The sequence below is a fragment of the Thunnus albacares genome, chromosome 11 (assembly GCF_914725855.1).
Source record: "Thunnus albacares chromosome 11, fThuAlb1.1, whole genome shotgun sequence".
Taxonomy (NCBI): Eukaryota; Metazoa; Chordata; class Actinopteri; order Scombriformes; family Scombridae; genus Thunnus; species Thunnus albacares.
Window position 1 is genome coordinate 23,044,338 of NC_058116.1, and position 72,089 is coordinate 23,116,426.

A 72,089-nucleotide genomic window follows, 5' to 3' on the forward strand; every position below is an offset into this window, starting at 1 on the left:
CATGTGTGTGTGTGTGTGTGTGAGCGTGAGCGTGTGTGTGTGTGTGTGACAGAGAGAGAGAGAGAGAGAGAGAGAGAGAGAAGGAGAGAAAGCGAGAGAGGACAAAGAAGAAAAAGAGGCAGAGAGAGCACAAGACGGCCAACTCCTTGGCAAAGGACTCCAGATGTTGAAGCTGTGTGTATTAAGTCTGTGCACAATATCCTTTTCATGATGAATAATGTGTAAAAGGGCCATAGCATAAATATGGAACATGTATATGTAAAAAAAGAAAAGTGCTGTTGTCTGCTGGGACCTTCACTTGTCATTCAAATTCAACAAGGAGGAAATTGGGCCCCAAAGTCATCATCCAAGACACATTTCCAGAGTAAAGATGCTTTAAATGAAAACAGGTACAGCTTAAAGTTCCTAATGATATTTGCTTAAACCACGCTGACTTCATACTAAGTAAATAATCTGAGTACAAACTTGACCTATCTGAAATTGATTTGTGGATCCTATTAAAGTAGCCTGTCTATGGAAACCCATTTCTGCCAGGAAAAGAGAAAATTTTGGTTAACTATCTCATAATGTTGACTTACTAAATCAAAATTAGATTAAAAGTTAAATGAAAAATAGCCGAAACGTTAGCATGATAGAAAGAAAAATGCTCTTAGTAAGTGATTTTTTTTTGTCTAACCATGACTTAACTTTTACTTTTGACCCATTTTTCTGCCTTTCTTACAGTAACGAGGGGGGAAAAAAAACACTTTCAACACCTTTTCATGATTTGGTTTATAGGAGTGTTTCACTGGGTCACATTAGTGTCACAACAGAGATCTACTCTGCTGCTGTTTTTGATTCTCCAAGAAGAGAGAGGGGAGTAACGTATGAGTCACATTAAAAAGAGCTGTGATTTATAAAGTAATGTTATTATCATTCGTGATGAGAGCAAGAGAGACACAGAGATTGGGATGACAGCATTCAACACATCCTGCTTGTTGAACCAAACTCAAAGACACAAAACCACTAAGTCTACTAACAAGCCTGCTTTCCTTACATGCCTTGAACTAATTAAGCACAAAGTCGCCGTCCTTGCCAAATCTTCCAGATCAGGGTGCTGTGATAAATCCTTCTGAGAGAAAATTTGATGTGGGATTGTTCCCCTGATCTTCTAAATTTGTGTATGGCAACTTAATTGCGTCTGAATGCTAAACTCGTGTAGTGTTTTACTACTCTGGTGACTCTATTCTGGCAGTATGCTTGCTTCCCTCCACTAGTGGGGGGAAAACCTTTTTATTTGTGGTTTCTGAATCTTTATTCTAGGCTACTCATAAAGCACCGAGATGAGTGATATCATGTGGTCTTCATCAACAAGGGAGCTTTTTGTTATACTTTATAGTCATTTAAATCGAAAGATTAAAGGCTGTGACACACAGGCAAGGTTGGAGAGCAATGGGAACTTCAGCCGGCAATTTTAACAAGCATTCATTTTTTCGTGATACTTTTTCTACTTACAAAGCACAAGACAGTCTTAAGCTTGACAAACCCTCCTCCGCTGTGGATTTTATTGTTTCTAAATAGATGCTTTTTTTTATTTCAAATGTATTAAAGGGAAACTCTATCAATTTTACACATGAAAATCAGTTTACTTGTCATGGTAAGCACTTAAATGCGTGAAAACAGTTGTATAATGTCTTCTGTAGCTTTCTAGGGTCTAAGCAAATAAGGGTTTACCAAGCAGGGAGAGTCTAATGTGAAGATGCTGCTGTGTAGGATTCAACGTTTCTGGGGCTAGACCCATATTAGAATCTAAAAGTCTGTTTCGGCTTTGATTTTTTTAAGATCTCCCAACTTTATGGAAGTGAAACACAAAATCAATGAAAAGCTCAAGTTAACCCAGAGGGAAAATAAGCCTCACTGTAGGATGCAGATAATTTAATTACTAAAATAGATCTACTCTGAGATAGAAGAAGATAGAAGATAAAGAGCGAAGTGAAGCATTCAAGCATAAAGTAACTAAAGATTTACACATGATTTGGTCGTTACTGTACTTGTTTTTGTCATTACAGGATGCAAAGAGTGTGTGTACACAGATGCAAACACACGCACAAGTACAGTATTTGGTTTGAAAGCATGGTCTGATATGAGGACAAAACTGCAAAGATAATTTAATGGCATTTCATCGTCACAAATCACTCATTTTACTTATAAAACATAAATAAGTCTAGCTCCTTCCTGAAGTAAGAGCTTCATAATTACCTTCACCATTGTGACCAAATCTCTTGTCACTAAGAAATCAAATGCAAAAGTAATTTTCTCGATTGCAATACAGACTACTCAGTCCTCCTCATCATCACCATCCTCATCCTCAGCATCGCTCCTCCAGTGAATATAAATGTTCTCCGTCACAGAGGGCGCAGGCTAAGTGTTTCTGGTTTGCTTATCTAAAAGGATCTCTATCCTGCTTTAACGAGGCACTTGACCTCCCTCGGCGCTCTCCTACTCCCTGAGTGACGCAAAAAAAGTGGGCTGGCAAAGCGCTAAGTGCAGTAGTTTAGAGGACTATCGGTGCGCACCGAAACATCACTAGTCAAGCAGACTTCATTTAGAGCGCCTATCTTGGTACAGCCGCCCTCTCTCTCGGATGTTATATCAATGCAAATGCTTTGGCGGAGATACCGGGATGTGTACGGATGTGTGTGAGAAAGACTGACATTTCCTCAAACTTGTAGCAAATCTCCTCCATTCAGTGAGTGGAGAGGTTGATGAAACTTTTCTTGAATGAGTATCCCGCCGCTGGCTGGCACATCTGGACTCGGGGTCGTCGGATCTGTCAAGTCCAGCGCCAACTTTTAGCTGGACCTGACCTGACCTCCCTCTTTTTTTTGTCCTCTCTTTAAACTTTGAGGCGGAATATTGGACTTTGTTTGAATCAAACTCTTGTCTCTTTATTTTCAAAACTTTTTTTTCCCCCCTTTTTTTTCTACTGCAAGGCACAAAATGGATCACTCAATCCTCAGAATGACATGCGTCTTGGTGGTGATCTGTCTCTTGGATAAAAGGTGAGTTGAATAAGTGGTATCTGAGTTCAAGTTAAAAAAAAATGAATCTCTGTGTCAGTTTAATACACTTAAAGAACATCTTTGTTGTTTAGAATTACACAATGAATGAACCAACGTGTGACTAACTGTGTTCAACAAGTAATTAATTTATCATTTATCATAGCCTAGATTAACCCTAACCTAACCCTAACCCACAGTTTTCAGGATGATGTTTGTGCACGAAGCTAACATAAAAAATTATAAAATAAACACAATGAAGAATGAAACATTAGCCTACCTGCTTCCCATGCACCCCATCATTCCCAAACAATATTTACAATCAATAAAAGGTTGCCAGTTGGAAAGATAGTTGTTGAAACAGGTCTACCTTAAAGCAGGAAACACAACAGGTAGCAACAGAAGATAAACTGGAATTACAGTTAGGCATACAGTTTACAAAATGCAATACCACTTAGAAAGTAGGGCACTATAGTACAAATGAGCAACACTTTTTGTCACGACAAGCTGTATTTTCGATTTTGATTTATGCCCAAGGCTACTGGCTGCTTTTTCAGCAAGAGCACAAGGTGGTTTGTGAATTTCCGAGTCTGTTCTTTGATATAGAGGCTTGCAGAATAAAGTGCTGGAGATACACATGTTGACAAAATAAGGAAATAAGTAGTATGCAAAGTTGCTGCAGCTGCATGTGTGTTGCTGCGTGTCAAGGTGTGCTTGAGCATGTATGTGTGTGTGCCCAAAGCCATACATGCTCCTGACTGCATGTGCGGTTGCATGTCTCAGTCATACTAACACTTAAAACACACAACCTGTGTTTTACTTGTAATGATAATAAAAAAGAAAAGCAGGGCACCTTTCAGCTCTCAAGCCATCATCAGCACAGCCTGTGTTTTCCTTGTTACCGCTGCAACTGTTTCTCTGTGAAGAAGAAAAGAGCTTTGACCGCTGTCAGCTGAATTACTGTTGTTCACATGATTGATCAGCAACAGAAGCAGCTGACAGTCAAGTACAGGGACACACCTTAAGTCAAAGTAACACTGAATTTACATGTTAGCGGATTTCCTGAGGTGATTTGTGAGGCAGGTAAGTTGCTTTCTTCAATGCTGTGTATCTAAAACTGTTACTACACCTACTGGATTCATGCCAACAAAGTGGCAGCTGCTCCCTCATTCCCCACTTCAGCTCACCTGTTCTACTGTGTAATTATTATATTGCGCAATTAAGTCAACATCAAAGTGACAATCTAGAACTAGCGTGTGCAGTGCAAGTATGCAACTTGTTTTGGTACGTATATTGAAATCAGTAGTTTTGTTTGTTTTGTTCTTTCGTTGCCTAACCAAACAATGGTCTTTGCATGATCATAAACTGAATCAATCAAAACAAAAAACTTGCAAATCAGGATCAGCTTTATTGGCCAAGTATGTTTATGCATGCAAGGAATTCGACTCTAGCATAATAGATTTGAAAGTATGTTTCCTCTTCAGTACACTGGTATCTGGAGGTGGTTTTACAAGCCACAGTATGTGTATTATTGTGATTTTAAAGGAATCAACTACACTGGGAACCATCAAGTCAGGGCATCTGTTTGGTACTGTAGGAACTGAGCATTGGTGTGACACCCAAGGACCATTGAAAAAACTTTACTGATCCAAAAGAGACTTTAGTGAGCAACTGTTCTACAATTCCATTGAACAGGATAGAGACTAAAGATTTATGAGTAGTAGCTTTTTCTTAACCTGACCTGTGTGCTCTATGCAGGGTAGACTCCAATGAAATCTTGGGCCTGAAGCTCCCCAACATCGACCCGATCCTGAATGCCAACACCGTGTGTTTGACACTGCCGGGGCTAACGCGGCGCCAGTTGGAGGTGTGCATGCGTAACCCAGATGTGACAGCTTCAGCAATCCAGGGAATCCAGATTGCCATCCACGAGTGCCAGCACCAGTTCAGAGGGCATCGCTGGAACTGCTCCAGCCTCGAAACTAGGAACAAAATACCCTACGACAGCATAGTCTTCAAGAGAGGTCAGTTTTATGGTCACGACACAAAAGTGGCCAACTTAATAATTTCATTTGAATTCATATCTTCCTTGTATCTCTTCCATTAAAAATGTGAATACAGTACAGCACGGGGGAAGCGACATGTATGTTTTAAAGGTTCAAAAATTCATTGTCCACTGGATAAAACTTACAAGACACCATAGTGAAAAAACACAATGGAGTACAAGTGTACAGTTCAAAAGTTTGGTCTTCAAACAGGCTGTGGTTTCATCCTCAAACACACTTTGATACAATACCTTGAAAGGCAGAGGCTTACAGGATAGATTAGCCGCAACAAAGATGCATGTCCTAAAAAAGTGTTGGTATAATATAATTCTCCACATTCAAAAGATTATCAGAAGAGATCATTTTCTCCCACTGATACATTTTTTGAATGTTATCTCACATGAATGAAGTCCTCCGAATGGTCAGGTTATCTCTATTGACTAGCGGACTGGTATCTACTTTCTAATCACCTAACAGTATCTCTCTCAGTAGCCGGTACAAAAGAGCAGGTAACTTCAAAAGCAGTTAGTCACCTCAAGATTACCAGACCTCATGCAGATCAGTTTTCTGTTATGCTTTGTAGTGCTTAGAGCTTTGCAAGTCAGCCACAAAGGATGAAAGAGGATCTTTAGAGTCGGGACGCCTTCAGATGGACTCATCCCAAGTTATTGACTGGAAAAGGCATCAATTTCTTAGTAGCTTGAGCTTGAGATGAACAGTGCACGGTGTGGTTAGTTGTTTGTGTGTTGAGTTAAGTCAGCGTTCAGTTTAACCAAATAGGGAGGCAGCTAGTGCTTAAAAGTGAATTATTTAAAGGCTTCAATGCAAATATCACATCCAAAACTTTAGAAATGACTGACAAAGAAGACTCTTATTGTTATGTTGTTACAAATTAATTCCTACTGAAATCAATCAAATACTGAAGTATTTTGGGATGGAGTGCTCTCGAGACACTTCTTGCAATTTGTATTACATTGACATGATTGTAATATGAATTAGATTGCATTTGCTTCTATTGGTCATTGTCTGCAACAAAATCTTGTATCTGTTATGACAAGTTTTGAGTTTTTAGTGTTATAGGTTCAAATACGTCTTGATATGCAGCTTTATGTTCAAAATGAGCCAAAGACATGATGGAATTCCCCATCATGAAAAGCTGATTAAATGTGTCAAAAGTTTCCTGGAGGGGTGTTGCTGTAATTTATGTTCTCCTTAGTCAAGGACCTTTAGCTTTGTAACCTTCATCGAGGACTTAATATCCTGTCAAAGAACAACAAACAAACAAACTAACAAACAAAAATACCTCTTAACTGCCGTATATGCTTACACACCTCTGGTCGTACTTTCACTCCTCACTGACTCATTGAAAGGCTGTTTGTCATTATTAGTAGAGGCAGTTGCTGGTTGTCTGGCATCCCTGGTTTGCCTCGGGTGCAGAAACTCCAAACCACTGACATAAACAACCTCTTTAAATCGGATGATTCATCTGTTACATGTTGATACGTTCCGCTCCACAGAAGCTAAAAATTGATACAAGTTAACACGCTGCAGCCATTATTGCGTGCAGCTACTGCATAAGGGTTAGTACTTTCAATGAGACAGATTTTCAGATGTAGATTACTGTAGGTGGAATTGTGGAGATCGAGATAAGTTTTTAGTGTAACTGCCCGAAGAAAAATAAATGACGCAGTTTCAGACCAAACTGGTATTTTTGCTTTTTAACTCAGTAACTATTGCAACAAGTTTATCTGAGTTTTTAAAAACATGTGAAGCAACATTTACACCATTTTGCGTCATAGTGTAAATCCATTCTAATAAAACATTTTTTTAATCCTTACCTGTTCACATATTCTTGCAGAGCTTTTTCAAATCTTCTATTAGAGGCTTTACAAAGTTTTTTTTTTAAGTTGAATATCAGGTGCTCTTCACCTCACTGTTTGTTTGGATGTCTCATTTTACTACATCAGATGCTGCTTGGATCCTCTGCCACGTATCTCTCTGCTGATGGATTCTGATAACTTTTATGGGCCCATGTTCATCCCCGTTTAGCTTGCATTAAAAACTAGGCTAAAGAGGACATCAGGCAAGACATTACATGGATAGACAGGAATAGGAGAATCTCTCTCTTTCTGTCACTGTCTCTGTCTCTATCTCCCTCGTCCTCCCTTGCTGAGCTGCTCCTAATGCTTTTACTTCCCTTGCCAGTGCGAGCGCTTGTGAATTTGCTCTCAGCACTTTCCCAACTCTCGGTGGCAAAAGCATAAACCTGTTTAGTCGGTTTCTGTAACACAAAGTGACAGTTTCCTTTGAATCTTTAATTCATTTTGCCACTTCCTCTGCCATCAGTTCAGCCGGGCGTGCCGCAGCCGGTGAATTATTTGTTAGATTGATTTGTTCCCAGTCTTCCGGGGGCCTGCGTTGCAGAGCCTGGCTCAGAGCAGGGCAAGAGCTAAAACAGGCTTTCTATGTTTGAGGCTGTGCCTAAGTGCCATCCCTCTCTCGCTTCCCCTACCTTGTGTGGGTCAAGGTGGTAAGGGGGAGGAGGGGGGTACACAGTGTGAGTTAGTGAGTCAAACTGTATATGTATATAGTCATGCAGTTTCAAGGGTTTTGTATGTATGCATCTTTTTGAGGGGTATAAAACCAAATTTACAACTTTACACTGAACATTAAAGCTGCTATAATCAGTATTTTTATATTAACAGGAAAGGAGTCCCTCATAGTGACGAACCCACAGACAATTATCACCAACTCTGCAGTTCACCTCAACTCTATGAAGCCTCTCGGCGTCGTTTAACTCTTTGTTTTGGTTTCACAGTCTGCGACTCTACTGTTCTGGTTCACTCTCATCAGCCTTGTTTCCAGACGCAGCAGGCAGCTATTTTCAGCGGAAAAACCAACTGTACACTATCAGCCCACCACCGAATGGCAGACAGGCAAAATTAGCGACTAGCTGGTGAGCAGAGTGGAACACTTAGCAGCTAAAAAGGTGAAGACCAAATAAGACTTAAAAGAAGAGTGAATATTGGACATTCGACAGGTGGCCAGAAACACAACTTCAAATGAATGCTAGTGTTACTTCATGTCAGCTGGATGTGTAAATAAGCAACTCTTTGCAAACATGTTCGCCATATAAACTTTATATGGTGATGATGTGTCAATGTTGTGTTCACAACGTGCTTCCACTGCCCCCAGCTCACCAAAAAATCTGTTAATGTGGGTTGAAGGGCAGTTAGTGTGCGTCTAGAGAGGTTGTGGGTAATGTTACTGGCTTGTTCATATTGTATGTAGCCTACAAGCTTCCTTGCTGACTGAAAGTCCATCTGCATGCGGTCGGCTCACTGCATTTTTTAAATCCAAGACATTAATATCAGTGTACAGTATAACACCGTCAGTGAACAACTTCATCTCAGATTATGAATACACAGTTTAAGAAATTCTTCAGACAAGAAAAGACGCCATTTCTAGACAGAAGCCGTTTTATTTATTGGAATTCAAATGGGAAAATTGTTTGAGCGAGTTCAGTTAGTTTTGTGCTTGACTAATAGAGCTTGCATTATTAAAATCTACAGAAGAATATGGCAGCGATGATTCAGAATGTGACCATATTCTGATAGTTATCTTTAGGTTCTGCTTAATCTACATGCTCAGGCAGGAGTGTTTGACTCATAACTGGTTTTTTTTAGCCATCAGATGTCAAGACTAAACACAAATTTTGTATTTGAATAAGTACGCAGGTGTAGTTTTACTTGTGCTGTTTCTGCTTTTTTCTACCTTTTTTTAAGTACACAAAAATCAAAGAATTCCAGCATGACAGCCAGTGTGTCAAAATGTAGATCATGTTTTAAAAAAAAGTATCAAATAGTATTATATTTATGTCAAAATATAAATAAGGAAACCAAACAGTGCTAAAAGGGGCAGTTCTAGTTTCCTAGCTTTTTATTTGACTCCAACAAGCAGCCTGAATCATTTCCCCCCTCAAGCACTGTGCTATAAACTCCTGCGTGGTTTCTTTTCATGTTTTCTTCACAAGTTTCCATTATAATCTTCACTGTTTTCTACACCAGTAAATGACTGCCAGTGGGGCTTAAAGAACCTGAGGGTACCATGCTTACAGGCAGTAAGCTGAGATCTAACAACAAACACTGAGGGAAACTGTAGAGGATACAAGTGCAAGCGCTGCTGTCGCACTTCATCCTTCAATATTCACGGATTCCACAATTGGACATGGATTTTTTTTTTAGTCACAGAACTATATCAACATAGATAGGATGGATATGTATGTGTGTTCATATTGCCGGTGTATGTGTGTATAAGAGGAGAGTGGTGTAACATTAGTCGGCTGAATTACAGATCAGTTGTGGTAGCGTTCGCACTGATTACATGTGCCACATGCCAGTTAGTCTTGCTGTCGAGGAGAAAGGGATGTGTTTAGCTGTAAAGGCAAAAGCAGTCACACATTGTATAGAGAGATTACATGCACGTAGTCATTTAACTACCTCCTCTACATGCAGCTAGTCTGTCTGAGCCAAGTTAAAGAGATTACAAGGCGTAAGCGGCGGTACGGCATAATCAACCTCTCTATGCTAAACACATGCACATACAATAACACACACACTTTGATCCTTAACCATCAGCGCAAGATATGATATGACAAAAACAGATAAAAGTATCAAACTCCAGCCATCTGTTGCTACTCAGTCAGCCAGAACAGTAAGTCAGTGACCAAGCCATTCACCCAAGAATAGCAAAGGTAATAGTTACAAGCTGGAAGAAAGATCTTGGAAAGTGCTGAAAACTTTAAAGAAGGTATATGGGTTACTTGTGGAGGAAAGCAATGAGAGAGTTTCATGGCGGGGAGCATAAAGAGCCAGAAATGCATCCAATGTGGTTCAAAGGCCCAGTAGGGCTTATTTAGTAGAGTGCTGCAGCACAAATGCCAGCGCTATCTAGCTACCATTCTACTCATTACATAGATAGCATATGTAAGCAGCTGGTCAGCAAGTTATACAGCCACATATCTTACACATAAGCAGTAGGACGGACAGAAGGAGACACAGCCCTGTTCAGTAAGAGCGTGTGAGTCCTCTGTGTGTGTCCCCTAATGGGAGTGGTGGAGGTCTGTTCATGTTCAGCTGGTCCACAGAGGCAAAGTACGCAAGTGTTTGGAACATTTAATTGCTATTGTCCCAGATGTTTTCCCCTGGTTTTATGAGCCTTGGCATGTGTGTATATATAAATGTGTGAATAAACTCTTATGTGTATCCTTATCAAAATAGAGTAAGCTCTTTTTACTACAGTGCACCAATGCTTGTCTTGTATGAAACAAAGCATGCAAAGTCAGCATTAAAGTGCATATTTACTAAGCGTTATGGCACACTTCGCTAACAGAGATTTTAAAAGATGTCATTGCTTTGCTCATTTGGCTGTTGTTAAACTGAGTTTTAGGGTTAGGAAAATCACTTTACATGTTAAAGTTGAATCCAGCAGTTTTACAGCAGAAATTTAACCAGGGAAATGGGTTTTTTTTTTCTATTTCTGATGCTATTTGGGGTAAAAATTTACCACAACTAACAACACTTGTCGACAACACCTTTTTCATAGCAATCTGAATATGGATTGCTATCTAGCAAATGTCATCCTCCATCTTCCATCTACCTGGTAATCCTCTCATTTCACCTGAAAGCTTCATGACACATGCACAGTGGTATGTTCTGCCTGCAGGTCATTGGTTAACATTCAACACAAACTCCATGTTATAACACTCGTAATGCCTCTACAGATGCTTCTTAAAAGCAACATGGCAAATTCCTGAACACTGACACAGTCCTCATGTCAGCTTTCATAAGGTTTTTATGTGATACTTATGTCATTTTGGACATAGCAGTGAAGTATGGTGTTCAGAGAGTGTCAATCCCATCTTCCTCTTGGCAACGGCCATTTTAACTGAAAGCATGTCTCGGACTAAGCTATGAAACTATGACACTCAAGTGTTTTCTTTGCCAAACTCTTGTTTCCTGATTGTGATGCTTCTTACATCCACACAAGGCTATATAGCAACATCATTATTCTATTTATATGAAACAGCTCCTCTTCCTCCACTCTCATCTCAACAGGTTTTAGAGAGAGTGCCTTTGCATATGCCATTGCAGCAGCAGGCGTGGTGCACGCAGTGGCCAACGCCTGCTCTATGGGCAAACTGAAGGCGTGCGGCTGTGACGAGAAGCGCCGTGGTGACGAGGAGGCCTTTCGCATCAAACTGCACCGCTTGCAACTGGAGGCCATCCACCGGGGGAAGGGCATGGTACACGGTGTCATGGAGCACTTCCCCGCTGACCTGCCGGGACCCCAAGACTCCTGGGAGTGGGGCGGCTGCAGCCCCGATGTGGAATTCGGAGAGAAGTTCTCTCGGGACTTCCTGGATGCCCGTGAGACCTACAAGGACATCCATGCTCGTATGAGGCTGCATAATAATAGAGTTGGCAGACAGGTGAGTGGAAGTGAGAGGATGTGTGTGTGTGTGTGTGTTTTGTTTCCCCAAGTTTGTGTCACTTGTTATATTTGTATTTTCCTCTTGCAACAGCAACCTTGCAGCATTTTCTCTGAGAGGAAGATTTTGATTAGATTTACCCATTCATGTCAGACAAATTCAAATAGATTTTTTACTCTGCCCCAGTGTCTAACAGCTTTGACGCACTTTTAATTGAATTACTTCAGCAATTTGGGACTTTTCCTACAACTTAAAAGGGCCATTTTACACATCAAGTTTAGTTGACTTGTCACAAGCAGTACTACTCAGCCTGTAAAAACAATTATTTTTACGACAGGATGGAGCTTTCCAAAGTTTGAAAAAAGTAATCCCGATAATCTCACCAGGGTTATCTCACTTTGGGCTTGGATATAACAACTTTTTAGCAGAAAGCCTGTGTTACAAACTGAGCGCATGGAGTTTCAGACATGGACATTTACTAGTCAGGGAGTTTCTTAATGAAAGACACTCTCCACCTGCATTATTGGAAATGTAGGATCATATATTCTGCAGCACACTAGGGACAAAAAGAATATCTTTTGCCTCAGTTTTGACCGTTCTTCTTTTAATCAGTCTCTCCTAAGTTTATGGAAGTGCAACATACATCACTGGATCAGGCCTTTAAATTAAAAATAATTTAGTGTGAGAAGGCAGTTTGTTTCCACATATCAACAAGTGTAGCTACTGTTTACATTTGAAGTTGATGAGTTAAAACGCACTGACTATGAGCCTCTATGTATCTGCAAACCTATGAAGGAAGCAAAGCACGGTTAGATACATTATCTACAGTATCTCTGCTATCAAAGTAAATGTTACATTATCTTTAATATAATTTACACAGAAAAAACATATTACACAGTAAAGCAGGTGGAGAGTGGGTGGGTAGAGTGCTACGGGGCCAATAATAACATTACAGTGAACAATACACTCTCATTTTATTGGCTGGGTCAACAGTGGCCTGTCATCATTACACTGCAGTTTATTTCTGCTGGCATAGACAGTTTGTGTATATTTGTATCTAGATAGATGAGAGACTAGGGACTGATTGTCTGTATATGTGTGTGTGTGTGTGTGTGTGTGTGTGTGTGTGTGTGTGTGTGCATGCGTGTGTTTATAAGTGTACTTGCCTAAGCTCCATGTTTACTCTACATCTGCAGTTTATCTGCAAAACAATAACAGGGAATCTGTTTTTTCAAAAATACTTTGAATGAAAATGTGACCTTTATCATAACACATTTATTGCTACAATTCTGATAAAATGTGTTCCGCATATCTTATCACATCTACGGTTTTATTCTGTACAAACATACAATAACTGCTGTAGAGGTTTGAGCTCAACACTTTTGCAGCGCTACAGTGCAGAAGAGGTGGATTTTCCAAAAGGGGAATTGCTTGGAAAACATTACTAATGAAGGAGAGACAGGTTGTGATGTGGCTAAAACTTGTTTCATATCATTATGAGCTTGGTGTCCAATCAAGCGTTGCGTATGCTCAGTGTCATCTACCGAACAGTTCAGAGGGAGCTTTTACCTTTTACCCTCTCCCAGTGTAAACCCAAGAGAACTATGTGTGGTTAAGGTGACCACAGTGGGAATTTCCGATACGATTTTTCTTTTATGTATTAGGGTTGCCTAAATACACAGCATTGGGGATTACCTTGCATGTCTGGAGGGAGTAATTTTTCCCTGCTTTCAAACTCTGACTCACAGTATATTACTTACACTGTTAGAATGTTTGAGTTATATTTGAAAACCATTCACTGAAACTGTATATTTTGAATTAGCACTGTTTTAACCAGCTGCATCACGCTTCCTGTTTATTTAAGGAAATTCATATAATTTCTCCAACTTTCAGAGGACTCTTTTTTTTTTTTTTCACAGATCACAGTCAGTCTCTGTTTGATAGATGAAGGAAGTTAGCAGTTTAGACAAATTTTGTTCTGTTATGACAGTGGTTTTGTGCTCACTGTGTTCTGTCAGTTTGTGTCAGATCAGTCAGGATGTTAAAGGAAGGTGACAGTACTCAGCCATAGTTGTTAGTAATTTTGCAGCTAAGAAGTATATTTTCCCTGTTTCTTGTTTAAAAACACTTTTTTTCTCTCTCTTGCAGTTATCATTACATAGCAATCAGACACCTATTTTATGTCACGCTTGTTACTTTTTAGGTATTTTTGCAGCATACAAAGGTTAAAAACAATCCCTCCGGGGCAAATATAAGGGTTTTAGAAACTCTAAAGGGTATGTCAACAACAAACAATGAAACAGCTGTAATAAATGACTCTCTTGTTGTGTTTTCTAACTTCTTTTGGCAAACTTGTTCCTACAGTGTTTTCTGCCTTGGGCAATGAGAGAGAAAGATGTAAATGACAGTGATAAGCCTTGATGATCTCCAGCACTGTGGTGGAACAGAGACAAGAAGCGACCGTAAATTGCTCATTGTTCCCCGTTTCCTCCTGAGTAATTTGGGCCTGTATCTTTCCATCAGTTTACTTCTGGTTTCCTTGATTATGCAGACAAAACACAAATGTGGAGCGCGTCAGGCGAACTGAACAACAGCTGACCTCCCAGCAGTAGAGGTGATGGTACAAATAGCCACGGACATACAACTGGTGAGATGTATTCCAATCAGTGCTGTGGACTTGGGAGTAAACTTTGGGTGGTGGCTGATTTGACATGAGGAGTAATGAGTTCATGAGCCAAGGAAAGAATAATTTGTCTTTTGAATCCTTCTCCTTTTGTTTGGATGTATTAAGTAATGGTATAAAACTCTGTCACAGTATGTTGTCTTTTTGCTGTCTACTGTGCCTTGAGGCCACATGCTTCCTAATATTTAAGGCCTAGGAGCTGGTGGCAGGGAGACCTATATATACACTATACCACATCCAAAACATCCCGAGTTTGATCTTGTTTTGTCTTTCTTGTCAGTCTGTTTTTTGGCAGAAGTGTCCCCTATTATTATGCCATTTAATAAGACACTGAAATCCTTCTTCATGTGAGTAAGTGTGGACTTTAATGCGTAATAATGTCAAAATATGATATTAATGGGTTATAAAAAGAGAGAAACTTGACGTTGTTGATAATTGCTGTAAACCTAATTGCAATCAGGAGAGACTGCATTAGAGTGAACAATTATTTTATTGACATGTGCACAATAATAATGAGAAGTGTGAAAAAGTCTTTGGCGATTAGACCCCATCATGACATCATTGTATATACATTTTTTTCTATAACGGGGGTAATGAAGCTGTGAGTAGTGTAGGATATCCCCCCAGTGGAGTCTAGACACTTGTGGTGGTGATTGATAAAGTGAACACTGAGATCTGGATGATGAGAAGCGGAGCGGGCTTCTGATGAGCTCAGACCTGGGCGCTGAAGTGATGAAAGTGGAGGTGAACGGGGGTGGAGGAGGGTCACGACGATTCATACTGAAATGACAGCTGACGGCAACAGAGAAGAGAACAGTTTTAAAAGTTTGACAGCTAAGACATGATTGGCTGACGGAGACCATGGCGAAATCTGATTGGTTTAACTTAAAGAGTTAACACCCCTAGCTGATCAGCTGATACTAGAAGAAGGAGAAGAGGGAGAGGGATAGAGAGAAAGAGGAATGAGAATGAATAACATAAGATAGTCCTCCTGCTTGAACTTACTCTAAGCTTCATTTTAATTTTACGCTGACATGTGGAGACGGTCATTACTGACTTTAAATAATACGTTTTTACTGAGGTATGATGACACAGACACATTAGCCTATTAACCTGATATTCAAGGACTGCTTTTATTATACAATAAGCATAACCTCAATTGATGATGATGGTGAGATACAGCACATCATATGAAATAATTACCACAGAAGTTGGTTGGCTTCAGGTATGTCTTGAAAAAACTGACAGAATTACTGTAAAGCTGCAGAGAGAGTCAGACTCAAGCTCATATTTCTCCTCTGTTTTGGCTCAGACTGTTCGGCAGTATAATGGCTCGGTGTGTGTGTTAAAAAATACAGTAGCTAGTGGGTTGTGTCATGAATTTAATCAGAAAGACGAGGTGTGGAAACCAACTTTTAGATGTAACTGGAGACAAAAACTGACAGAGGAAGTTCATTAGGTCGCTTCTTTGTTGTAGAGGAGGCAAAATGAAAATTAAAGGTACAATGCCAATTAAAGGCAATGTTTATAAAGTAAATTATGCAAATGAATTGTGTAATTTTTTTATGACGGTTACATTGTACATTAAAAAACAGGTTTATCAAACCGGGCCAGTTTGACTATTTGTCAGGTGAAGTGCCTTGAAGAAAAATATTTCAAAATCAGAAAATGTAATTACACCCTTTAAACTTTAAGGAGAGCAACAGGAGCTCAAAAGAAAAAACAAACTTAAAGTGCTGCTACTCAGCTTCATTTTAATTTACAGTTTGATTTTTCCAGAAGGATATTTAGAAAGGATAAATATTGGCTCTCAGATTCCTTGCAATAAATTTTGTTTTCTGTGTGCCAGGCTTCTATTTCCAGCCAGACGAGCTGAGGCAGTCATCAGCGACATCAAAGAGTCCACCTCGTTTTTTTTGCAAAGATTCTGGTTACGACCAGCAGGGACTAAATGATAGCCAGTGCTCCTGACCTTTACCTCTTGTGTTTTGACACAAGCCTGATGACCCCTGATGACCTTGCTAGGGTTCTTTAAACCATCTTTTACATGGAGCTGCTCAGAAGAGTCTGGCTGACTTGTTACAGCTCACCACAAGCTGAGGATTACTGCTTGAGTGTAATATACAGAGGCAATACCTGGCTGGAGAGAATGAGGAAAAGAGAGAGAAACAAAGATAGAGAGGGAGGACAAACTTAGTATGTATATACTGTGAAATATCATGCGCCTTGATGACTTCAAATGGTACTGAGAGCCGCAACAAAACCCCTCTAAGATCTTGTGACACTTGCACACACACACATGCACACACGCACTCACATGGCCCCTAGTATCAAACAGAAAACACTGACAGGTGGGGCCTCAAAATAATGCCTATCCTTCCCGTGATTCTTTCCTCCCACCGACCCGCCACTACCACCTCACCTCTCTCTACCGCTCCACCCCCTGCCCCGCTCCCCCTTTCTTGAGAAGTAGTCTTTAAGTAGAGGAATGCGGTGGTTTTTTAGCGGGGTGTGCATGTCGCCTCATGCCCACCCCAGGGTTCTCACGACGTCCCGTCTTGTTTTTAGCCCTAATTAGTGGCTGCTGGCAGTTTGGAAACAGATGTTTAAAACCCTGCAAAAGATTTTAGACTTCAAACACCGGGGCGGAAAGTAGAAAGAGATTCGCCCTTCCTTCCCTCCCCTCTTCCCCCTCTCCTGCCTCCTCCAACTTCTCTCCAACAGGGCTGATTATAATACTGTGCTGTACACTATGCAGGCACAAGAAATTAATAAGGTGGGAAGATTTATCTACACATGATGTCAATCAATGTGACATGTTACATCTATGTAGTATATGTGTATAGTTCTTAACCAGCTGCTTGTTTATACCTAATAATAATAATTACAAAATACATTTGAAACATTTAAATTATTAAAAAAAAAAAAAAAATTTAAAACAAGTAAAAACACATTGTGAATTAAGGTTTTTGCTACCCAAATAATCATGGTTCTATTTAATGTGAAAGCCGCTTTATAAAGGGCGATGAAGTTTTTTTTTTTTTTAATATAGCTGATTTATAATTGTCTTATTTTTATTCAGGTATATATTAATTCATAGTTTCATAAGCCAAACAGTCAATTTTTTCTTTGGATTCCTCACTAATCAGATTTTATTCTCCCTCCAGCCCTCCATGTTACTGTTAATTTCCGGTGAACCAAATCACACTACTGTTCAGGAGTTAATAAGAGTGGTTTTAAAAGCGTGACTACATGTTTAAAATGGCTGCTTATGACATGGAAACACTTCAGTGGGGCAGTAAATTTCTTGGCCAAGTTTTTTTTTTTTTTTCTTCTTTTTTTTTTTCTGAAGGTTCTTCTCCATCGTTTAGAGAGCACACCTCAAAACAAATGCTTGGCAGGCTTTCCTTGTGTTCATGTTGCAGAGCTTATACTGTAGAGCCATGCCGAGTTTCTGTTGAATCCTGTCTTGTTCATTAGGCAGGTGGTGACAGTGCCGGCTATGCAACAGTGTGCCATGTTACTGGCAAGCATCTTCTAGTAATTACAATTACCAGGGCCTAACTTCAGGGGAGTAAAGAAATATGGAATGCCCTTTTTCTGGAAGGAAACTATATACTTGAACTCATTTTCACCCCCTTTTTAGGCAACATGCTGTTCAAAAAAGATTTTGAACATTTGAGACATTTGCTCAGACTCAGGGGGAGACACAGGCAAATCATCTCAAGTGTTATAATTTCTTATTGCTGTTTGTGTCTTATTATTTTTCGTATTTTGCTGACTTGTGGTGATCTTCACTATACCTAAGTGGGAGTAAAAGTGCAGCAAGAAGTCTGTCAGTAATCATTAAAAATTAAAATGCAGTTTTGGCATTAAGGGTGACTTTACACTTGCATTGCGTGTCAAAAGCATCCAATATAGCTGTATTCTTTAGGCCTAAAATTTTGACTATAGCAAGTAAATCAAATGCTCCAGGAAGTCACTGCACCCAGCCAAGAAAAAGCCCCGCTCATAACCCCCCTGTATAACCACAGTGTGTCTTTTTCACACTTTGATTTTTGTACAGATAAAACAAACAAGATATAACATGTAAATTGTATATTTAGCTTTGCAGGTGCTGGGAAGTGGATTTTGTTACATTGAGACAGAACCAGGCTTGCTGTGCCCCCGTGTTTCAGTCTTCATGCTAAGCCATGCTAACTGGCTGCTGGCTCCAGCCTTATATTTAGCTGACAGATATGAGAGTAGCATTGATCTTCTTATCAGTGCTTGGCAAGAAACGAACAAGCATATTATCACAAAAACGATTCCTTATATCTGCAACCGTTGTTTGAAAACCTTTCAGGAAACTACTTGAGACTGAGCTTTCATCAAACAATTGTAGAAGCATCACAGTGAAGACAGCACTGCTTTCAAAGGAAAGGGAAATTGCTGATTTGATTTGTAATTACTGGCGCCAGCCCCTGCTGCACTTATTAATAATATATTGCAATGTAATGTATATAACACTCAGTGCCAAAGGACAAAGGTTGTGACTGGATTAAATGAAAACCAAGAGAAATATTGTGACAACTAAGATGCCACCAACTGGAAAACTGTAAATGTTTGTATAGCTGATGTTTAAGGCTTCATCAGAGCGCTTGAACCGTGATGAATCTAGAGCAGCATCCCCTCTGGCTTGATCCAAACCAGCAATAGTGAGATTCGTAGGTCTTTTTATGCCTAATTTAACCCTTGAGCGATGATAAACTGCTTTGGAGAACCCATTCACGTTAATTCATTGACTCAGAACCCACACGAGAAGCAAAGTGTGTTTGATCAAAAATAGCAACATTAGTGCGAGGTTAGTCCTGCACTCCTTAGAGGCCATTTCATATCATCAGTGGTGTGCAGAGCATTCCTGAGTCCTGACAGTACAGAGGGAGAGCATTTGATCTGACCCACCACATACTACGCACACACATCAACACATGCACACACACACACATGCATGAGCATATGTACACACACATAATCATGCTCGTTCCATCCTTATAACATACACTCACAAATACACATTAAAATACACAGAGGCAAATGTTTCATAGTAAAAGCTCAGCAGGTGGAAGTGCTTATGCTGGTAATAACATTTTATTAGAGTCTCTAAATGAGAGCTGTGGACAAAGTGTGCACTCAACAGTGAGTAAATACCACACAAACACACACACACACACACACAAACAGGCACTCACAGATGCGTTCTAATGTAGTATAGTTCTTAATGTAAACTGTAGATATGCATTTGCCCAGTAATTGCATGTCATTGTGTTTGCATGTGTGCGTGTGTATTTGTCTGTATGCGTTTAACTGTTCTTTTGAAGCAAGGCGTTTGATTTGTTTAAAGTGATGTCTGGGCTTAATGTGCTGCTGTGGGATTTGTTTGTGTGCTTTGATATTGCCTTGGCTTTCTGCTTGGCTTTAAAGGTCCTTTAGTAGATTTTCTTTGAACTGACAAACACAAGGCAGCGTGCAGACTAGTCTGCTGCTTATCAGTGAGAAGGGTCGGTTGTGGGACACATAGACATTAGATTAGGATTTTCCCAAAAGTACTTAGCAGTGATGACACAGGGATTGACCAATGATTAAATTCAATGCGCACTACAAAACAGGGAATAAGCCATAAATTATACTGGTAAATTGTAGTTGGTTATGACTGGCAACGAAGTTGCTCAACTACTGTGCCTCCACACAGGGAACATTATTGCAGAAAGGTGTTGATTTCAAGTGTGGATTAGCATTGAGACTAAAACAAAAGCATTTTACATTAAATAACAAGCTGTTACAGACTTCTCATATTGCTTGTGTACATATACACCAGTTTGAAGTTTAGCTTGTCACAAGGATCACACACACATTTGACAACAAGGAATACAATTTAGTACATATTTTTTTCTGGTCTGGGATTTCTCATCAAAGGTCTTAGAAATACAGACAGCCAGCAAATTGCTCAACTCCTCAGTAGCTACTACTCCTCTCCATCAGACATTTGAGCTGTATGTCATGCTGCATGGACTTTCCCTCTGCAAAAAAAAGCTTTGCAGAAAGTAATCACTGACTGATCATAATCACTGAGTCAGTATTGAATCAGCCAAACGACAAAATAGGTGTAACATTACGCTAAAAGGAGTGTGGTAACACTTCACCTTTGGCATACTGTAGTCATGCACAGCAGGTGTTATGGCAAGGCTGTAACAGGCACTTGCATGCAGCAAATGAACAACTGCCTCATTAGGTTTGTATGTTCTAGAAAATAATCACTGTAATTATTGAGTATTACTAAATGGAATGTGTTTTAGATGAGCAAATACATAAGACTGACACATTCATTTTCATTCATGCTGACACAAAACACAAAAAAACTAGACTAAAAATGTGTGTAAAGTGTACGGGTGCAGTTCCGGCTCAATTCTGGCTTTCGACTTTGATCATATGTCAACCTCTCTTTCTGGCCTCTTGTTTCTTGTCTTTTGATTCTGTCTGCTTCCCAGTAAAGGTAAATATCCCATAAAACAGTGTGTAAGGGCCAATGAGTGCGATGCATTTTATAATAATCACACCTTTACCTAATTAATGCACTCATTTCGAATGTCTGACTGTGGTAACCGGGCCAGACACCACCTCTGATCTTAAGTTTACTTCATCCACTCCCCTTCATTGCACGGTAGTCTGCTCTGCTCTACTTCAACATGTTGTACTCTTCCACAACTTTACTGTATTATGTAGCTTGCAGTCCTAATCTGCCACCAACATGTCGTATTTGATCTCTGTCTGGGGTTGTTTTATAGACACCTCTGTCTCAGTCTGTAAGCCAATTAAAAGTTGCCAGATGTTTGTTTCTAACTGCGGTCCACCGTTGCATTTGATGCAATTACATCTATGTGGTGAACATGTAAGCCCATTTGTAAGTCATGGAATAGAATATGTCAGGTTTCCTTTTTTCATCTAGTAAAGCATCTTTTTAAATGATGATACTTTAATGCGAATAAATGATAATATTGTAAAAACCAACAGAATTTTCCCCTGTTTAATCTATTTTACTCCTCTGAAACTCTACAGAGTCTCTAGACACATTACCATAGCAGACAGTAAGTGTGTTATGCAACAGGTTTTTTGCAATCAAGTATTTTATAGTTTGTATAAAGTTGAGTTAGACCGATAATATGTGTGTATTTCCTGATTTATCATAGCTGACGATAAATTACACTGGAAAACCGATTAGAATCTAATCCGCAGGATAAGGCTGATAGCGGCAGGACATGATGGCTGAGCCTAGATAGAGTATCGGCTAGACGGACAGGTGATTTGTAATAACACCCACACGCACTGTCACACACCCACACAAACAGCCTTTGTATATCTACAAGCAGTGGAAGAACAGCAACGAGATAATCCAAAGATCATCTCCTCCTCCTGTCATCCTCTTTTCCTCTCTCCTTTCCCCTCACCTCCCCATTTACTGTATACTCCCCCCTTCAGCTCCACCACCCAGCACCTCCTCCACCAACCCTCAATGTCTTCAGGGCTAATTGTCATGATCAACAACAGGGTAACCGTAAATCATCGCATCAGTTTTCTTCCTTTTTTCCACAGTAGTCAAGTCAGATATCGTAAACACAGACAAAGAGACAGACGACACACGTTTCTATGTGTCTCCCTCTCTCCTTTGTTACACACAGTCATACCCCCAGGTAGAATATAAAGTGAACTGGAAGAAACCAGAAAATCACAACCTTTCATGTCATCATCAATTAACCAGCCTAATTCTTAGACTGGTTTATATTTGGAAAAATACAGTCAAAATGAGAAAAAAGTGACTTGAAGATAAGGATGTTAAGAGAGGAAAGACTACAACAGTTTGTTTTTTTTCTGACTCATGTTCTAATTCAAAATCTGCACCATATTGGATGCAAATCAACTCTCTGTGCCAAGTCATTCCTTTGTTATTTGATTAAAAGCAGTGTCATGCATTTGAACAAGTTAATGCATGCTTCATTTATTTAGTCAGACACCTTTAAATCTAAATTAAATTCAAAATGTGATGCAGCCTTTCCATTAGTTAAATCAGGAGCTCTTTGGTACATTTCTTCTTAACTTTCCACTTGTACAAAATGTACTCAACAGGCGTTTCCCCCAGCTCTTTTGTCAGATGGATCAACACTCCACATTACATACTGACAGACCACTTCTGATATAGCAAGAGCAGACAGCTTCCCTATTTCCTATTACCTGTTAAGAGTCTGATTCTACCGGTTTGCCTTTCAACTACATGTCAAAGGAACATTTGACATTTCCCCAACACACACAAAGTACTTTTCACCTGGAGTTATGTTCTTTTGTTGAGGTTTTAGGAGCCTGCAAACATTTTTTTTCAAGCTCTGCCCATTCAGACCTTAGGGTGTGCAGCATGCCTCATGTGTTTAATGGATAGATCCACCCTTAAACGTAACTAATAGATGCAATTCTTTTGATCTTGAACTGGCAGATATGTTACATTTTAAATAAATAAGAGTTCTGTTCCCCTTTAAATCTAGAAAGCTGTTGTAGGTCGTTCTCGTAACATGTTGGACTTTGTTGAGTAACAAGAAGTTGTAAAAGTTAGCTGAGAGTGGCTGATTCTAAATTAAATTTTTAGGAAGCGGCTATTATCCTTTTATAGTGACATATAGGCTAATAAAACCAGGAGCAAAATAGCATTTTGCTGCACTCTGACTCTGAGTTATGGAAGTCAGACATGTGGTAGAGCTGGAACAGCAAAGGTTTTGCAGGCATTGCATGTTTTTTCTACCTCAGGAAAATATTTATTCTTACGTAAACCATTCTATTCTGATACACATAAAAAATTTTGAGACACACTGCCATGGTTCGTAAACTCCTAGAATCGGCTTTTACCCCTGCAATAATGTGATTAAATGTCAATAGAAATAACACTTTTTAGCTGTTTTTTGTTGTGTTACTGTACGTTTAAACTGCTATCCTGCTGTGAATGTACCTTCAAACAGTAGCAATGTGGATGCAATTATGACTCCTAGGACAGTTTGACTCTTTAAGGTTTAAGTGGGTTGGAGAGCTTTATGATTACAGACTTTGCTGTGTGTTTAAGGCCAGCATGTTTGTGATTCTGGGGTTGCCTCTGCCCCTATGTAAAAACTGAACCAAATGCTGCAATCTGAATTCTTAAAGTGCAAGTGCTGTTTGAGCTATTATAATGTTGTTTACCAAAAAGACTTACAGCCTCTAGTATATCTTCACCACTGATCACAGCTTCCTTTAACTTTCTTCTAAACACTGGCAATAACAGTACAACCATGTTTATCCAAAATGCATGCTTCTAGGTTACTTTCTGTTATCTTAACACACATTGTGAGCAAAACATGCAGTGATGCAACAGCTGAAAATCTTTTGCATTCTTTTGTATAATTGTTATAATACATTGTACAATGTATTTTAAGCTGCAGCTTCAAGAACATTTAATTTCTTCAAATGCCCTACACTCCTAGAAAGTTCAATGAGTGACAGTAACATAAACATATCATCACATAAATATATATTTAGAAAGTCTGCATAAATGCATGTAAATCAGTAAGAAATCTAACCCTAACTCTATGAATAGCCTTTAAGTCTGAGGAAAGGAATATCTCTTTGATCATTTGTTGCAGCTCCAGTTGGATGTATCATGACCTTCCCTGCTCCACAGGTGGTCTGATATTTTTTGTTTTATTGCTTTTTTGAGACAGTGTGACTGATCACTATTAACTTTGGCTCTGTGGCAAACTAGAGTGTTTTCTTTTGCTATACTTGTTCATTCCAAACAGATGAGTCAAGTGGCTCCATTTATCACAGTTTCATTCTTTCATCCACCTCTCCACTCATTCATGCTCCAGAACAGGGAACGATGTTTTTTTTCCCCTTCTTTACTCTGTATGGTTTGCTCAATTGGGAAACCCACACAGCACAGCGTGAAATGGAGCCTTGCTGCACGCAAACCAAGCCCTTTTAAGTATTCCACAACTTGTTCTCGTTCCCCATGAGAAAGGTGGAATAAAGCACAGGGGAATCAGGGGAAGTGAAGTATCTGTTTTTTTGGCGTTGGTCCAGATCGACCTTGACTTTTGAGAAGTGGATAACTGGATTGCCACACTCAATAGATACATGACATATCCCATCTCTGTTTTTTTTCTCTCTGTGCTCTTTCTGTTCCTTTTTCTGTCTCTTTAATGGATGAGATCCTAGTTAAATAATGGAAGGGGGTTTCACTATGTAATTTCTTAACAGGGAAAATGATCCACATGGTGCTCTTGGAAGATTTTCACGCTCTGAGGCAAAGCAAGAAAGCCCTCCTGCACGCACATACATCCACCGTGTACACACAAGCATGAACATACATACCATGACACTCTTTAACTTATCTCCTTTACAGTAATAGGTTATACCTGTATTTCTGCCAGTTCCGCCTTATCCTATGTGAGTGTGTGGGTGACAATCATATTTTGTGCATGTGTGGAGATTAGCATTATTGCTAGCACATGTGTGGAATGTGTTTAACTGTGCAAGTGTCCAGCATGTGCGTGTATATATGTGTGTGTGTGTGTTGATAGGGGCGGCAGCAGAAGCAGCATCTGTCAGTACTCTGGGTGGCCCGGTGTTCCTGTTGGTAATTGGATCTTAAAGTTTAGACCTCGTGATGACTGATAAACACACACACACACACACACACACACACACACACACACACACATTACATCCCACATGACATGAGCCCTATCCATCCCAGTAATATTTCCTCAAAGCTGTGTGTGTGTGCCTTTTCCGGTATAAACGCTGAACTTGTCAGGACCAGTTGTCCTCATGGGGACCGTCCTCACCCGGTCTTAATGAAAAACATCATCTCTGAGGTCCTGGTTATGGTTAGGGTTAAGATGTTAATTGAGGTTAGGTTAAGGTTAGGGTTAGGCATGAATTAATCATGGTTAACGTTAGGGCTGGATTAGGCTGTCCACAATGAATGGAAGTCAATGCAATGTCCTAACAAGGATAGCTGCACACACTTGCTGCTGCTGCTGAAAGGAGTGGGTAGGTTTTGCAGTGTTGGCCATGCTCTAACAGGACACTTTGTATTTGTGCTTGTTTATGCATGCAGATGTAGCTGTAGAAGATGAACAAGCCCATCATGCGTGAAAATGGCTTCCGTTCACTGACATGTAATAAAATAATCCACAGTTGTTGTTAGTATCCATGTTGTCAAGGAATTCACTGGCCAGCATTAAACCATTAAAGTGAAAATATGTAAATACTGCAATGCTCTGATGCCTAATGTGCCACTACATGTGGGTCATGCTTGGAGTCATTACCTGATGCCAAGAAATGAATAATGACGCTGCTATCTGTTTGGGTAATGCCTGCATCCATCTGTGTTATTTGATATCAGTATGTTTGACAACAGACTCAGAGTTGGACCACCTGGCTTCTTAAATGCGGGACCAATATTCCTTCAGGGCATTATATGTCATTCATAGCACAGTGGAACCAAGGCTTGCTCAGAAGAACAAACAAATGAAAAACACTGAAGTAAAGCCAGTATGAAATATGACATGCAGTCTGCAACAGCCTGTTCCTGTTTATATTAAACTTCAAATGCAACCAATGATCAAGAAAGTCATTAATCCTTCTCATTTTCTCTCTCTCCCTCCCTCGCCTCTGCTCACTTCCTCCCTCCATCCCACTCTCTCTCTTTTTGTCTGTTTCCGTCTGTGTTTTTCACAGGTGGTTCTCGACCACATGAGGAGGAAATGCAAGTGCCACGGGACGTCGGGGAGCTGCCAGCTGAAGACCTGCTGGCAGGTCACCCCTGAGTTCCGGGTGGTCGGCTCAATCCTCAAAGAGCGCTTCCACATCGCCACGCTCATCAAGGCTCACAACCGGAACACCGGGCAGCTCGACCACTCTCACCACAACAACCACAACAACCACCACAACCACCATAACCATCACAACCACCACCACCATCACCACCATCAGAACAACCACCACAATCACCACCATCACACGCATCGGAGGCGGCCAAGCATCAACGAACTGGTCTACTTTGAAAAATCGCCAGATTTCTGCGAGCGGGACCTGGGGTCGGACTCAGCGGGCACGCAGGGCCGGATCTGCAACAAGACCAGCCCCGGCATGGACAACTGTGAAAGTCTGTGCTGTGGGAGAGGCCACAACATCCTGCAGCAGACACGGAGCGAACGCTGCAACTGCAAGTTTCACTGGTGCTGCTACGTGGTCTGTGAACAGTGCAGGATAACAGAGTGGGTCAGTGTCTGTAAATGAAGAAAAACACCAAAAGACTACATGATAAAAACAAAGAAAGAAAGAACAGACTCAATAAACATTATTAATTTGAAAGGGGAACATGACCGTTATACTGTTTGTGCCCCATTACTTTTTGCGGTGGACTGCTGTTTTCCTTTCCAGAACTGAAGAGCAAGGACGGAGTGTGAAGCAGTTGAGCCAGCAGAAAGATAGATGTGCATGTTGGTAAGAGTGTGCGTATGCAGCACAACTCAGAGAGCACGGATGTTCTGCGTTCCTGTCGATACAAAGTAACACAGTTACATCAGCTAAATGTCTGAAAATTCAAATATCTGAAAGCGACAAATGATTATTGTTTCAACATTTGTTGACTGGCATACTGCTGCATGGGATTCAGATGAGCTAAGAGGAAGTAGAGAGTAAGCAGTAGATTGCAGTCAAGAGAAAAAAAAAATCTTTATAGCACCAGAGATATACTGTAAAAGGGGAAAAGGCTGAGATCTGCGTTCCAATGAAACTCAAAAAGCGGGGGGAGGACATCAGATTTTTTTTTTCTTTCCAAACCAATCATACAATATATACGATAGTCCCCCCCATCACCAATACGACCATGATTTACAGCGTAAACACCATGTTACACAGTGTTTTTCAGAGACAAATATAGACTGTTTCACACAGCAGGATTCACTGTGCACAGGATTTGTCACAGCACAACACACCTGGAGCACCTAAGGATTTAGTGCCTTGTTCGAGGGCAGTTCTGAAGTTTCAGTGTTTATAGCAGCTATCAGGTTACAGCTAGAACACATCCCTATCAAAGAAGCTGAAAACCAGGGGATCATCGTCTGGCTCAACTGACGCTCTATAATTGTATCAGTCAATATTACTATGTTGTGTGCATAATGTAAAACGCAGCTAACAGGGCTAAAAAAAGGCAGACAGGAGTCCCAGGATGATTTCTATTATAAGGTTGCATTAAAGGAGAAAACTTTTTACAATAAAGGATGACCAATGTGGAAAGGAGGACTTTACAACAATGATTAATAATGGATAAAACTTAAGCCAATCTAAAGTCTGGTCTGATAGTTTGATTGTTGATGCTGCTTCCTGGGATTTCTCATAACAGACCTTAACAACTGAAAACATTTCCTTCCCTTTTAACGGAGGATTTAATCACACAAATCAGCGTCAAATAGAAGAACAAGCACCTATAGGCCTATATACACTATAAGGTTCTTTTTGTGAATCAATTTGAGAATCGCTGTTTGAAAAACCATCATGACACAAGCTTGCACCGCTGTTTTGAGATCATGTATTACAACCTCCCCGATCACAGCACAGATACATCGTCCTGAATTAACATTATCCAAAATGTTCCATGTGTTGTCTATGTTGTGTGTGCGATGTAAAATAAGAGGATTGTCAGAGTACAGTGCATAAGAGACCCTCATATTAATTTATCAAGTGAAGTTGGATTTCATTTTCAGCATGATCTGAACAGCAATGTAAATAAAATATAATAATGCTGCATAATAATCAATTAATTTGACTTATAGGAAACTGAGTGCACATGAACAGGCTTCAGTTCCTCGCACTATAAACACCCAAGGCTGTCATCAATCAAAGTGTTTCCTGTTTTGTGATGCAATGCACTGTGTGCGACACTGTAAGCTTCTTGTAATATATCTACACTCACTTTCCTCACACTTCTTCAACGTGTGCATATGTTCAACCGATATTCTGATGTCAACTTCCGGCTATAGAAATAACAAAGCTGACATGGATTTCTGCCATATGCACATTTTGAAGATCATATTTGGTCTCAAGTAATGTGTATGAGTTGTACTGTACTGTTTTTATCAGACAGTGTAATTTATTTTTAATTTTTTTTTTCAAAAATGTTTCTGTGTTGAAAGCAGAGGGAAAAAAAAATCTGGAATTATGTTTCTGGTGTTACAGATTATTTTGATTCTGATAAGTAGTTTGCACACACAGAACTGTGTCCAGGAGAACTCTGGGAGATATCAGCAATATGCATTTTTTTCATGTCATAAATGTAATGTAATGTATGTATGTATGTATGTATTTTTTATGTTTTAATATGGTTATTATCTAAGTTATTTTATTTTTGTGGATAACTTAATATTTGTAAAACAATAAAGAAAGACCATAATATTAAAAGGGGAATCAATGTGATGAAATAATAAAATACGTGAAAGTAGTGTATTTGCTAAGAGAGCAGTTTTATGTTTATTTTGTCAAGAGTCAGGTGCTGCCTGCATGCTAATGATGATAAATTCCTTAGTTATGCTACAGTATATTTATGGTAAGATTACTTCAGAGGTCATTAGTTTTCATCAAGTTTCAATCCTGTAGGAACGTACATATTCCAAGTATATATATTTTTTATTTTGTACCAAGGTTATTTTGTACATTTATTAGCTGATCTTTTAGTCACAAAGGCATCAGAAAATTTGTCATAAAAAGTAAGATTGTCCACTGTCGGAAACATCAAATCAGGTACAGGTATGTACCTGAATGTACAGTACACGTAATAATTTTGACAATTGACAGTCCTTCTATTTATGACAACGTTTTCAATGTTTTAAGGCCATAGACATTTTTCACATTTCACATTTTAACTTGCTGTAGTAGGAAAAGCACAGGTGTTACTAATAACATAAATGATGGCTTAGCATGCACAATAGCAGGATCCTGAAACCAAAATTCAGCCATTTTTAACGTTGTTATTTACACCTTTGCTTTTCCTACTGTGACGCATCAAAATTTTCTGTGAAAAATGCCTATTCCTCAAACAGTGTGTTCCCCTGTTTGTCTGTCTGTGTGTGATATTTAAATGTCATGTAAATGTTTTTTTTCAGTGTAGTATTTAAAATAGAAATATTTTATTTTCTTAACCTTTATTTCCCATATGTTTATGACAATGATCTAAAAACATGAAAAGGGGAAAACCAGATTTCTTTATTTGACATTTGTTACCCTCCTGATATGGAGGATATACTGTATATTGTATATGTATATACTGTTTCTCAGAAAGCTCGGCTAATAAATGTCAAATCTGCTGTGGAGAAAGTGTGCAGAAGATTTTATTCTGTCTACAATGACTAAAAAAACTACAAAAAACGACCTCTCACTGGAACAGTTTGCATCCATACTGCGGTTACAGATATCCTAGTCATTACTTTGACTGTACATTGCCTGAATGTTTTAGTGGGGACATTAAGATATATCCAGACCAGATAAAACCGCAAATCTGTGGTCAAGTATAGACCCCCCCCCCCCACCCCCCCCCCCCCGCCCCCCACCCCCCTTACCAGTTGCTGCTTGCGTGCAGAGACAAATCCTGTTGAGTGTCCTGACTCACTTACATATTCTATGCCCTGAGGGAAGCGATGAAGTCACCAAGTCAAGTGTAAGAATGCAAGAGATACACTTTCAAAGTAAACAGATGTGCAGTAAAAAGGTGCTATTTCAGCATCATGCGGTGCTATTCTTATCCAAACATACTACTCACATTCAGAGAGAAAAGAGAGAGCTTCCTTTTGCCGCTCCCTCTCCCCTCTTTGGTGCATCCGTATGTTGAGTTAAGCATGCACAGTGCATCTTTCAGTGCACTGAATGCTTGATTTAAGTGAACATGCTCTTCATCTCCCTCTCTACATATAAATAGTTTATGTGCGTATGTGAACTTGTGGTGACAACCCTGTGTGCGAATTGCACGTGCGTGTTTGTTTATGCAAGAATGTGTGTTTCTTTTTGCATGTGCATTTAAGTGACAGGGTATGAGTATGCAAGCTTGTTTTATGTGTGGCAGCAACCTGATGCCAAGGTTGAGAAACCTGCTGAGATCCTTACTGGGCTCTTCCACCAACAGAATCCAGTAGCAGCCAAATCAAAGTTCAGCTGATCCTCTCTATTGTAAATAAGCAGCACTTGTACATAAAAATGCCTACTTTTTTTCAGCTTTAATGATTTCATCTTGCATGGAAAGAAACAAATGCCAAATGATCATATAACTATTCAAAGCCTGAACAGATATGATAATCCTTGATAAATACTTGTTTAATATCAGATTACTTGAAAGAAGAAGAAGAAAAAAACATTAATCTTCATGAGAATAGTTCTTGCCTGTGAATGTCAGAAACACCAGGCCTGGGCTTGTGTGTTGAGTTTATTTGAACAGTGGCTGTTATTTTTTTAGAGAGCAGGTCCCAAAGTGACTGCAGATTTGAGCTGAAACAACATTATGCTGGTGAATGAGATTTATTGTGTTATGATCCCTTGGCATGAACTAGCAGGTCTGCATCACTTGTTAAACATTCTTTAATGTTTTCAAGGACAAGGTCAGGTTGTTGTGCAATGACGCCTAAATGAACAGTCACTATGCAAGAAAATAACAAGTGATGACATGTGGCTCTTCACTATGCAGAGCAAAATGACTTGTAAAACCACTGCATTTCAGACAACAACTTACAAATTTCCCTATTTGCCTTAGTAGGGAAAATACACCAGTTTTTCTGGGAATTAAAGATTTTCCCAGGACACTGACAAGTTTGGTCCTTTGGCGCTGCATACCAAACTGTCAACAAGTACATTTATTAATTGTAACCTTAATTTCCTAATTGATATTGTTCTTCTCTGAGATGACTAGTAAAGAATGTTTTAATAACTCAATTATCCTCACAGTAAACAAACTAATTAAAAGCATCTTTTGCATATTCCTACAAGCAACAAGACCACAGCATCCAAACTCTAATCAGTGCATTTTTAACTGCTGGGCATGTGTAAAATATGTGTGCAAGAGACAGGAAGAGAGACAGCGAGTGAGAGACAGCAAGAAAAAGCATGCCTTTCTCTTCCTGGCATGTACTGTATGTTTGTGTGTGAGTATTTGTGCATGCAAGTGTTTATATACCCTTGTAGGCATGTGTGCATTTGTTTAAGTGTGCCTTTTTGTGAATAATCTTTTGTAGCTAATGTTGTTGTCTGTCCTTTTTAAAGTTTTAAACTCGAGACAATGTGAATTAAAAACCATAGCTGTATCATTGGTTATCCAAACTGGTAAAAAAAAAAAAATGGTAAAAAAAAACAAACAAACAAACAAGCAAAAAAAAAACACACCAACAAAAGCAAGCAATAAGACATAAATGTATGAAGATGTAAAGAAAGACATGTAGGAAGCCAAAGATAAGAAGACAGACAGGCAGTTAGCTTTTACAAGCTTGATGGGGAATAAATGTTTTCCCTCAAGGGTGGATTGAAAAGAACAAATGTGATGGACCAGTCCCTACAAGTAAACTCAGGCAAAAGAACACTGAAAAGTGCATTATAACAGTAATCCGCATGTGCTGTGTGTGCATGCCACATGCAGCAAGTCAAACAAAACAACAGCAACAGTATTAACAATCAGCAGCACAAGCCAAGACATTATACAGTAGATGATATCAGTGTGTGACTGATCATCCTAAGTCAGCTGACATGATGATGTTATGAATGACCTCACTGTTCTGACTGCACTAATGAAATGTTACACTGGTTATTAAAGCTCTGTCAATGCGCTGCGCCGGATGAGAATTTGATACGTTTTCATCAACTCTCAGACAAAATATCAGACACATTTTACAGCGATAGCATCATGCAAATGGATTCATGATTTGGTTGTCTGTGGGTTATGTAATTTGAAAATATAGTTGTCAGTTGGTGAATCACCAAAGGTGCTTAGAAAAACAAGAAATCAAGTTTGTAGTTAGGGGATTTGTAGTTAAGTAATACTGACTGGCGCTTCTGCTGTTGCATGGCTTTCTCTTAATAGATTACTCATGACTCTAAATTCAGGGACAGCTGAAAATGCATTTTAAAGTAAGGTTTGGAAGAATTGCAGTCCCTGATTGTCATTTTAGACATACTACATCAGCATAGATGCCCTGCTTGAAGCTAGATCAGAGGAGCCCACACAGGTGGATAGTTTAATCCAATTAGCTGTAGCAGACCAACCTTTGAGGTTAAATCATTTCAAAGATATCTATTATCGAGTAATTTGTTCACAGGTTTCAAATAAAACTAAAGCATATCCTCCAGAGGACTGATGATTTTATTATCTTTTCTGATTGCAAATATTTCAGTTTAAACTTTGCTTTTAAACTCTTATTGAAGACATTTCTGTCTAAAGATAGGCCTTGAATTTTGATGATTAATTCATAATTTTTATACCCTGTAGAATTGCTTCATTACAAATTAAAATTAAATATGACAGGAGCAGGGAACATGCAAAGCACATGCACATTATCTCATAGGGCTTCTCTTGTATACTATATAGTCCTTTCAGCTTCTTTACAAATACTTGATCTGCGCTAACACTGCAGTTTGATCTGTGTTACTAATTCATGCCCTCTTCCACCAGGGAAGGATCGAAGAGGAAACAGGGATAATTTTTTGTGTGGCTTCTCTCATTAATTATTGAGAACAGAGGCCAACGAGTACATGCTTTTAACACCATTCGGAACATGTTCCACTCGACCTAAGCTGACACTTGCTCCACTGGATTTGAGTTCCACTTTCTTGAAGCCTGACAGGGAATGAGATGGTGTAGAGAAATGCTTTCCTAAAATATTGATCAGCAAGGGTCAAACATTGCCTCACAGGAAGGGCTATATATGGAAGAGGGTAAAACCCTGCTGGTCCAGCCAGCTCTCCCCAAGAGGAACTGTTAGTTCTACTGATTCAGCCAGAACTGATTCAAATGTTGCACTTTGAGCTCAACGAAGTAGAAGACTGCAAATTCTCTCAATCTCATTGTCTCACCAGTACCTTAAACAACACGCCCCAACCAACACAGCCCTTTGCATTGTTATAACGCAGGGCTGTTTTCAGTCAAAATGCAGCCTAAAGCCTCCCATCCTCCTTTACAAGTGTATGAACAAATGTAATCATGATTACATCAGATATAAATAAATGCATAGCATGGCCTGATACACATCCAGTGGTCCTCCAGTGATAAGACAGCAATCACATTAAATCAATTCCTTACTTGCAGGCATCTATGGCAAGACCACTTCAATAGAGTATATATCTTGTGATCTTGTCATGTGGTCTAATTTCTTTCTCTTTCTCTTTCTTTTTTAAAAAAAACATTATTGACAAATGGATCAACTGTAGCCTGTGGCCTCAACTGAAGTCAACAACACATCTGAGGATAGATGATATCTTGATTATTGCCACCAAACAAAGGAATGCACAGTACTTAATGTGCCATTATGTTTGGTCTTTTATCTCTGTGCATTCTTTCCTCATCTGTCATGAATTCTCCTGAACTGCTGTAAATCTTGCTTTCACTACATGTGGTGGTCAGAATGATTCGTCCTGACCACGTCATACTGCCACCACAAAAATCCTCATCAACATTCATCCATCTACTGTTTTTCATGTATCTACTTTCTGTTTTTCAAGATTATATAAGATAATATAGAATTGGACATAACTGTATTGATCTCATACTATTCAGGCTTTGCCCATTATCAATATAAATGTGGCAGACAATTTTGACTAATCAAGCTCAGGCTCTGAATGGAATGATTAGAAGAAAATATTTCATGAATCTGGCAATTAAGCTAAACACTCTTGTACTGTTTAAATCCAATGTTTACCTTTGTATTTTGTTGTTGGTCCGCAGTATCTGATTTTTCAGTCAAGTAGCTTAAAAACTCATTTCTTTTTAAGCTTTAACATTCAATCTACAGATGAATGTTAATGTTGCTGAGACAGTCCCATCTAAAATGTCATTCATTTTATTTTGCCTTAAGTGTCTCATGCATGTTATACATGTACATCTTCATTCTTTTATAACTCTGTAGTTTTCCCTCACCCTCTGTCTGCTTTTAGTTGCATGAACTTCGGCCTTTCCTTTTACGATCTAGGCTGGTGTCCTGCTTTGATCAGTTATCTGCCCCAAACAAGTTAAATTGCTGTGTCATCAACTAAGCCTTAAAAACTTCTGAGACAGTATAATTAGTAATTTTGGGATTAATAACGCAACGAGGGACAAGCAGTAGTACCCTTTAATCTTAGCCTTTTCAGAGGCTTGTTTTATGTCCCTTCTGCTTTCTACCTCCTACCTTCTTCTTTGCTTCTACTGACCCATGAGAGACGGGAAGCCACGGTCTTCAACCAGACCAGACTCTAAGCCTCAGAGAAAGGGTGTGTATGGTTCTAGAGACAGATCTGAAAACTAGTGGTTAGCCAAATGGTTTCATCTCTGGGTAATTTCTCACTTGTAGTCTTCTAATGCTTTAGATATTCTCTTGCGCCCTGTAGTGCATCAAAGGATCATAATGAACTCAACGGAGGAGTTAGAGTGGAACTCGGTGGAAATGTGTCTGCAGAGTTGGTGGTCCAGGCTGATTGGCTGAACCGGCAAATTACATAGTTTGTACTGGTTTAGCTTCAGTTAGTGAGCCGCCTGTGATCATGGATGTGTTACCTTCATTACTCCATCATAGACTATATGCAAATAGACAATACATACAAATGTGTGTATGTGTTTTGCTTACATTTTGTTCATTGTGCATTGAAATCCTTACATTTACTGATTCTCATCTCCATTAGGATGCAGGTACTGTTCCTTACTACAATAGACATTATCATACCAACAGACCATTTTAGGAACGTGCCATATAGACATTAGGATGCAGTTTTACAGGAGATTCAACACAGCAAAGGAATTCCAGTTACCCGCGGCAATGAAGGTCAAAATCTTTATCATCAAATTCATGGCCTTCGCCTCAATCATGGTCATTACCAAAACTGTTCTCAGCTGCACGCAAAGCCTTGATGAGGACTTAAAAGAAACTACTGAGTTTTCCTCTTTGTCTTCATAGTTGAAAATCAGAGACTGTATTCACAAAAATGCTTAAAGAGTAAGTCTGCTAGAACTCTTCCTTCCAGCATATTTTTAAAAATGCAACAACGGAGTGGGAGGGCAACAACTGTATGAGGCGGCAAATTAGTGTGGAGTTCCTCTTTAAGAATTAATGGGCACATCAGTCTTAACTTTAAGACATTACAGGCCCTATTGTCGTGGAGGTGCAACGACCAGCGCCAGCAGTGCTCTGACAGTTTGGTATTTTCCTGACCTTGAAACTTGCTTTGTGTGTGTGTGTGGTACTTTGGTGACCATAGTGCATAGGAGGGAATAGAGGCACAGACAGGTGGGAGGTTCATTCAAATGAAGCAGCACAAAGATAGTTGTATTTTGGTTGCCCAAAATGTTGCCCTGAAAACAGACGTCTCAAAACCATGTCTATTTTTGGCACAATGTCAATCCGCTGCTCCTTTGGTGACAATGCATTAATGCTTTAAATATAAATCAATTATCTCAATTAAACAGTCTTCCTCCAAAATCAGCGCAGAAAATAACATTTGATGTGGTTAAAGCAGAAAAGTCAGTAAATCAGTCTGCATTGATCTATAAATAAATGTGGGTGATTCCTACAGTATCTGTTGTACACAGCTGCTTTATACTGTATTAAAAGCTTCTTCAGTTCATTAAATCCCTGTAGGATCTGAAAGCAGTAGGACTGACATGTTGTTAAATCTGCAGCTTCTGAGAAGTACTGCACTAGAGCACAGTGCCGTTATGCACAGTTGTTCACTGTGTCTACCTTCATTAAATTGACTGAAAAAGGAACCAGGTGGCTACAGAATAACGTAAGCTATGACTATATCTATGGATCTATGAGACTGAACAATGATCGTCACCATGGCCTTTATCATGAATGATGCCATCATGTGCCTATCCTCGAGACCATATATCAACAAAGCCATGTAACTGACCTTAGGAGGTCTGGCCAGCTGCTCATAAGAGCATTCAGTTGAACACACCTCCTCCATTTGCCTTGAATGCCTCAGCCCATTCTGATCGACAAGAGATGGTGATGATAGTTGCTCAGTCACATAGATCCATAGTTATAGTTATAACTCACAATCTATTTTGACCTCACTCAGACCGTCACACACTTTACCTTGGATGACTAGTACCATCAGCGTCACAAGGAACAGAAGACTCCATTCCCTCACATCCTCGCCCAGCAGCTGAGAGCAGAATGGTGGAACCCAATGGTGCAGGGGATGCCACATTGACCCTATATAACCTAGAAAATGAACAGGGAGCACTCCATGTTGCTGCTGCACAGATTACCTTTTAAAGGAAGTGGCTACATTTATGGTGGACTGAGCTATCAGATTATCCGGGACTGGGAAGTTCATCCTAGCATAGGCCTCAGAGATAGTGTTAACAATCTAATGGGATAAATACTGTTTAGACACAGGGAGCCTCATTTTTTTTTATCACTGAAACAGACAAATAAGTGTTTGTGCATCTCAGAGGTTGAGTGCATGCAGTATAAGCTCTTAGTGACCTCACTGGACACAAAGTAAGCAGGCTTACTTCCCCCTGTGAGAGAGCCAGATGAAATGCACTGATCTCAACCACTTGGTTTGTCGTCTGAGGGTTTACCACTTTAGGCAAAAACAAGGGAGTCGACCAGAGAGACACACCTGTGTTATCAGCCTTTCATCTCATTCCTCTCTTACAGACAAAGCATGTATCTCACCCACTCTCTTGGCAGAACATATAGTCAAAAAAGCTGTTTTGTGAAACAGAAACTTAAGTTTGCTCTATGGGTTCATAAGGAGCTTGAATCAGGGATCATAGCACCAAAGGGAGATCCCATGATGGAGTTCTGAGAGCCCTGCCCAGTCACAGGCTGCATGCTCCTTTAATGAACTGAGACACTAAGGGATGTCTCCCTACTGTAACACCCGCAACTGCCTCACGGAAGAGAGATGTAGTGGCAGTGTACACCTTAATAGTGCCAGTCGCCCTTTCTGAGTCCAAGAGTGACTGAAGAAAGAGGACAACCAGCTGGATGGGGCAAGTGGCTGGATCTTCCTGCCTATTGTGACACTACACAGAGAACACCCTTTTCTGGTCCTGGTTCGCATGAGTGGAGGGAACCCTGGCATTGCCTATGGTCTTCAGGACAGCCTCATCTGACTCTTGAGAAAGGAACTGAGAAGGGGCCAAGCCCAGAGCTGCAGGATGGCTTGTTTGGGGTGCCATATCTGACTTTCTTTCTGGGAGAGAAGGTTCACCCTGACTGGCAGGGCCCAAGGTTGACCATGAACCAAGCGAAGGAGTGTTGAAAACCAATGCCGCCTTGGCCACGATGGTGCTATTAACAACACCTTGTCCTGCAATGGGTTGTCTCTGCTGATGCAAATAGGTCAGTCTGAGCCATGCTGAACTGAGTCCATTAGAGGGCTACTGCTTTTGAATGAAGCTTCCACTCTCCCAGGTTCTGGACAGTAGGTCTGCTTCCCCAACTGCCCTGAGTGAAGCCAGATGCTTAAAGGCCCAAAACAGGATTTTCTGTGCCACCTGGAGGCAACGCAGGGACCTGGTGCCTACCTGGTGATTTATGTGATACACTGTGGAAAACTGTCTGCTCTTATCAAGACATACATGCCCCGAATGGAGAGGAGGAGAGCCTTCAGAGCAATGTGAACTGCCCTCAATTCTAAGATGGTGATGTGTCCGCCACCCCAAGGGGTTTTCCACACACCACACACCATCCTGCCTTCCCAGACTGCTCCCCAACGTGTCAGAGAGGCATCTGTGGTTACTACTGTCCTTCTGCCTGCAAACATGGAATCGGTCCAGGAGGCTACAATTTTCATCACCCTCTGAGGGATGCCAACATTGTGAGGGAATTCAGGCAAAGTCCCATAAAAACCACCTGCTGCCTTGGCTTGAGGTTACTTTTCTTTACATTCACTTTGAAACCCAAGGACTGTATATGTGAGATCACTTTCCTTGTGTCCTCTGTATTGCAGCTAGGATTTGCAGCCTAGTGTCGTCCTGCTGACCCTGGTCTCCCAGAGCATCAGCTGGTCTATAGGCTGGGGAGCATGGTTTTTTACCAGGGCCCTGCTCCTGCCTATAATCAGGGGTATGCTCATGTGTGCCCTGGCAAAAATGACACAACTGCAAGGCCATTTTTTTTGTATTTTTTTTTATAATTGTTTATGTGAACTGAAAATAAACAGCAGAGCCCAACAGCTACAGATAGCTGAAAAAGGTGAACTAATAATCAGGCTGCTCACAGCTGGCCACAATCACTTACAATAAAATTAAAGGTGAAATAAATGTAATTCACCTGAAAACACCTACTGAATGCATGTAATGGTATAGGGAGGAGCAATCAGAAGCCCACCCACTGTGAACAGGGGCTACAGGCAACACAATCAGCACTTAACAAAAATAATAATAACCAACTTAAATTCCAATGTATTTAATATACAGTGAGAAAAAAATTAAACAATCGCACCTGCTGTGCAGAGGTAAAAAGGGAAATTGGCAGGGCAAAACAACCAGCGCTTAACAAAAATAATAATAACCAACTTAATCCCTATGTAGTTCATATACAGGGAGAAGAAAGAAAACAATCCCACCTGCTGTGCACAGAGGTAAAAGGGAAAGTGGCAAGTTTATCAAAAGTCACCCCCTCCACTCATTGTGCATGAATGCACAATCTTTAACTTATTCCTGAGGGAAAAACTGTATCAAACAAACAGAAAAAGACAAACAGCACTTACCTAAAGCTGCAAGCTACAATAATTGCTTAGCTCCAGGTGCAACAAATTAGGCTACCTGAAACAAAAAGAAGAGGTTTACACAAGTAGTGTAACCTTCTGCTGAATGCAAGTGAAAACAGTGAAAGGCTCACCAACAAATTGTTATCAACAATAATGGAACATAGAAAGTGAAAAACCCTGTACAATCCTCAAGGACACAAGGCACCTGCACCACAGTGATGGACTGTTGGTAGTGGAGTCCCAAGGTCTCAGATGAGGTGAGTAAAGCAAAGTTCTCCTGGATGCTCTTATGGGCAGCAAGCCATGCCTCTTAAGGTCAGTCACATGACTTTGTTGATATATGGTCTCAAAGGAAAGTAGATGATAGCATTGTTCAAGGTAAAGACTGTGGTGATGAATAAGTCTGAGTGAGGTCGAAATAGATCCACACACACCCCTACACACATCAGACTCCTCAGTTATAACTCAATATTCTGCTTTTTTATGAAGGAGACATTGGATTACTGGGGCTCATCACAATCTCTTTTCCAACCTTCTTTTTAGCAAAAGTTGCATCTCATTTTATTCTTGAAACACATTGCGGTGCAAATGCTATTGTGTAACATTAATTGCTAAATTATGTGACAATTTACGAGGTTAGACACATTAGCATTATTGTTGAAATAGCATCGGTCAAATATAATCATATAAACGGCTTCACCAAATCAATTTCTTTATTTTTTATTTCTATCATTATTATAGTAAGTAACTGATGAAAAAACCTACTCCACCTGTTGTTGGCTGTAGATTTGTGGTGATGTGTGTTCATGTTGTGATGCTCTGAACTGTCCAGACATTTCCTGAGGAAAAGATTTCCATTTATTGACCTATCATTATAATGCTTAGGCTAACTGTGATTGGCACAACTGTTTCAGAGCTATGACAGCAGTTATGTGATCAGCTGAGAGAGTATTATGGGTCTGGGAGGCACACACCCTCTCGATGTTTAAGAGTAGGCAAAAACTTTTCTTTTTGATAAAGCTTATAGTTAGGGCTGGCCCAGGCTTGCCTTGGACCAGCCCTGGTTATGCTGCTATAGGCCTAGACTGCCAGGGGACTTCCCATGATGCACTGAGCTCCGCTCTCCTCCTTTACCTCTCCATCTGTATGCATTCATGCTCCATCAATGCATGTTCCTAACTTGGCATCTTTTCTGGAGTTTTTTGCTTTGTTGTCTAGCAAGTGACCTTTGGTTGCGGACCGTCTGCTGCCTGTGGCTGTGGACTGCCTGCTGTCCCCTTGGTCCAGCTTGACACTCACCACTGCTGCTATTATTATTAGTCATATTTACCCACTGCTACCACTATTATTAGTCATATTTCTATTATTATTATTGTTGTTATTGTTAATATTGTTGCTGCTGTGCTTTGCTGTGACTCTCTCTCCCCTCTCCCCTTCCCTACTTCTTTCTCTCTCAACCCACCCAGTCAAGGCAGATGGCCACCTACTCGGTTCTGCTAAAGGTTTCTTCCCATTAAAGAGGAGTTTTTCCTTGCTGCTGTCACCAAGTGCTTGCCCATGGGGGAATGTAGGGTCTCTGTAAATTGTATGAGTATGAGTATGGAGTATGGTAGAGTATGGTGTAAAGTGCCCTGAGATAAATCCTGTTATGATATGGCGCTATATAAATAAAATTGACTTGACTTGACTTAATAATCTCCACACCCACTGATCTATATTCACCTTCATCCAGCCCTTTTGCACGTTATGCTGCTGCACATACATAAACCAAAATAGCAGGTGCAAATGGAAATGCCCACACTGTCTGTATGCCAAGACTTACCATGCTGCGCTTGTCATTGCACTTACGTGGTTAAAATTGTGTCCTCCAGTATTGGTATGCTCCAATTCTCCAAGCTTTTTAGCACTGAAGTTAGAGGTAGCCCAGAGGTTTCCTATGCCACTAATAACTTAATTAAAATCAGTCAGCTACAGCCAGTAATGCACCTCGTATCAATGTTTTGGAAAAATACAATGGCAAGGCAAGGCAAGGCAAGTCAAGTTTATTTGTATAGCACATTTCAACAACAAGGCAATTCAAAGTGCTTTACATAGAGCATGAAAGGCATCAAAACAGAATATACAAGCAACAAAATTAAAAAGACATATAAAAACAATTAAAAAGTGTTAAATTTGGAAATAAAAAGAAGCTCAAAGGGAATAAGATAGATAAAACAAGAGAATAAAAGTTACAATGCAGTGTAAAATATTAACCCTCAAATTTGGTTTAATAAAAGGCAGCGGCAAACCAGAAACCAGAAAAATCTTCAGATGTGATTTAAAAGAACTGAGAGTTGCAGCAGACCTGCAGTTTTCTGGGAGTTTGTTCAAGATATGTGGAGCATAAAAACTGAACGCTGCTTCTCCATGTTTAGTTTTAACTCTGGGGACAGAGAGCAGACCTGTCCCAGACGACCTGAGAGGTCTAGATGGTTCATAATGTAGCAGCAGATCAGAAATGTATTTTGGCCCTAAACCATTCAGTGATTTATAAACCAACAGCAGTATCTTAAAATCAAAATGATAACGATACGGAAGCTCAACTGTGAGGGTTCACTCACTACCCCAACATATTGAAACTGTTGCGTTGTGTGATTCACTGTGACAGACCTGTAGATATACATAGATATATATAACTTCTCACAGTCTTTATTGACAAGCATCATCAACCAATGTTAATCTGTGAACTTGTATTTCCCCAGATGTACCTTTAAAAAGCAGTGTACTGCAACATTAACTCTGACTCCACCATAGAAACAATCCAGTAACACTGGAGATGAAGGTTTTCACAGCTCTTCACTACTTTCCCACTGGAAAATGTTAGTTATCTGACTCTGATAACTTGAAATATTTGTATGACAGTAGAATTGTTCATCAAACCATAAATGTAATGTATATTTTCTTATAATCAGGGTATCCTTGAAAAGAGAGCTTGCTCTCGATGGCCTACCCTGTATGAAAAAAATCACTTATCAGACACCTACCAGTCTCCATTAAATAATTGGCAAGTTGATTACATAAAAAAAAATCCCCCTCTCACCCCCCTCACATGGGGGGTGGTGGAGCACTGGGGGCTGTGACCCACAAACTGGGAGAGTGGCTCCAGCAGATTCCAGGTACAACATCTGAGGTCTCTGTCCAGAAGAGCGTGTGAGAGGGGTTTTTTTCTATATATATATATATATATATATATATATATACAGTACATATTTACAGTATGAATGTTTTATTTCATAGAGATACAATGATCGTTATTGTTTCACAAAATGTAACATTATGGCATTCATGTTGTTCATGTTCATGTCAGATGTGGAAGGTCAACATAACTGGCCTCCTACTAACTGTAGGAAATAAGCAATTGAAAGTACAGACTGTGATCCATAGAGGATTTTTTGTAACGTTTTCTGACAGTTAAAATCACAGAGCTACAAGATGGGAGTGTGGAAGAATGGGTGTGGAAGTTGATTAGATATAGGTTAATCAGTAGCAATTTCTTTGTGTAGAGGCAGAGACAAAGTTGTGTCCCTAGGCCATTTCTACTACCTTACCAAGAGTTCACTGCGCATGCTGTCTCTGCACAGACCTGCCGGGCTGAGCTCACCCTTCATTCCTCACATTCCTCCCTCCTCAGTTCCCTCCTGTCCATCCCTCCTTTTTCTCTCCCATGCTCCCGCAGGGCAACCCTGTCTGCAGACTGTGGTACAATGTGGGCAGATATGCCAGGAACAGACCGGATCCACTGGCCTTATTTTACTTACTATGTGCTTGCACTCTTTAGTTCTCTCATGCTCACGCACACCGGCTGTACTCATTGACTGTATGTGCAAACTGTACAATGCATTTTCTAATTTTCCACATCTATCATTGAGATATAGATATGGGAAGCTTTCAATCTTTGTTGTTTAAGTGCACATGCACATCTATATTTCTCACAAGTGCACGGTTCTACAGTTTTTCAAATTCAAATAAACACCCTTTTGCATCTTTCGTCAGCTGACACAGACATGATCTTTTGTCTGCAATGTACATGTCTGCACCTCTAACTGCTACCTCTGAAAAACAACCACACACAATTTCTCGCCCTTTTGCATACATACAGCATAAAGTACATTCCACGTGTTTAACTAAAGGGAAGAGTGTAAGGAATGTAGCCTGAAACTTTCACCTTCTGTTTCATACAGGTGTGACTGGAGCTCACAACTCCTGTTTCATGTCAAAGCCCACCCCACCACCACTTAAACCTGAAGATGCAGTTCGCTGCTTTTCCAGTTGAACTCAAAGGTGCTTTATTGGCCTTATACAGTATTAGTATATGAATCGAATAACATACAAAATGCATCATTTTTCTTTGTGCCACTCCTCCCCTCTCTTTTTGATGTGACAGACAGAGGTGATCAGGTACAGATTAAGTGGAGAATCACAGATGAGGACAGATTTGAACATGTTAGAAGGGGAGTGCCAATGTTTCACTGCTACCACAGTGTTCAAACCTGCCCCATGCTGAAGGCGGGTGTATGAGTGTGTGTGTGTGTGTGTGTGTGTGTGTGTGTGTGTGTGTGTGCACATTTATATGTGCATGTACACACATATATATCCTTTTCTAAGTATATTTCTGCAGTCCAGGGATCTCACAGGGGAAGAAACTTAAGCCACAAGTATCCTGATTGGGTGGTCATCAATGATGGCAATTAATGTCCATACCAAGGGAACAAAATGTTCATTCTATTAGAAAATGCATTGTTGAATTTTGAAAATTCAAGTCCTTTATTTCAAAAAAGAACATTATGCTTTAACAGATGGCATGATGTGTGGCAGAAAAAATAAGAAACAAACTTTCTGTGGCCTCAAATTCTTAGTGGTTGTTCACTTGTAATGCCATTAGAGCTGATCACACAATACAGGTGTTGTTATTTACCTGAATTTATGTCTATGTTGTCACTCTGTGAGCATTAAATGGTGATTTGATGAGCAGATTCAGTGCAACGGCACAAAAATTATTGTTTGCCTTGGTAAAAAGACTTGCACATCCCCGTTGTATACTTATGCCGTTCTCTGAATATACAACCAAGTACAGTATGTCAGTGAGAACAACTAAATTGCATGTTTGGCTTATTTATATAACATTATTATATTATATTAAACAAAAAAAAGTAATGGAGAACAAGTGGCTATAAAACAGAAGTTTAACCTGATGAGACAGAGCAAAATAATTCGATTTTTATTGTTTTGACATTTGAGTGTAGACAGAGAATTTAATGAAAATGACTTTTTGTTTGGACAGAAGTCATTTTAACATGTAAATAGCATTTTAGATTTATCTGCCTTTATGTGGATATGGCCTAAAGGAATACTTACAGATAAACTACACCAAACTTAACATTTCATTATAAGTAAGACAAGAAACATCAGACATTATACAGTGAATGCAGGTACTGATGTTTTTTTTCTGAAGCAATCCTTAATACTCGTTGTGTTTGAAGAAAAAATGAAGCAAGAACAATATCACATAGGTCAGTTTATATTGCTGCATATTATTGATGTGCTTACAGTATGTACTATAGTACGTACTATACAGTATGTTAGGTATTACACAGAAGATGTCTCAGAGAATTTCTCAATATGTATGATGTCACTGCAGTGTGTTGGTGTTGGAACTGGTGAACTCACGTACTGTGCTTACTCAGTAAATTCCAATTCTTACATATTTCTACAGAATTGTATTCTACAGTATCTAAGATACTGTGTGTATAACAAAACACACTTGGTTAAGGGTATCTAAAACATGGTTATGGTATGGTTAAGATTAGGCAACTGAAACCAGTTGATTCAGGTAAGAGAAAGATTGTTTATTCAAAAAAGTCAAAGCTGACTAAGAGCATGAGACAGGGTGTAAAACTGGCTCTGATTTTTTTAGTTTAGTTTTTAGTTTATTTATTTTCACAGGCAGAAAAGACCAATATATACAGTATAAGACATAATTGACAGGGCTTGTGCTGATGAGATCAAAAACCTGCATGGGCTTGTGAAGATATCTCACCAAAGAAATTAAAAAATACACCGACAAAGAAAAATTGGCATCAAATTGCATGATTCATTCTATAATCTACTAATCACATTTAAAATTAACAACTTTAAATAAGAGACAAAAGTAGAACACAAAATAATACCCATTAAATCAAAAACAGTCAAAATCAGGTGACTTGTGCACTATAACTGAGAAGAAATAAAATGTTAATTACATATGTGTGTAATGTTTGTACCTTGACCTTACATTTCTTCACTACAATAAGAGACATGGTTGAGACATCACATGATGCAGATCACAGTATTTCCAGTAGCCTAATAAATTGTCTCGGTCACAAAATGATAGCTTTTAGCTATATTTTCACATCTTTGCCTCTAAAACAGAGAATTAAAATGTCAATTTTTCACTGAAAAGAGTATGATGACATTTTATCACCACAAACTATTACTTACCACACTGACCATCGTTCCAAGATGTGTGTACTAATGCTTGTGATCTCTATGTAATCCCTATAGTAGCCATCTGTCAGAAGTATTTTTTCTCTGATATCATTGTCATTGTCACAGTAATGGACTAACAGTATTTTAATGTTGTAATTATGTTACTGAAACCCTGTCATATGTATAAATGATACTGTATGGGATTTAATGAATGTGCTTGTATGCCAAAAAGAGTGAGACAATTCATGTTGTGTGTGTGTGTGATTGTGTAACATCAAGTGAATGAAACATCCCCCATCTTCATCACCACTAACTGAACATGATGACATAATTCTTGACCAGGTTACATCCTTACCTGCACCAGATGTCTCGTGAACAGCATTCCTTTGTGTATGAGGCAGCCACTGCTGGTGTCTCACTACCACCGTACCACTGACATGATCACACCTTCTGGCTGGATGACATGTGTGTATTTGTGTGCATGAGGGAATTGAGAGTTCTCTCTGATGTAGCGGTTGGGCATTCATCTTCCGTGATCTGCCCAATACAATGATACACACACCAGACATCTGGAGGGCTGCGCTTTTATTGGGGTTATGACATAAAGAGTATACTCTTACAAGGATCAACAAACGGCGTGTGTGTGTGTGTGTGTCTGTGGGTTTGTGTGTGCTTGCGTGTACTTACAGCACTGCCAGTGTGTAGGGAAAAGAGAGATCAGACACAGACAGGGAACATTTAAGAATGTACCTACCTCCCTGTGTCACAGCAATAGCCTTCATCTCACCCAGAGAAACCACAACAGAGGATCAGGGGGGATACCTCATTGGCCCATGACTGATGGCTCCTGCCTAAAGGGGAATTCCACCCTAAAACACATTTTATGCACAGGTGGTATATATGGCATGAGACACCTACTTCTTTAGTGCTTGTGCAGCTGGTAACCAAATTGGACTTGAATGCCATTTGAATACATGAAAAAGCCATTGCAGAGGAGCAGCTGATGTATGAGTGCTTGACTTTAGAGGCTGGCTGAGTCTACTTCATCTCAGTTTGTCTAAATAATTAAAATACAAGTCATGTTTTGACTATTAGGTGGAAAGAATACACTTTTTAGACATCAACAATAACAGTAAGGTAAAGAAGCAGCTGTTAATTGAAGATATTTGGCCCCGAGCTATTTATACTGTACAATGTCATCAAAGAAAAGTGAGTGAAAGATGGACTTTGTGGATGGTTATGTTCTGTTTACAGTGATGATTTTTCTTACATTGAGCCATATTTGTATTAATATTTAACGCTAAACCAAAATAAGAATATTTTTCCAGGAAAAGCTCAGACATCAAATGGGCCACTAAGCCTATTTCACTGTAATCATTTGCTTTCAGCTAAGCAGGTATTGTATCAACAACATAGCAGATGAGGCTGATTTTTTTGTTAGGACATGCCTATTTACATTTAAAAATTATACACTGTATTGTGTAAGATTGCCAAGATAATGTTGGAGAATTATATTCAGGGTGGATTTTTATTACACCTAAAATGATTTTTGACCTGGAGCTTTAATGTAATTATACCGGCATGCATTAAAGAAGTCTTTTATTGAAGTTGTGTGGGATAGTTTAGTCATCTTGCAGTTCTGGCATTCTTCGAGCAGAAATTACACCTTGTTTAGGTGTTTTTGTGGAAATGGAGTAGAATGGGTCTTTGTGTTGAGCTGAAACACGGCAGCCAAGAGGAAACTGTGATATTCATGTTGTCAGATAAATCAAATAGCTGTCAGATGAAAAGAACAATTAAATATTTAATTTTCAGAAAGACATTTTTCACTTTGAGTCATTGTCAAGAACCCAAATTTCATTTAACAGACTTAAATCAGAAAATGAGACTGTAACATTTAGAGGAAGGAGAAACTAAGGGAAACTGGAGAAGACAATGTATCTGAATATGTATGGATTGACTATTATGCATGGGAGAAGAGCTTTATTTAATTTACTTCAAGGAACTAACATGCCAGCAACTATAAAAGGAGCCAATCTTAATCACTTTTCTTTGACAATGATATATAGTGAAAGCCAAATTACTTAACCATAGAGAACTTAACCAAGCCTCTCAGGTTGAGATCCTGCCAGTCTGAGATCCTAATGTTGGTTGAATTGCCAAAAAAAAAGAGGTCAAGTAAATACAGAACATTGTGCTATGTTTTTGCTAGTTGCAACACAGCTCTTGTGTTGTGATCTTCCATATGGTTAATTTTCAGTAAATTAAAGTACTTAGTTAAGATTCTAAAAAGATAAATATTGCTGTTATAATAGACATGTGTTCATAACCATCCCATATCCATCCCAACCTCCTTCCTAATGGGCTTGTGACATTCTTGCAATGGTATAACAAGGTCACTACTTTCACCATTGGTACTGACAGACAAAAGTATAAAACTGGAAAATAGAAAACACTGATTGTTGCATTTGAACAAATGACCAATTCTGTCATTTTTCTGGTGAGGACAATTTCCAAGTGACAATTTTTTACAAAGCTAAAGGGATGGACTGTAATTATTGTGGCTGTATTTTAGTGAAAATGTGAACAGTAATGACATGGTTTGTCACTACAGCTCATGACAGTCAAAATAAAAACAAGAAGCTAAAAGAGAGAGATGAAAAAAATTACCAAGATGCAGTCATAATGATACGTGGAAGTCGGCACTCACGTGTGTTACAACCATCTGACTTGTCATGTGGCTCTGACAGGTAGTTCTGAAACATTAGTCAATAGTTTTGGAAGGCCAGGCTCAAAGCCAAAACCCTTCCACTTTGCAGTGATTGTGCAATCATAGCTTAGCTAGACATGGCAGTCTGTCAAACTTTGGATTTCTCAGTATGCTGGAAAGTTCATGTCACTTTGTTTTTTGGCCTTTCCAAAACCAAAAAACATTACATTTAATTAAAATTCTAAATAAACTGGGTGTTTTCCTGCTAAAATGTTAACGCTAGCTCATTTACTCCTATAGTCCAAAGAGATATAGTAGCATAACATTAGCTAACAACTTTTTGGTGAGGGGTTACAGGTTATATTAAAGGCCCCCTCCAGAACTGACACATTCATTAGGTGGGAGCTGATCTTATATCAGAGTTTAGGGTAACATTAACATCTCTGTCCTGCTCTTAAGTGGTTTAGAGGTAGTTAACCCGAGATGTGTTTGCTAAATGCTTCTGTTAGATCAAAATCTCAAAGCTTTTTTTTATGCAAGAGTGAAAAAGATTGTGTAAAGCAGATACTTCCCACTGTTATCATTACATTTGTGTCATGCTAGAATGCAAAGCTTGACAGGTGCAGAAACATAATTGAGAGGGGCGTGGCTTAGTGAACGGTCAGTTCCCAACATCTTACCACCATCTATTCATCCATCCATCCATCCATCCATCGGTTCATTCATCCATCCATCCATCTAACCACTCACTAAGGGCATCCAGTGCAGTGCAAGCCTCTAATCTGTGGGCCTGAGCAGCTGCTGCCTTGTGGCTGACAGGCAGCAGGGCTCTTATTATTGTACACACATGCATGCACTCACACACATGCACATAGACACACACATGCACATACACACATGCATACACGAAAGTCCTCTCATGTGGTAGGCCAGCTGCCAGTGGCGTGCCTTCCCCTTACCAGTGTGACCCAAACACTGCTGCTGCAGCTCCCGGTGCTACCGCTACACTCAGGGGACTTTCCAGCAGAGAAGTAGGAGAGAGCGGTGGGATCAAGAGATGGGGGAGATAAAGGGAGATAAAGGAAGTGGGGACAGTGTGCAGTGTGGTGGGTATACAAAGATTTGAGGGGAGAAAGAAGAAAAGAGGGGGGGAAAGTAGTACAGATAGCAGAGTAGGTGAGGCAGGGAAGGACAGTAAATGAGAAGAAGAGGATGAAACTGAAGGAAGGAAAAAGGGTAGAGGCTCTTAGAGGGATTAGGTTGGGAAACCTTAATATTTAGTTTGAAATGTGATCCAAGTTTGATCCCAAACAGGAAAAATATGACTGCGATGATACTAATATTTAAGGCAATTATTACAGATCTGAAATCATTTTTGCAGACAGAGGACATGTGGTTGATGAGTTCATTTATCTTGAAATTAGAAACTTTGGAAAAATGTAAAACGTTGTACCCATTCCATAATGGAAATGAATAGGGAATTGCTTAGACATGAAAAACTTTAACACTGTAAGAAAACTCCTCAGATAGAGATACAGTATTCTTAACACTATTTTGTGTGAGTGTAATTCTTTTGTAGAAATTTAAAATTACAAAAAATCTAGTTGGGATAGCAGCAGAGCCTAACATGTCAAAAAAAAAAAGAAAATACAGAAGTCAGAGTTGCTTAAAGTCTATTCTCATTCCTACAAAATCATTTAACTTTGGATATTTACTATGTCAAATAATGTCATATTCAATAATTTGTACTCAAAATTATACACAGACAAATTACTTTATTTAGACTGTAGCCAAAATAGTCTACAAAGTTTTGGACGTTGGGAATCCTGAAAAGGCAACAAAGTATTGACATTACTGAAACATTTGAAAGATTTTTATCATTTTTAGATGCAAAGATATCAATACACCAGCATAGGACCAATTCTGTATGAACAATGGGTCATCAGGGGCCATGTGCTACATTCTTGATTGTACTAGTTTCAGCATTTACACATAGGATTATCTCAAGAGACCTGTTTAACTGTGCTGTTGTCATAGCCTACTCATCTTTGTGTGGACTTTTGTGATGATTACCCCATACTGTAAACCAACCTTATAGTTTATATATCCTCTCATGCAGAGTAAATACTGTACACATATTGTAGAGCTTTCCCAAATGGCAGCTCTTTACGTAGCTGTCTGCCAGCTCTGTGACTATATATCAGCGCCGTGATATCTTTCAAAGCACACAAACACCGTGGCTACACACAGCAAGGAACGGCTATGCTATGCTAACAATGCTAGCCATGCTAACTAGATGCTAGTTGTTGTTTTCAAAAAACAAGCTGCTGTGCTACACCGGAGATACATGCAGCACCCCACACATCACTGCAGTGAGCAGCCACAGCAGGGTGCTCGCTGCTTGTCACACAGCTGACACACAGCGCTAGCTAGCACACACACACAGCTCTGCTTACCTCACTGCACACTTTGCTGCATCCGCAGAAACCCCACAACAACAAACTGAGCACGGAGCACTTCTTGATTTTGCTACATATTTTGTGCCATATATCAGTGCCAAGCTGTTGTCAAGTAAACTGTTGGCCGACACAGCTTATTTGTACTCAGAGCAAGCAATTTATTAACTTCTCAACAACATCACTGCATGAGCAGTACACGTAGTGCTGTCAGCCAACCTTTCTGCATCACTTACCTTACATCAGAGTGTGTGTCTACTTGTATTACCCAATACCTTGACAGCTGTCAGTGTACACGTGATATTCTCTCGCTAGACAGTGTAAAAAAGTTTTTGTGGGTAGACAAGAGGAGGGGTAAAAAATGAAAAGAAAAACAAAACAAAAACCCAAAATATTCGAATACTGATTTTGCTGTTTGAATATCGTGCCACTGAACAAAGCTTCGATCATCCCTAGTAGATTTAGGCCAGTGGTTTTCAATCATGAACAGTTATCACATAGAAATATGCAGCACAAAGCAAAGAAACTTGGACGGGGAGACCAGGGTTTGAGTCCTGTGTCCCACATGTGTTTTAGGCTACTAAAACGCTTGGTTAAGGTTAGACAGAGGTGGTGGTTTTGGTTGCAAAACTTGCCCCATCTTGTTTTTCAAGTCAATGTTGATCTTTTAAATATTAACCAAAACCACAATATTTCCCCAACATTAACTGAGTGATTTGAGTTGCCTAAACATAACCATGACAAAAAAAATATTGAATCATGCTTTAGTTGCCAAACGAGGATATTGCAAGGAAAACAAATGAAATACTTGAACGATTTACAGGTGTATTTGATATAAAGTGTTGATATAAAGTACAGTCTGGGCAGTATTACCCTTCCTACAAAATGTACAGTATTTGCAAATACAAATTGGCTGTATTAATGAAATTATTAGGGAGACATTCTTGGCTGAACAGACAAGCACCTCCTTGTGTCTGAAATTATTTTCCGATCAGCTGGATCCGACTAAATTAATGTGACTGACAACAGGAATTATTAAAGTTGTCCCACATAGGTCCAACTATCATGAAAGAGGCTTACCATACTTTCCAGATTCAAAAAACACTACCCCATTTGGCTTCTCCACATTAACTTAGCATTGCCCATCTTGGTTTTTCCATTTTATTCTAAAGTCATTAGCCTCAGCTAGCTGTACTTTTGACAGAACCTGTATATTAGTTTTCCTAAGCAACCCTAACCAAGAAAATATTCCCTCAGCACCAGTATACTAGCTGACCATTCAGTTATACACATATTGGGTAAATGAGTATTAAATCATAAGTGTACTAGCAAGATGACCATTCAATTATAAGCGTAATAAGCATACTAGCTAAATGACCATTCAAGAACTTGGATGGGAATATCCATGTAAATTCCAAATCTTCTCTGCCCAACCCTGGCCAGCCCAGCCCAGCTAGCAGGCTGCACATCTGCTGGTGAGGTCAGCAATCTCTTCCCATCGCAGTAACATAAGGATGATGGATGCTTTGGCCACAGAGGTTTTCTCTGTGGTTTCTTCCTCTATAGAGCTCGGATCCAGACTCACTCCGTCCGTCTCTCTCCATTCCTCTGATCTCCCCTCAGTTATCTTCCCGTTTGCTGTCTTTAGTGACTATGTCATTCTTAGAAACATTTAGTTTATTAATCATTCCATCTCTTAATATATTTCTCCCTCTCTGCCTCCCTCTCTTTTGCTTCTCAGGTCTGGGGACATGAGGAAAGCTTTGGGCAGGGCTAGGCAGGGTTAGGTCTATATAAAGAAAGCAGAGTAATATCTGTCATATGTTCTCCATGAGTTGGCAGTGGAAGCAAAAGGTTTTTAACAGAGGCCTAAAATTCTCAATATGATTGAACTGTGAGAACTGCTTTCTCGTTTGTAGCGCTGATGACCTCCATGAATTGAAATTTACAGTATGCTTTCTCTTTTCTTTTCTGTGAAAACCTTTGTCTCTCTCTTATCCAAGCGAGTCATCAAGTGTTTGGGTAAACTGATGAATAATTGTTAGCTAGCTGGCTCAAACCAGAATTGGAAACAGGTTTATTTCCAAGTAGGTTTGCACATACAGGAGTTTGCTTGGTGGTGCATAGCGATTGTAATATACAAAGTAAGTGGAAATACAAGTAACTACACAAAGTAAGTACCACAGAGGTCAAGTAAATAATACACAATAGAAATTTGCCATATAAAATTTTTAAAACATATTCTATAGTGAAAGAGATATTATGCAGTTTAAAATGACAAGACTGAAATGCACAAAAAATTAACTAGAAATGCGTAAATTTTCATAGCATAAAGAGTATATGCATGTGTAGTTGTGAAAATAATAATACAGAATTTGCATCAAGGTAACATGTGATGGTAGATGCTGATGGGTTCACAGATGTGCAAATAATAAGATTTCACATTAACATGTCATGTCCATGGATGTTTTTTATGGATGTCCTGAATACCTTTTTTGGGCTTCGAAGCTTCTGCAACAATCATTATTATTATTATTTATTCGAAGCCTGCTATGATTGGGGGTGGGGATGTTGCTACATATTTTGTCCCGTAGGTCATTGAACCTAGCTTTTGTCATATAAACTGTTGGTTGACACAGCTTATTTGTACTCAGACAGTACGTAGACAGTACGTCTGTCTACTTGTAATACCCAATATATTGACAGCTGTCAGTCCACAGGTAATATTCTCTCAAAAAAAAAAGGTTTCGCGGGTAGGCAAGACGAGGGGAGGGTGCAGTATATACACGAATACTCAAATACTAATTTTGCTGTTTGAAAAGCATGGCACAAACACACAACTCTTCTGGATTTTTTAGCAACAGCTTCAAGTGCATTACCATCCTGTTAACCAGAGGAGGACTGACTCATGTAGTGCAGAAAACCAAGACAGATGAGATACATAATCTAGCCAAATGAGATGCGTACAGTATACTGTACACGGTTAAGTGTAAAGAAAGGTGTATTAAATCACATTTGGATTTTATTATTTATGAGATACTTGAAGTGAAAAGTGTACACGCCTCTTGAGCTATTTTCAGAGTGAAAATAGCTCAAGAGGCATCATGTGCACAGTGCCAAGTTAAGCTTCAGCAATTTGGCAAAGACTGAATAAATTTATTGTCTTATAGTTCTTGATAACATATATAGACCATAAAATCCAGGCCTCAGAACCATAGTATTAAACGCCATGAGCAGTAGTGTGTGTTTTCTTTTCTGTCATGTGTATTACATTCCAACAGCATCATGCTGCATGGAGGGCAGTGTTTACAATGCAAAAGAGACCTTTACAGTAAGCCCGAGGGTAGAACAATGTGTAGATTTGTAATAGCTGAATCGCCGGGGCAAAATGCAAGCTGAACATACAGAACTATTACTTACAAAAGAGCTCACCAGTCATAAGCAAATGGAGTAGAGAAACACACTGTACTTTTTTTGTACCTTTGTAATCTCTCAAGTTCTGATTCCTTGAAAAATGAGTTGCTTTAAATATGTTTTGTTTTGAGGCTTTTGTGTTTTTTTTTAAATGAATGCTGAGAAGGATTAATGAAGCATAATGTTTTGAAAAGGACTTGTTGAATCATCTTAGGAAACACATTTGTTACCTGACCTCAATTTCACCATGCCAGCATTTGAAAGCATGACAACGTAAAAAGTGAATGGGATGAGCATGTTCCCAGCATGTATCAGACATCCGTTCACATTTCATTCCAGTGGAGAATGTACAATACACTACACATTCATACAGTACCCACACACACACACACACACACACACACACACACACACACAGGACCGAGGCCAGCTGTGTCTGTTCATAGGAGGTGATGGTGAGATCAAAGCAGTCAACTTGTCATCCCACACCAGAACTGATCACACACACACACACACACACACACACACACACACACACACAGGCATCAGGATGTTGTTAATCAGTAGCAGTAGGAGCTACTGCGGAGGGGGAGGAAGGAGAACTACAGAAGAAATACTTCTTTTTTTTTTCATGTGATGTTCACATGGTTTTTTTACGAGGCCCTGCAGGTGCCAGGAGAAAATTTAGTTTAAACTCGTGAACACAAATTGGTCAAAATTAACTCACTGCACACAAAGTAAACACTGATCCAACTTACCTTCTCTGACATCAAAATTACATATCTTTGTAATTTCTGTACCGCAACATCTTGTTAAATTGTTAATTAACAGAGATAAATATTCAAAGTATTCAAAGTAAAACTTTAAAAAAATATAGTTATTTTGTTTTTTAAATAAAAAAATAATAGCTTACCTGATTCAGGAGTGTGTATGAAACTTAAGCTTTCATTCATTAAAATAGTTTCCTGTCCCACACAAGGAAGACAGTAGTTGAATGAAAAAAGAGGTTTAGATTTCATTTAAACCACATATACTGTTGGTAAAAAGCACAGACAAAGAGCAACCAGCTACCCCACTGGTAGTTAAACCATTACCCAAGACCCAAAATGAGTCACAGGCCTGTGTCTGGTGGGTCACCACATGTGCTGTGTGATTCAATAAGCCTGTATCCCAGGATGAGACTGTATTTCCAAAATATTGGTGCCAGAATGAGAAACTTTAGGAAACCTTGCGAAAAACAACACACTGCTCATCTGCTTCATTTGATTGACTGACCAATCATCACTTTTTTTCCTAAATAAAATGAATACCTCTACTGTGTCACCATTACACATTTTTGTGGTCATTAAGATGTCTACGGTAGCCATAAATTGCTCTACATGTGGGATGAAGTCTTTGATTCTAGGGGCAGAATAAGTAATAACCACGAGGTAGAGAGTCATTAGATGAAGAGGTTAGTGCTGACCAGAGTCGAGGGGGGAGGCTATTTGCTGGAGCTAAATAATAGGGTGGGGTCGACTCCCAGATCAGGTGAATGAATGGTTGTCACTTTTGGGGATCAAGAGGAAAGCTATTTGTGAAATGATCCACGCTCACATACACACATGCGCTTATTGAGACATACGTGCCCACTTACATGGTCGCACACATTTGCATGAAATCAACACTTAAAACACACAGTCATAACAGACCGACGGTTATGTTAATTGAGTAATTTTCTAAGATTACTGATCTGGTAAGAACAGATAACACCCTCACTCTTTTCACTAAAAGGGAAAATTACAGGCATTTTGTTACAAGGAGGCGGATGTACTGTAAACTACGGTGGATTCAAAAGCTGCACTCTAGGGATTATTATGCTGCACTCTAGGCACAATCATGCTGTTATTATAAAGTGTTCTCGATATGTAGATGTTTTAAAACCGGGTTATTTCACGCAAACCAAACTCGGTTTTTCATTAGTGTTTCCAGTAAAACTCCTGCAGCTGCTCAATGACATCCAGCATTTCTAGCAGCAATTCACATTTGCAAGCTGTCTCACTGATTTGAAAATGTTACGGGAACAAGAGCCTCGAGTTACGGTAAGTGTTTGTGTGTGTCTGTGTTGAGTCACTGTTCTTGGGCCAGTCACAGAGTGAGGTCAAAGGTCAAATGAGGTCCCACTTGCTTTAACGGGGGGGGACCTTATTTCCTGTAGTCGCAAGCTTCTTGTGTGGCTCCTGAGATTGGGTGCAGAGGAAAGAGAAGGAGTCAAGCAGGGAGTTGATTGAGAAAATAAAGTTAATTTTGAAGCCTTATCGTCAGGGTGTTTAACATCCCCTCACTCACAGGCAGGAGTCGGCTGTAATGACACAATTGTATCCAGATGATCATGATGGAGGGGAGGATCTCTCTCAAGTCTTTTCTCACAGGAAAGTTTGCACTCGTTCTTTTGTCTCTCTCAAAGGCACACATGGACCTGACAAAGTGGCTTAAAGCTGCTGATTGAGATAAACAACATTATTAAGCATTGCTTTCATCATCTGTTGTCCAAACATCATGAATCCATGCTACTACATCAGGGTGTCCCACAGGTTCACAGGAAAATGACTCTCAAGAGCAGATTATTAGTCATTGCTGAATCTGTATCAATTCATTTTCCATTACTTAACTGCTTATTTTATGTTGTGGGTACATTTTCTTTAAATGCAAATAATATGTCCAATGCACAAAAAGTAAAAGAAGTAAGTTTGTTCATCACAAGAGTAATATTCGGACACCTTGCCAGCAGCCACAGTTTTACATCAATAAAGAAAAGTGCAAAGTAACGCTGTAAAATCACAATTGTGCATTGGTGTTTTCATTTGCCTTGAGCTTCCACAACTTTTCTTGTGAGTCAAGTAGCTGTTTTCCTCAGAGATTTCAGCTGACCTAACTCTAACCTTGACCAAAATATTTAAGTGGTCTAAGGTTTTCTAACCGTAATCATATCTTTAACTAAAGATGTTGTGATTGCCTGAATTGAGCCTATACACGTCATGAAGACTAGAAAATGGCCTGTTCCCGTTCAAACTTAGACATATAATTCTTTCACAGAGAGGGAACATAATCATGATACTTTCTGTTTCAGATTTGCTGCTCATTTCACAACTTATTTTGATGCAGTGGGCCTGAGAGAGTTATAATATCTCATTCAGACCCTCTATTGAATAAGAAATTTTGCACTAACTTGGAGTAAAAAATACTACTGCTGAGCCAGCCATCTAGCGTAATTTCCATCTTTTCTCATTTCTTGTGTTATTTTGAACTTTAAATCACTGCACTGGAAGGAGGAACAAAGCTGACTGTCTCTGAAATATACAGTCACTGGTTATCATGATGTTTTTTTGGTCTTGGATCTGTGCAAGCGTTGGTTACGGTTGAAATCAAGGCCATTCATAGCCATAGCAACCATACAAGACAGAGATGCTGATGAAAATGTGATCACGCCTATGTGTATGTGTGTGCACATGTGGTATCATGGGAAGGTTTTATCGAGCGGACTGAGGTCCAGACTGAAGGGTGAGACGATGACAACTTGGTCAATATTTCCATTAAGTCAAACGGTTACTTCACTCCACTCCTGGCCTAACATTTTGCTACCATCAGTGTAGTGTGGCTTTGTTCCTGGAGTGGTGCCAGTTAACAGATACTTAAATATATATAGGAACATATAATAATTACAACCTGATAATTACAACTATTTACAATACAAACATTTATACTAAGTAGGCCATGTATATATTACCTCTTTCCATAAAGAGATGGAAAAATAACTGTTTTGAATCAAACATGTCTGCTTTATGTGTTTATGTTAAATATAAAAAATGTGTAAATATTATAATCATTCACCTTCACGCCACTGTCACATTTCCCGCTCTTTCTCTTCCATCTTTCCTGCACTCTGCCCTTCACATAATGAAGCAGAAATGTCAAAACCATGACTATCTTTCAATGAGAAAATTTAAACTATTGTCTTAAATTCATCAAAAATGAAGACAACCTTCATGTAGATTATTTAACTTCCATGTAGGCTGGACACTAATATGCATGCTACATATAAATAAATATACTACATAATGTAAAATAAAATCATTTCATTATTTGCATAAAAATCACTGTCAGCACATCCACATCTGCCCAAAGGCAGCACCTGCATGTTATTGGCCCCATAAAGCCACCATTAACACCCTGTCACCATCAGCAGGTAATTTACTGCTTTAATTACAGACAGAAAGAATACCAGAAAGAGTTTATAACCACTCTAATAGGTATGACCCCTGCAGGTCCTCTACAGGGTAAAAGGGTGTCACCATCATTCTTCAAAAAAATGAGTTCAGGGTTTGGGGATATAAAATGGATGGACAGCCTAAACGCTTTGAGTTTAAGGAGCTTACAAACTCGATGAATTGTGAATAATTATGCATATAGACACTGAAGAAATTAAATTATGGCCAAATTATTGGGATATAAAGAAGATAGCTATGCTTTTTTTCTGTTAGATAAGAATGTGAAATAGCAGGACAACCATTCAGGTCTTGAGGCAAATGATATGTCTGAAAAGCACAGTATTACAGAGATTCTGTCACTAAGTGAAGAAACAGAACAACACAGTAGCCCCAACAGCCTCAGAATACACAAAACAACATTCATTAAACATCTGAAAAATGGTATTTAATGTCTGCCTTTGATGACAATCCAAATTCTAGCTGCATTCCTTTCCCACGGCATCTTTTTTTTTTTAGATTTCCAAAAATTTCGAAAACTAACCAAAGCCACAGTAACATCAACCAGATTCAACCAACAACATTACTTAACTGAAAAAGCATTATTGGTTTGATCCCCTGCATGGTTCCATGTGTTTATGGTCAGACTGAGCATGCATCTGTTTGTGTGTGTGTGTGTGTGTACTGTGGTTGTGAGTGTATTTGCATATATACAGTTAAAAGTGTTGTCTGTGTGTGTGTTGTTATTGCATATTTCAGTGCATTCATGGTACATTTGTGTTACAAAACACTTACCGAGGCGAGTGTGTGTGTGTGTGTGTATGTGTGTTTGTGTGTGTGTGTTGGATGCTGTGGGTGAGCAGGGTGGGGTGAAAGACCCTGATGTGGTTGCCTCTGCGCTACTTCAACACATGGTGATGGGGGCATGAGGCTCTACGCATCACCAAGAATGTCTGGGAATCTTTAGTGTGTGTGTCACATGTGTATATGTGCATCTGTGTATATGTGTACAGTATGATTTCTGATGGGCCGATGTGGCCATACTGATCATTATGTATTTGTGTGTCATGACGATGGCCTGGGAATATTTCCTCCAGATACTAGGAACAGCTGCCTTGCTAACCCCCAGTGGTACACCGCTTTCACTATCAATCTTTCCGGGAATGTATCTCTCTTTGACTGTATGCCTATGTATTTCTCCTCATATGTTAATGTGTTTCTCTGATGTTTTTCATTATAAGAATTTCACTTTTTACATGCTACATTACACCACTTCTGTACTGTCGGTCTACACGCAACAGGAAGTGTTAAGAATGTATAAACAGACAATAAATACAATACAAGAAATGTAAGACATCTGTATTTATGCCCCCTACATATGTGGTGGTACAATTTAACTGTTAACAATCTGTTTTTAAAGGATAGGCTCATAATTTTCCAAGTCTGTCTGAAAACAATAATCAGATATTAACAATTTCTTGCTGTAATCATTCCTCCTGTTCATACTGATCATTAAAAGATGCTTTCCTAATGTGCTTACAATGTAAGTGATGGGGGAAAAATTTATTTAAATGTTTATTTGAAGCTATGATGAAGCTTCAGTCATCCAAATGAGTCAAAGTTAATGTCTTTTTAGAGTCAAATTTTCTCTTTTTGTTGCCATGCTCTCACTGAGGCTGAACCGGAAAACACTGTCCGTAGAGACACAAACAGGGAATTTTACACTAAAAAGACTGTAACTTTGGAAGATATCCACTTGATTTGACTGACTCAGACTGTTGAAAGCCTCATATTAGTTTCAGATAAACTTTTAAAATAAATTGTTGCATAGAACAAGGACTGTGGATTTTGTCTCCTATCAATAACATGCATTTAGAGGGGACTTTTTCAATGGCCGGTATGAGCAGGAGGAATGATTACAGAGAGCAAAACCCATTTCAATGTTCATACGGGCACCTGACTTTTGTTTTAAGACAGACTTGAAAAATTGTGAACATATCCTTTAATTCTCCACATTCTGTAAACGCCCTACTGTTTTGACATACACTGAGCAACAGACTGTCTGTGTTCTATAAGAAATCAAATCAGTAATGCCTTACAACATTACTGATTTGATTTCAGTTTTGTTAATATTTATAATTCATTCCATTCTTTTGCCTTTTGTTTACTTGTATTGTGTTTTCCCAAGTACTGTAGCAACAGCGTGACTCAAGTACAGCTTGTGTTCATTGTGGTAGAGGTGGGTAAGACACCACATGTTATAATCCCTGGCTTTTTGGCTCTTATACTCAACACAAAGTTTGTATGATTTAGTTGTTGACTTGTTTCCTTTTCTTTAAAGTCTTAGATGGTTTGACTCCGAATGGTCCTAGACATATAACTAAAGAAAGATTTACTGCATTTGGACAAAGATCTACATAACAGCTGTCGTCTGTAAGAATATGTAATACGGCAGACCAGCAGACTGACTGATACTGAGCAGCATTAGTCATCCAAAGTAAATGGAAACCAAAATAACAGTCACATTCAAAACGTAGCATAATAAAAACATTACTTTCAGTTTAGCAGTTTTAATGTCCTTCTCTTCAGCAAGCTATAGCCTCCCTATGTGTAACCTACACATGCACTGTACATTGGTTCGACTGTGGTAACACAGAGCTGCATATCTGGGTGTACAAGTTTCTGCACTGTTTGTAAAGACGTGAAAGGCATGACAGTGTGATGTGAAAATATGTTGAAATTACTGAAACTGCATGTGAACGAAAGCAGAGAACATGCTTTAATGAGAAACTCCACATTGCTGCAGCCAAGCTTGTAGTTGGTAGGACTTATATACCATTTCCAAAATAACTTTGTTAAGTGTCGCGGTATCATATATCTGTTTCACAACACACAACTCTGTAAATTGTGGCTATGACACATGTCGAGGTTCTCCACGCGGTTCCGTGGCGGTTCCCCGAGCGGTTCCTTGAGCGGTTCTCGTGGTGTTTGCTCCCGAGCAGCTGCACAGAATCGGGGCCAATCCGCTGCTGACTTGACTGTTCTGCTTCCAGAAGTCAACCAACCCCGGCAAATGGAGTACAGCTTTTCCAGGGATCTCGGGCTCCCGGGATCAAACATTGTTGCTAACAGGCGGCCCCGGCAGGCAGGCAGGCAGCGGTCACCACAGCACCGGCCCCTGGGCCAGAGGGAAACACCCTCCCTGTGGCTTCCCTCTCCTGACAAATATTAAAGACCTGGCCTTCCCCTTTGGCCATTTCTGCTTTCCTTTATTTGCGTGCCATTTTGTGGTGGTGTAAATAAAAAAATTCAAAAAATCAGTGTAGTTCTCCCCTCCATTATTTATGTTCAATACTTAAGAATCCAGTGAAATCCCCAAAAAACAACAAAAACAGATACACATTGAAACATCTGTTAAAACACTTTAAGTAGCTCTCTTTTATTTATTTATTTTTTTTTCCTCTTGTGTCTTCCAATAATGAGAATGCATTTTCTGACAAGGTTTTACTGAAAACATTGCATAGTTTTCCATCACTGGCTACAAGTGAGCACTCTCTTGTCCCCTGTCTTGATTTTTCTTGTACATTGCAGTCCTTCTCTCTCTTCCCTCCCTCTCTTTCTCTGACAGGGTTACAGGATTAGTAGCTGTGTCTTCAAAGGCAGGACCATATGCTTGCAGATTTACTACAAACACACAGGGGATAATTGTACCAAGGGCAAACTTAAAATCACAGGACACTTCTCTGACTGCTGGTTCACTTTATTGTTTTTCAAGTTTGACAGTAAGCCACATATCCATTGTTAAAGTTAAGACTAATTTTCTTTCCTTAGTTGCCTCTGAATCATCATGTGACTCATAAACCATTTGCGTGTGGCAACTCCCTCCTTGTCTTCATCCACAAAGAAAAATATACTAATTACACATTTCAGCCACACTGCACTTAGGTGCTAAAGTGTATAAAAGAGGCATTAAAAACAAATACCTCATCATTGTCGGTTTAAGGGGATATATTGAGCGTGGAGAACCCATATGGGAGGGAGTGGCGTAATGGAGTGATGTGAAGAGGTTCCCTTGTGTCTCTTGCACTCTGCCACCAGGTGATGTTTCATTTCCTTCACCTCACCTTCGCTTCCAGCTGCCTGGGTGTAATAAAGACCTGTGTAAACAATCAAGGCATGGAAAAGGACAGAGACAGACTGAAAGTAAGAGGTGAGAAGAGAAAGGTGAGGAGAGTTCACGAAAAAGGCTTCATTTTTTTAGTTTTAAGGTTATTGAGAGAGAGAGAGAGAGAGAGTGAAAGAGAGAGAGAGAGGCTGACTGAAAAAAGCACCACAAAGTTTGAAAGTCGAGCTCATTCTCTCCTCTTGTGGAATAAGACATCTGGAGAGCAGGTGTTAGAGCCAGCTGTGGTAGAGAGAGGAGTCAGTGGTAGTCTGAGCATATGGAACTGCTCCCTCTATAGGTCATTGGGCAGCATTGCACCTCAGTGTTTAGGACAGGGATAGGTCAAGACATGCCCAGGCAAGGACCATTCAATTCAAGGACTGATCGCCCCCAACTGGGTAATGTGAGTGAAGTGTCTAACAGGCCTGATTCAAAACAGTGAAAATAAAAAAAGAGTATAATAACTATTATGTGTGCTGAGGAATGTGGAATGCAAGTGTGACAGCAGTGAAACTGACTACACAAATCTGTATGTTATAGCTTGCTAAACCATTGATGGCAGAGCTGGCTGTCTCTGTAAGTGATGTAATGTCAGTATTGTACATCCATCAGAGGGAAAATGAACATAAAATGGAGTGCAATGCTGTAAAACACAATGGAGCATTTTTACGGCTTCACAAAAAAATAGCCCAATGTTACAGGCATGTGGCCTTTCCTGAATGTGGTTGATATACAGTTAATGTCACTGGAAATTTGAATGAACCATATTAGGGGTTAGACAATGCCCTTTTGCCCCTTTCCCCTTTCCCTCATTCTGTTCCCTTTATCATGAACATTTCTAGTTGCCCGAGCAGCAGTACTGAGACACAAGCAATTCACATTAAAGTCATGGTGTAAAACTATCTCAGCATGACACAGCATGTCCTGAGTAAAAAATACGAAAGGTTGGTGATTTATTCTATCTTGTTAAGATTTCCCATCCTTGTGTGTGTGTGTGTGTTTTTCTCCTCTGAGAAACTCTGTATATACTGTATTCAGCATTTTACAATTTACAAAAGATGCTTTTATCCAATTTATAAAAGACGCTTTTATCCAAAGTACATCTGAGAGTTGGAGTGAAAAAAATAAAAAAATAAAAAAATAAACAGCAAAAAGTCTGAGAACTTATACAGACGATATAGATAGCAAGGTGTGTCCAAACTTTTGACTGGTACTGTATATGTATTGTAACTTCTACATATAGCCCTGTTCAAAAATGTAATGAAACGAGAGTGAAAAATGTATTTAAAAACTGTAAAGGGAGACATTTTTACAATGTGTAACATTACTATCATATTTTCTAAGCTATAATTTCCATAGCATAAAATTTATTGAGGCTGTGTTATTGTTGAGGCCATCAAACACACCAGTTTTACAGAGGCAATGAATCATCACACAAACACGCACTCTGAGTGACCCTTAAGTACAAGTAGTAAATATATTTTGAAATAAACCCTTAAAAAGTATATGCACCAAAACTATGATATAAAATGGATTTTTGGAATTGATCTTCTCCCATATTATTTACAATACTTAAGTTTATTATTTTAAATATGTATTGAATTAGAGAGATTTTCTTTCTTTTCTCACGAATGAGGTTTCCAACTCTCAAAGCTGAATTCCTGCTGACCCTGAGTCCCTGGGTTGGCCAAGAGGAAAAAAAAAATAAAGGAAAAGATGGACGCTAACAAGGGGCATCCCGTCTGTGTACCACACAACCTTGGCTCTTGTATACAGATTCTTTACTTAATAAACCATATCAATCACTATATTGAGGATTCCACAGCGCTAATGTAGTCACTTGAATTTATTTGTCTTATGCAATCATACCACACACAATAAAATAAATAAACGAGCAAAATTTGGAAAGAGTAACAACTAAATTAAATTAAATATAAAGAATTGTGCCTTGGGCCTTATTAAGTAATGATCAAGTCAGTTATCTTCTAGACCTCTTCTTCTAGAGGTTCAAGCATTTAATTAAACTCTTGGTGTAAAGGAATACACAATGTCAAATTGAAACATTCAGTGTTACTGATGGTTGTGTGCGGTGGTGTAGGCCCTCAAATAAAACAGTCAAACTGAATCATTCAATAATTCTGTTTAGTAGAAAGTGATCTGTGATGGTGGTTTCAGTCCTGACAAACCGGCCAAACCTTTAGCTTTTTATTCTGTCAATGTCTGAATATGGATATAAATAGAGTGCAAAGCAGAAAACTTTGTGGAAATGAAAACACTTTGTGGAAGATGGAGAATATCTTGTTTTTATGGTTGCTGACCACAGTATTCATTCAGCTGTTGAAGACCATCCTCAACTTACACAGGACAGATGAAAACAGCTTAAACGTTGAAAAGATTTTGACCTGCAATATCCATACAAGACCTCACAAAAAAAATGAGGACATGTGATTCCTGTGTTATGATCAGTAACCTATAAGCCCCATGTCCTAATAAAGGTCTAAGCCTGACTTTTCACTGTACATCACAGAGATAATCTCCAGATGAAGATGTCTTAGAAGTAATTATGTTTAATCCATTCTTCAGTACATGTGGGTAATAACCTTCAAAGTTTTTACTGCTCATTAAATACTGACAGCCAAGATGTTATGACAAAGTACAGTGTGTGTGTGTATGCGTGTGTGCATAAAAGCACAAAAACACAATTTATATATTTTGCAAATTGTGTCTGCACATTCATGTGTGTGTGTGGTGTAAGTGTGTGTGTGTGTGTGTTTGTGTCTCTACACGTGTGTTTGCACATTCCTGGCCCTCCAAACTCATGTATAATAAGCTTTACTTTGACATGCCCTAAAGATGAACTTGAGAATCAGCATCGTTTGACTTCTTCGCTTTTGACATGGCTGCCAGTCAGCATCAGTGGTTGGGTGAAACCAGAGCTGCTGCCCTCAGAGGATCTTCTCTCACCCTTTCTCTCCCTCCCTCCCTCCTTCTCCCTTCCTTTCTGCTCCGTCTTGTTCTTTCTGCTGCTCTCTCGGCAGTTCTCCACTCGCTGCTCTCTCCAGGTAAATCTGTTTCATATGACTTTGCAAAAGGGGCCCTCTGCAAAGGTTAAGACCAAAGGTTAAGACCAAAGGTGGAACACCACGCTGGAAGAAAATTACCCTATACAATCTTCAAATTATGAATTTGCATCTGATCTAGGTTGAATCCAAAACTACAAAGTTATGCAAGATAATGTAATATAAGCATGTGACCTAAAATTTTTATTACATGTTGGGTGGCCTTCTCACTACCTCTGTATTTAACTCACTAATCCAATTTAAGTTTGGCATTTCTTGACTGTATATACAGTACCAGCAAGTGCAGTTTAATACTACAGCAAACACTTGTTGAGCAGAAATACAAGAGAAGAGCAACTAGAGTTACAGTTCAACCAAACAAACTTCTGTTGTTTTAATGAAGACGTCAGTCAGCTACTTATCTTTGGACAGAGCAAGGCTAGCTGTTTCCCTCTGTTTACAGTCTTTGTGCTAAGCTAAGCTGATGAAAATAGCGGCATATTTAACATGCAATAACGGTATCAATTTTCTCATCTAACTCTGGGCAAGAAATATTTATGCTCTGTGGTATTTTTGATGCATTGTTTTTGAAGTATTGAATTTGTATTCCTGCTATTTTCTATGTACTTTATTGAATTATTAATTGCTTTGAGATGTTTATCACCCTGGGTGGGTCAGATGGTTAACCACACCTGTCAGCGTAGAGCTTGTCAGCCTATTGGTGTGCATGATATATAAATATGGGTGTGTTTTCCATTTTTACAAACATTCTGACCTGACAAAGATTGAAATGTTGTCCAGATTAAAATTTGTTGGCTTAGAGTAAGTGTGCAGGCGTTACCTTTTTTCAAGAAAGCAAATACACATATTTCCCAAACTGTCAAGCTATTCATTTAAACCTTTAAAAAAAAACTTCAGAAATTCAGTCATAGCTACAATTGAACTATGGATATATTTTCTTTCTTTGCATATCTTTGTTGAGATCCTGTCAACACTGCAGCCTAGCGCATTTGTGATTATTTGAGCATACGTCATGCACATGCGCATGTGTTTGCATGAGTGCATACATGTGTGGGTGTGTCATTGATTCCGTTACACAGTATTCCTGGTCATAGCATATCTTAATTATCCCGAAAAAGTCAGATCTGTATACATTAAGCAGTTCGAGCAAACCTCATAATCCAAACCCATAACAGATTAGTTTGGATTCTCTCTTTTCTGAGGTTTAATTTTCCCCAGCCACAAATTGATGTCATGCTCGTCAGCTCCCCTCCCATCTCCTGAGGAAGGCAATGGGAGATGATAGTCGGCTGTTGCCAAGTTACAAAAGGTGAAAGGTTAAGGAATGCCTCTCCCTGTGATGGTGTTTTCGGAGAAGGCCAGTGAAAGTACCTCTCACTCCTGGATACTTAGAACATGCTTGTCTTAGCAAAGAATCAAACGATGATGATCGGGCTCTGTCTGTGTTTGTCTCTTGTCTCTCAGACTATGCCTTCTCTCCCTCTCTCATGGTTTTATCTCAGTGCTCCGTAACATGTCTCTGCTTCTTCACCTCAAGTTCTGGTTTGTCTTGGTCTCTCTCTGGCATATACCTGTGTCTCTGTCTTACTTTCTTCCCTGTCCATCTTTGTATTTCTTCTATTAACCTCCTCACATTTCACTAGTTCAGTTGTTGTGTGCGTTAACAGATTGTTCTGGCTTAAATGGTCTACTACCGTGTGAAAGCCAACAAAACATCACTCGTCCAAGAACATGGAGACCCAGACACACAAGTCGGCACACAGCAAAGTCAGTTATACTTGTTGATTCAAACATGATCAGAGACTTAAAGGAGACTTGACGTGGTCTGATGTTAACACAGATCTTTTCATAAATGGCAAACTGACAGAAAACCTAAAATGGTCATCCAAACATCCAAGTTTCCTGAACTAAAATGATCTTAGGCAGCTTTTCTCTCACCAGAAAATGAAATTTAATCCCTACTTGGCATCATATATCGCGCACCCACAGTTCACTGATCAAGTAGTTTAAGTTATGCCAAAGCTCATCTCTGTGTCTCGGTATCGCACATACAGCCTTGTTCTGTTTCTGTCACTCCCCCTCTCTATCCATCTCTATTACCCACACACACACACTCACAAAGAACCAAGGTCATTATGGAGAGCCACTGAGCCAAAGACGATCAGAGAACACGGGGCAACTTAAGCCAAAAAACCCAAAGAGCACGATAAGTAGCCTTTACATGGCCTGATATTATCATATCCATGCCTCATTCATAACAGCCAAACTGATCAAAAACCTTGAGTTGTTCCAAAAGGTCATCTTTGGGTTCAATGTAGGTCAACCTAACCCATGAAAGCTTAGGGTCATGGGAAGCTGCAGTTCTTGGCTTGACTGGATAGGAACTTCACTGACAGGTTCTCTTGGAGGATGTTTGTAAAATAGCAGACCACTGATACCACAGTAAAGAGCAGCACTCGGTGACTGCGCCGTACATCCTGGGCCAAGGACATGGCGAGCACATCATGACCAATGATCTGAACCAGGGAGGAGGCACTGAGAAAAGAGTGGAAGAGTGTGGCCTTTACTCTTGGTTTGGAGTAGGAGAGCATGTGTGTGAGAGAAAGAAAGAGAGAGAGAGAGAGAGAGAGAATATGTGCCTGTGCTTTAGTGCGTTGAATTGGTTTGATTACATTTGGAGATAGCAATCAGCTCCACTCCACTCTGTGCTTTATTGTGTTTGATGTCCGATGAGCATCCACACGGAGCAACTCAACACGCATAGCCTGCTAAAGTAGCTACGCACAGACATGCACGCACACACACACGTCGGAGAGGAATCTCTGACAGGGCACCATTTAAATGACATATTCTGGGTGAGTTCTTGTGTTTTTTTCCACTGTAATGCCAACACTTTTAATGTGATGTTGGCAGCACAGGTGTGTAATGAAAAACCGCCCTGACACCTGCTACCATCATCTCTTTATATCTCATTTGTCGATCTGTATCAGCCTTGATATCTCTCATTTTTGGTGGCAAGTGGCTTTATTTGTAAGTAAACACATTTGGAAATGCTCAGTGTGTGTGTGTGTGTGTCTGTGAGTGATTGTGGTGGAGAGGCACAGCTTTCACACATGCGCACAAACACACACATTACACACACATGCAAATGTTTGACTTGATGCCGTGGAAACGGGCAATGTTTGGTCCTGATAGTTTCTCTCTCTCTTTAATTGTGGGGAAATGGGTTTCAGATGTTACTGCGCGACTGATCACTTTGGGCCCTGCTCGGCCCCGTCATGTCCTCCCAAACCACATCAAGGAGCCCTGGCCTGATGTGGAACGATAGCAGCCCAGCGAGGGAGGCCCACTGTGGGGCTAAAATGCTCCTCTGGGTGCCCTTGCAATAACAAGATCCACATTAGCAGTAGCCGTGTGATCTGTCTGCTGTTCTGCTGTAGACAGACCACTGATTTGCTGCCTACCGTTCGATATGTAATACTACTTCTAAAGAACAAAAAAATCGACAATTTGGTTAAAAGATTTAAGTTGTAGTTTGCTGAATGTGGCATATTTCAGATGTAATTTGTTGACATATTTGTGATATATTTGATTCCTGATAAGAACAACTTTTAGTGCTAAAATCAATGTTGGTTTTGGGAGCTTCTGTGTTTTCTCGCCTGCTGCACAGGATGTCGGGCGCTGTCAGGCATTTAGTGCTTTGGGAAAGAACATTTAAGCAGGTCAGATACTTTACTGCACCTTGACCATACTGCAGATTCTAGTTTAAATGGTTCAAGTGTTTACTTTTCCCCCTACCATGTTAACATTTGCGGTGACAGTCAATCAAAAGAAATCTAAAAAGCTATATTCAAAACTTTACTATCAAACTAATGAAAACTGTCCTCCACATATTTTCAGCACCTGTTGAAGAGATGGTGGATCCAGTGTGGGTGTAACAAACCCACATTCCAGTAATAGAGCCTTTTGGTTGCTTTGGTTTGTTTTCCTTGGATGACTCCTTACCCCTGGGTGAGGACTCTGGTAATTCACATGGGAGAGTGTAGGGGTTGATGTCATGTGTTCCAGCTTTAAGAGCGGGAGAAAAAGAGTTTGACACAAAGACAGAGAAGGAGGGAAATTCAGGATGCAATGCTGCCCTCTGTTGTTGGGTACAACAAGGATAATATGTGACTTATGGGCAGTGAAACAACCTTTTTTTGCAAAATGATAGCAGGCATTTACAGGTCTTACCTCCCATGCAGAAAGCAAAGATGAAAGATGCCACTGAATCATGGTGGAAAGTAATTAAATACATTTTCTCAAGTCTCTGCTTAACTACAATTCTGAGGTACGTGTGTTTTTGAATGTACACTTGCCATGCTTGTTTATCTTCTACAATTTCAGAAAGAAATATAATTTTTACTCCACTATTTTTATTTGACAACTACTAGTTAAATTTCAGATTAAGATCTTACATTAAAAAGCGTATCACTCGCTGATAAAATACAGCGGATTGTTAAAGATTAAACCAGTGGTTCCCTATCGTTTAGGCTTGTAACCCCTTTCAAAAATAACATTGTCTACTCAGATGTCTTGAGTTTTTAGCAGTTCAACGAAAGAGAGGTTTGCCTCCAAAAAAATGAATTCAAAATTTGTATAGCAGAACTTTTTCTTCTTTCATACTCCATTAATCACAGTTCGACCCTCCAGATCCATATCTTGTGAACATATGGAGGCCGATCCACAAAACCAGACTGCTTAACCTCAGCCAGCAGTAAAATGCTGCTTACAGTACATATTACATGAATCACTATCAACTATGTAAAATATAATAACTTATTAGTGCAGGGGCCATATTTTACATTGTGGTATTGGTAGTTTTTTTAAAGTAAAAATCTTAATACTTCTTTGACCACTGCTCTGTATTTTACTGTACATTATTTTGTTAATTACTAATTATTGATGTAAACTGCTGGATTTGACATAAGATCATTATTTGATGGATAGCTTATAGGTATAATTTTTGGGTAGAGATTTTGCTCTGTATTTCCTGTGTAATTTCCATGGGGACTGATTTTTATTCAGTCATACTCCATGAGTATTTATTAATCGATCTATGAGTATTATGCCATTTTGTTGCATTGGCAACAGGAGGAAATGAGCAGCACAGTTGTCCTTTTTCCTACAATCTTCTTTCAGCTCTTCCTGAAACAGCCTGGCATTCCCTGGAAACCTGGGAGATGTGGTCCTTTGTGTGTTCTGGACCCTGTGTGTGTCCTGGATTGTACTTCCAGTTGGAGCCACAGACTCTCCAGAGACAATTTTGGCGCCTGACCCATATTTTTTACGTTATGTTATCTCTTTCTCTCAGAAGATTTGTTCTCACAGATTGTCATGAGTTCATCTGCGCTTTATCTCTCCCTAAACAAAACAAATGTAACCTCCAGAAATAACAGTGAAACACAAGACTTTACAATTTTGAATCACTCATACATGCTTTCTATTGAAAATCAGACATTGCGCCGATCTGTATTATGAAAGCTTGGACAACAACAAGGGATTCAGAGGAGACCAGTGGTGATCAATCAAACGAGGATACTTCTCACAATAAAGTGACTTTTTTTTGTTTTTTCTTTTCAATTCACATTCTCAGACACACAGAATACTTGTCTGCATGTTTGTATGTGTATCTTTACGTGTGTTTTTGTGCTAATGTGACAGTGGGATGGAGAGAAAAAAGGGGGGGAGGAGGATAAAGGAGGGAGGGGAAGTTAAGATAGCCACCAGTTGATAGAAATGTATCAGCCAGCTGGCCAGCAGCCACAGGACTGCGGAGCTCTCCCTGGTCTCTGGCTCAGAGAAAATACAACAGCCAGAGGCAAGAGGGGGGCTGAAAAGGGTCTGCAGTGGAGCTCAGAGGGCAGTTGTTTTTTGTTGCAGTCACAATGGATATTAAGAGTATTTTCTTTGTCTGTATTTTATTTGGCAGCAGTTGAAGAGCAAATGGGTTTGCTAGATTGTGAGTTGGACTTGCACCTGCAACTTTGCAAACACATTACTTTGTGTGGTGAGCCCTCAATTAATGTACACATAACAACAACATTTTAGTCACTGGGATTTACTCAATGCAATAATGTAAATATATTGTCTCTGTCTTATTTTAAATTTACACACAGAAATTCCACATAAACCTGGACAGATCGCAGCTCCTCTGCCCTGTTGGCATGATAAGCCCAGAGACAAAAACATAAAACATCTGTTACC

General features: G+C 39.5%; 1 protein-coding gene and 1 long non-coding RNA gene across 2 annotated transcripts; one reads left to right on the forward strand and one right to left on the reverse strand.

Annotated features, from left to right (window-relative positions):
• The first annotated feature begins 2,573 nt into the window (after positions 1–2,573).
• On the forward strand, positions 2,574–29,675 carry wnt10a (wingless-type MMTV integration site family, member 10a). Its single transcript, XM_044366888.1, has 4 exons — positions 2,574–3,041; positions 4,797–5,062; positions 11,200–11,573; positions 26,056–29,675. The coding sequence occupies exons 1-4, from the start codon at positions 2,980–2,982 to the stop codon at positions 26,614–26,616; spliced, it is 1,263 nt and encodes a 420-aa protein (XP_044222823.1). The 5' UTR covers positions 2,574–2,979; the 3' UTR covers positions 26,617–29,675.
• A 32,342-nt stretch (positions 29,676–62,017) lies between these two features.
• Positions 62,018–63,717, reverse strand: LOC122992535. Its single transcript, XR_006406063.1, has 3 exons — positions 62,930–63,717; positions 62,582–62,738; positions 62,018–62,282 (listed from the first exon to the last, which is right to left on the reverse strand). It is a non-coding gene; the product is annotated as an uncharacterized LOC122992535 (long non-coding RNA).
• Between the last annotated feature and the right edge of the window lie 8,372 nt (positions 63,718–72,089).

Excerpts from the sequence above, each read along its gene's own strand:
- wnt10a (XM_044366888.1), top strand. The coding sequence starts at position 2,980 with ATGGATCACTCAATCCTCAGAATGACATGCGTCTTGGTGGTGATCTGT. Across the intron at positions 3,042-4,796 it reads ATCTGTCTCTTGGATAAAAG|GGTAGACTCCAATGAAATCT; the intron begins GTGAGTTGAATA and ends TGCTCTATGCAG. Across the intron at positions 11,574-26,055 it reads ATAATAGAGTTGGCAGACAG|GTGGTTCTCGACCACATGAG; the intron begins GTGAGTGGAAGT and ends TGTTTTTCACAG.